The sequence below is a fragment of the Perca fluviatilis genome, chromosome 16 (assembly GCF_010015445.1).
Source record: "Perca fluviatilis chromosome 16, GENO_Pfluv_1.0, whole genome shotgun sequence".
Classification (NCBI taxonomy): domain Eukaryota; kingdom Metazoa; phylum Chordata; class Actinopteri; order Perciformes; family Percidae; genus Perca; species Perca fluviatilis.
The window spans coordinates 29,699,515-29,771,603 of NC_053127.1; the positions used below are offsets into that span (position 1 = coordinate 29,699,515).

A 72,089-nucleotide genomic window follows, 5' to 3' on the forward strand; every position below is an offset into this window, starting at 1 on the left:
TATAACCAGTCCACTCAGCCTAACCAGTCCACTCAGCCTCTCTGTCCCACTATAACCAGTCCACTCAGCCTAACCAGTCCACTCAGCCTCTCTGTCCCACTATAACCAGTCCACTCAGCCTCTCTGTCCCACTATAACCAGTCCACTCAGCCTCTCTATCCCACTATAACCAGTCCACTCAGCCTAACCAGTCCACTCAGCCTCTCTGTCCCAGTATAACCAGTCCACTCAGCCTCTCTGTCCCACTATAACCAGTCCACTCAGCCTCTCTGTCCCACTATAACCAGTCCACTCAGCCTCTCTGTCCCACTATAACCAGTCCACTCAGCCTAACCAGTCCACTCAGCCTAACCAGTCCACTCAGCCTCTCTGTCCCACTATAACCAGTCCACTCAGCCTCTCTGTCCCACTGAAAGGCCGCACCGCCGGAGGATCCACCATGAGCCTTGACGGATAAACATGGTGGGTGTGTTTGTTTTGGGTCACTTAGTGACGCGTGCTCGCCAGGTGGTGCTAATTAAGGTAGAGGCAACCTACCTTAACCCATTCCTACTGGGTTAGAGCCTCTCAAACCAACAACTAAAGCCACTAAACCCATTTCAGTTCATGTATCTATACCACCGACGTACATTTATCAACAGCATGAAGACGTCACAATGCAGGCTACCTGTCCAATAAAAAAAAAGCGAGGTCAACCGCTACAAGAACTTACTTCTCATAGATCCCAAGCCAGCAGGCCCCCTAATTACAGCTGAAAGCATAGCTAGCAGACAGCAATTACGATATTTCCAGCAGTCTGAGTCACAGCAGACATGTACCCAGCAGCAGCAATAATGCTAGCCCACGAGCAGTGACAAACAGCCAACACACTGACTTATAATGTTAAAGAGCAAGCAGCAAACACTTACCGAGGTGAAGGGAAGTGGAGTCCCCGGAATCTCTCGACGGAGAAAGTCGGACCTGGGCCTCCACAGCATGAATAAAACGTGCATGTTTGTGTCTGTTGTTTCATATACCGCCCGTAACATTTCCGTTGGATATAGGTAGGCCTATGTATGTATAACACTAGCCTGGTTTGTTAAGTTAAGAATTATTCCCGTAAGAAAGACCGCAACCGTAAAATTAGATAAAAGTATCTGCTGTTAGACAGTAGACCACACAGGCTGCCTGACTGCAACTCTGTTGCTCTGCTACTGATGACGTAGGCCCTGTTGGATTCACTTTCCTATCCGCATCCTAAACTACAAATTCAGTCTTGTTCAAATTCCATTTTTCATGTCTTTCCCCGTCTTGAACTGCAGCCAACAAATGCTGGTGCACGGACGCACAAAGAAAACCTGTTTAATTGCAGATATAGAGAGAAATCATATTATGTGGTTTTAATGCTGGGGCTCAGACAGGTTTTTAGTCCAGGACTTTTGTCCCATATGTTGTAAACTAGGACAAGATCATTAGGATGACCAACATAAATCTATTCTGAGGATCAGCTGGAGGGCTTCCAAAAACCCAGTGTGTCTCGGGCCTAGATCCATCATTAACGTAATATACAGGGCTTGAAAAATTAACAGGAACAATTTAGGTCTAGTAGACCGGCAACCAATAAACTGTAAAGCTTATAATATTTAATATTTTATTCAAACATCATCATGGTCATTTTTTATATAGTAAGTGTGTATATAATTTGCAGTGCAGTATTGGATAACATTATTGTAAGGTGTTTCTGTTATTTTGTCCACCCCCTGTATCTACATGCAAAACCTTCTCAGTATCCTTAATAAGCAACACCATTTGTGAAACCTCCTAGGAAAAGAATATAGAAAGGAATTAGGAAACAGGAAATGTCTGAGGCAACAAAATGTCACTCTAAAATATTCCATTAATTATTTTAGACGGAAATTCTTGCCCATACAAATCCAGATTGATGAGAATTGCACAGCAATTATTCTTCTTCTTCGGCAAGAGAATGCAATTTCTGAAGAAATGGTTGTGGGATTGCTGGCCGCTGAAAAGCTGCAGCTGCAGCATTGCTGGACGGTCAGAGCTAAACTGTGCTGTTGAAATAGTTAGTTAAACATGTTTAAATCTTTGTAAATAACACCTGTGTTGTGCTACCTTGAAGCTGGACGTTAACTCTTTCAGAAAGATTTTGAAGTTTGAATGACATTTCCATGTTGAACTGTGTTGAATGTAGAAAACTGAGACCAGAGATAAGATTGCTGTTGCCAAGCAATTCTGCCCCATCCAAAACCCCAGCATCAGTCTCATTTAACACCTGTGACAGGTGGAGTGCCCCACGGAGGGGTTGGTTTCAGTCTGTGAAGGTGGCCGGAGGTATGTGTCCAGCCGCAGATGTTAAATCACCACCCTGACCTTTGCCCTCGCCGTGGCCATTCAGGGTGACGCTACTGCACACGGATACTAGGCTACACACGACCAGCACTAACACGTATGAACACATACGTGGGCCGGCGCCGAGAGACGCGCGTGTTGATCTATCACTGACATCGCTGTGGTAATAATAGAGATGACCCCAATCATCAGAGGGAGGAAAAAGGGAAACTGAACCGTATTCCCTTGCCAAGGCTACATTTTATGGCCGGCCTCCAATTGTGCCCTCTTGATGACACGGCAATGGAGGATGATCACCTATAATAGAGTCCAGCCGAGGTGCAGATTAAAGGTACAAATCACATTGTAAACGACTGAGGTGAGCTGCACTGTGTAACCTCCATCTTGGTCTGTGGGGTTCAAACCACAGTGTTCCCCTGGTTCCAATCTCTCAGTTTGACTCAATGAAGATATGTGATAACAGAGCACAATGGGACGAAAGATCAAAAGAACTGTGTGTGTGTGTGTGTGTGTGTGTGTGTGTGTGTGTGTGTGTGTGTGTCTACACTGAGAGAGGATATTAAACCAGGTGTCTTGCCTCTGAACCTTCTTGTACCCCCCCCCCTTCTTTTCTCCAGCGGCATATGGAAGAAGGTCGAGAAGCAACTCTGATGACGTTAATTTCCCCCACACGCGGTGCCTCTCCTGTGGTAAGGAGCTAAGTGCTCGCTCTCTGTTTCGCTCATGCTACACGCAATCTTCCCGCCAGTGAATAAAATGTCCCATCTGCTGATGAGCCGTCACCTCACTGATCCATTAAGTTTTAACCAAAGTCCCACCAGAGAGAGAGGGGGGGGGGGGGAGATCTTGGTATGACATGATGTTCTTGGACTGGAAGTATAATCTCAGCGTGCATCCGCCGCTGCTCCCTTCTCCCCAGAGAGAGGGAGAAGGTCATCCATCAAAAGTCACGTATTAGTCATCGAAATGTGAGCAGCGGTGGGGGTCTGAATAGTGACCCAAAACGGTGCTGAGATGCGACGGGCGTAGAGGTCGGCCCCCTTGACAGATGACTCCATATCGACCAAAAGGGAAGACGGTAGAGGTGGGGAAAGGGCCGCCGGATGCTATACCAAGAGCTCTCCTCCTCCTCCCAGACTGGGAGATGAGGAAGACTGACAAATGAGTGCACGACAGCTTGGTAAAGCCTCCTGAGAAATCTGGTGCTGTCTGCAGGCCTCGCAGACAGAGTGGGATGATTGGCTCTCCGCATAACAACCTCCGCCGTCTCCAGCCGCAGCGCGCAGGTTGTTCAAGGCGACATACGGTTGAGTGCCGTGAGTGTTTGCACGGTGACACATTGATGCTGGGCCTCCTCCTCCGATTGCTTTTCATTTCACATGGCACCATGACTGTGCATTTAAAGTTCAGACTGTCAGCTTTAATTTAAGAGCAGCCTCAGACAGACTGGTTGCATTGTTGAAGTAACTACAGTCATCTGCTTGCTAACTTCCCCTAACCCTCCCACGTGTGATATTAATAATATCATCCTTAAAGTATGAAAGGATGCTGACCTGAGAATTTGACACCCAAATATAGGACTTAACCTGTATCCATCTAAATACTATACTACTGCGACCGCAAGCAAGATGGACCGTGTCCAAAAATGGCTGTGGCTCCTCGGTGAATTATCCAGCGAAGCTGTAAAAAGCTTACATTCACATCACAATCTGTGTCATTTTACACCCAAAGTGCTCAGAACGCCGAGCCCAAAAATGTTAATGTACCGCTGTGCCAACGGAGTTGATGGAGCTCGCTCTTCATGCATATGCATATTCCACTATCCTACCCAGAATTCCCCCTTGCAACCCTCTCCCAACCTGACTGAGGTTTCTAAAAACGGCAGAAAGCTTAGCGCCTGTGAGAGCAGACGTCATGCCGGAGGAGAGCGACTTTGATGAGACCCGTGCTTTTTGAGGCCTCTTTTGTTAGCAGGCTGCGAATCACTCTTTACAAGATAAATCATTCCGCTAGCAGCCGGCTTAGACTGTGTACAACCAGATAAGGTTGCCAAGGAAACCCTCCTGGAGAACCAATGAGTTTTATTTATTTATTTTTGCAATACCAACCTCCTTGATCCGTGCAAACAATTAATACCTCATCCAGGCAGGAGGGAGGGAGCCGGGAAGTGGGAGGCAGGCACAAATCCCCCAGGTGCTTAGCACAACCCCACTCTCTCCCTTATGCGAATGAGGACATGAGGTAAAAAAAAAAAAAAAAAAACATGTCCCAAATGGATATTGGACTGGAAGACACTGAGGGGATGATGTATGACTCGTTGAACATTAATTCAATGAGAACAGCCCTTTAGTCCATAAATGTAATCTGCACACATCTCTAATGTCCTTTTAATCAATGTTTTGAATGCTCGGCCATAAAAGTGCCATTACGTCCCGCCGCATCCATTTGTAGGACGTCGGCTCTGCAGGTATCGCTGCGGCTGAACGCCCCGCGGCGCATAAGATAACCCCTGATGTGCAGAGCTGCTGGGGGGGGGGAGCCATTAGTAGGGACTTTTGACTAGCCACAGATCAATGCTCTGGGGCCCTATCTATTACCGACATACAATTATAGCAATGGACGTCCGCTTAGCACTGCTACTAAGTGCTTTAGTCTTTTTTATTGACAACCTGTCAACAGCCTGCACACAGTGGAGCTGTTGGCTAATAATCAGCTATCGACCCGTCCACACGTTGAGATCACCAGCATGTCGGGGAGTGTATAAAGAGTGTGAGGAGTCAAAATAGAAACACGTTACGTCAACATGAGCGCGATCTGTCCCTCGCTCATTAACTAGGCGTTTTTGCACCATTCAGCATACTTCATTAGAAAGCTTATTTTGTACAACTTTGATTAGTGCTGGGCTTGCAATGAAAGTCAGTACCCACCACATTAACTAAAAAAAGGGGGGGGGAGAAATTGGCTGTAATTGAAAGTAAAGCTACCCAAATGGTGACTCAAATGGCCACGATGCTGCGGGCAATACAGCGCAGGTAGGCGAGCCAGGTCACAAACATGTGCGTGTTTGTACTAAAGCTGAATGGCGAGCATTGGAGACCGCAGAGGGCGACTGTGCCTGCCCGCTTAATTGATTAATTACAGTCATTAAGCCGTTAGAAAGTCACCTCACCTGGTGTGAGGGGTGGAATTCACTGGCTGATTAAAATTAAATCACAGTCAAAAAGCCGCAGGAAGCCGAGTCCCCGGAGAACACGCGCCGCTGGAGAGGAGAGAAATTGAGTTTTATTCATGTCAAACTGCTTCAGTAAATAAACAATCGCGGCTGCCTATTCTTTCTTCATTTCATGGACTTTTATTATTCAAAAATAACAGCACAAAAAAAAAAAAATACACAAAAAGAAAAACTGGTTTTCGCACAGTGTGCAAACCTCAAAAAGGAGATCTTCATACATTAGTACGCCGATTTCAAAGCTACAGTTAATATTGGTGTTAGTAGTTAATCTTCTGAGCACACAGAGGGACAGTAACAGGACCATCTCTCTTAGAACTCTGTACAGTTTGTCAGCAGGTGGAAATCTAACTAGACTTCTACAGGGGCCCATCCTAACAGCAAACTCCCTTAATGTCACACACACACACACACACACACACACACACACACACACACACACACACACACACACACACACACACACACACACACACACACACACACACACACACACACACACACACACACACACACACACACTCATTTCTTCGTCTCAGCAGTCACATCCCCTTACATCCCAGAATTCACACAGGAAGTTACTCACACATTGCCAGAAATTTCCAGTCATACTATGGAACATTTAAACTGATTAAAAGACCCATACCGCCCCTTCTCTTCTTTTAGATATAGATTTGCCAAGCACAGCACGGCAGAGCATCACATATACATACAAACATCATCATCTTTATATCATTCAACTGTTGTGATTAGATAGGGTTACTTTGACAGGATATTTATACATACAGCCAGAACCCCCCCCCAAAAAAGCACATCAATTTCTTTTATCTTAAATAAAGTTTAAAAAACATGGTCACCTTATGGAATAAAAAAAAACAAAAAAACAAGCTTCAAGACAATGATACAAGTTTTTTTAAGCTATGGGGGAATTTGTATGCAGTGAGTGGGTGTGGGAAATCCTAGACTCGACCCGATCGAGGCAACAGAAAACAATCAATAGGCTCACTGTGTACTGACCGATTATTATATTGTTCTAGAGGCTGTGGGCTACGATGGCCATTTGGGATGACGCTACTGCACATAGCACAGCGCACGTTGGCAGCTGTGCTATGACACAACTCAACTGGGGCAACAAGGCACAATAGCAGTAATTAGAATCCAGCTGTGAGGGCTGTGCAGAGGTGAACTGAGGGGAGGTGTGTAAGGCTACAATAAAGGAATAGAATAAGGCGCTGGAGCAAAAAGAAACACACTCCAAGTATTCATACTGGTTTACTTTGTAAAGTAGCAGACGAGATTAGATATTGGGCTTCCAAGAGTTTTGCAAAAAATGGAAGAAAGGGCATTATTTAAGAGTAGAATAACCCTCAAACTGCAACTGAAAGGACATTTATATTATCCAGCACTGAGACTGCACAATGAACTCAAACCAAAGGGGTTGTAAAGTGAATGCAGAGCAGTACAATTCAGCATTCTAAGGAGTTTCTCATTTGTTCCTCTTTGTGGGCCTTTTTTCTTCATGTAGGCCGGCTTAACATCCTTCATTAAAAAAGGTCCAATTAATGCTACAGAAGCCATGAAAGCTTTCTTATTGACCACAGCGAGAAGGTTAATCAAGATATTGGCCCCTTGGAATGAGACTAAAAATAAGGAGGATTACATATACTGGACATCTGAGGAGAGGGGGGCGGGGGGGTGTGTGATACTACAGATGATGAATTAAGACTGGGTGCTCTTGTCCTGCTAATATGGTGTGTGTGTTTGTGTGTGTGTGTGTGTGTGTGTGTGTGTGTGTTAGGGGAGGATGTTCTGGTGGTCACAGGGCTTAGGGGCCAGTCAAACACAATCAAAGCTAATTGCTCAGTGAACCTTGCTGTCCAGCTGCCTCCCTATACACTACCTCCTCTAAGATCTCTGGAGGAGCGATGGCAGTTATTGTTTTTTAAGCTTAGTCAAGAAGCAATAATCCACCCAATCACAAGATGTTGAGGTCTGACCCTCCCCCTCCCCACCAGCCAATCCTGTTCACTTCAGCCAATTCAAAACAGCAAACGGTTCAACAGAAAAGGGCTGACCTAAATAGACTTTTTTTTCCAACTCCGTTGAAAGACAGATTCAAATTGGTGAATTTTCTTTTAATAAGTCTGTCTTTCCATTTTTCCAAAAGGTCAATAGAATACATTTATGGAATTAGAGATGTCAGAAAAACGAGTAGTGACTGGATTTCCTGACCAATGATCATCATGTAGGCATTAAAAGACGAGAAATGAACTATACATTTCCAAAACTCCCATTCACAAACATACACTTATATTCACACACACGCTTACAGCTGCAATTTTATACATACATGCATACAGCTGTAAAGCTGGCCAATTAGGGGCCTGGATCTGTTTTGAACATAGAATATCTCTACCGCAAGGGCCTTCTATATTTAAAAAAAAAACAAAAACAAAAAAAAACACATGCATTCACGTTATGTACAATATAATTTGTATATTGACCATTCTGCTTCATATCCACCCCAATTCATTTTTCAGTGAGAAAATCCAGGAAGTAAAATTCATAAGTTTTTTTGTATTTATATTTGATAAAAAGTTAATGTGCTCTGTTGGGTTTCCAGTACAATTCAATTTCTCTTCTCAGCACCAACGCAGAGCCAGGCCTTCATAAGGAGGAGGGTACTCCCATTTGTAAATATTGAAGAGCTAAAGGTCAGGCGAGTCAGCCCTATCCCAGCTCTCGCTCCATCTTCAGTGGCTTGTGTCCTACTTCCTCCATCCCTCCCCTCGTTGCACGGCCACTTCTCGAGGACAGGCTAGACGATTGAGCCGTCCTTGTTCTGGGCAGGGATCATGACCGGGATGCCCCCCATGCGGCTGAGGTTGGGGCCGGCCATCCTGGCAGCAGTGGGCGGGGGCAGAGGGGCGTGGCTCGGAGGCCTCTCAAACTCCTCTGACGAGGGAATCTTGTCGTACTGGGGCTTCAGGGCGTACTCGTGCAGGTTGGAGGGGGACATGGAGCCCAACGAGGAGCGCTGGCTGCCCACGGTGAAGCTGCGCGCCATCGAAACGCGGCTCTTAGGAGGGGGCACGTCCTCTCTGAGATAAGACAGAGACAGCAGCACATTTAGACAACAAGACTGCAAACTCACTTTTATTCGCTTACCTCAGTGTCAAGTCAGAGATTTTGAATTTTGAAAAAGATTTTCTAAGGTGCTATAAAACCATAATGAAGTTTGATGACACACAGGTATAAAAGTCTGGCATGTCTGGCACTTGCGGCCCACAGTGAGGAAAACAATAAATACTGGAGAAGTGCATGAGTCATTTCAAGAGCGAAACATGATTTGACTCAACAAAGAGGTACAAATAATTGGAGTTGGCCCGTTTGATTGGTTAGGGCGGTGTCTGCTCACTGCTCAGCCACACTGACTGTGTAATAGCCTGTAGAGATTGAGCTGAGAAACCAAGTACAGCTATGCCCTCTACTCCCTCTGCCACCACATTAACAACTAATAAGCAGCAATAATCCAGTTAAATGCTCAATCAAACTGAGCCTGAGGGGCTCCAGCGTGTTTAGTCTATAGCTGCATGCTGTGGTCTTTCAGCGAACGTGTGTGTCTGTGTTTACGAGACAGGACCAGCGGTCTAATCCGCTTTGTCCTACAGCGCGAGTGTCACATTGTGGTCTTAGACAGATTCAGTCCGCAGCAGAGGGATAGTAAGCCCAGGGGTTGTACAGAGCCCATGGAAACGATGGAGAGTTGGATGATGAGTGGAGGGGTTAGAGTAGGTGGCTCTGGAGGGGGGGGGGAGCCAGCAGCAGACATGACACAGGATCCACAGAGCAAACAAAGCTTTCAAACTGATTACCACAGCTGTTTATTTGAGGAGGGTTAAAAAAAGAAAAACGCTGATAGAGAAAAAACATTTTCATGGTTGTTGTGGCTGTTGGAGACGTGTGTGTGTGTGTGTGTGTGTGTGTGTGTGTGTGTGTGTGTGTGTGTGTGTGTGTGTGTGTGATGACCACAGGGAGCTGAGAGTAATAATTACATGTAACCTATTGCATTTTCCTATGCTAAAATCTTTCCAGTATTATACAACCGGACACATATTTCCGATTATATTTAGAAAAACCTACACGGTTTAACAAAATATTCTTCTATCAAAATTGAGCTTTGGGTATCTGTGAGCCAAGTGTCATTGATGTTTTAGTGAATGTACCTTATCTCATTGCAGATTTCCTTCTCATACTTCTTCCGGTTACGGGCACGGCAACAGCAGAAGAGGATGATGGCGATGATGAGGAGGATCAGGAGTACAGTAATTATGGCTCCTGCGATGATGCCTGCAGTGTTGGGGGCTGCGCAACACAAGGAGGAAAAGGGTTGGAAGGTTTGGTAAAGGTCATTTGGGTAGCAGTGACTTAAACATAACTAAGGCTCCAACATAGACCTCAAAATATAGTGCTGGATTATTTTCTGAGGCAAAGAGGTGTTTTGACCATGGCTTTGAGAGCTCATGACCCATAAGTGAGGTTTTAGCATCTGGCACCATTTTTCAGCTTATCACATTGAAAACAGTTCAACATTTCAGTGCAATTACCAATGTCACTCAAGACATCCTCCTACCACTAAAGTGCGCAGTAAACATTCTGCGTCCGCATAGCAAAGGGGTCTGTGTGATGCACATTTCGTCATCTGCTAACTGCTGTGTATGCACACACTATATCTAATGTAAACAGAACTGTGGCCAGTTTTGGAGTATGTCATGACTGACCTGCCGGTCATGGTCGAGCACGTGAAGCACGGCTTCGGTAGCCGTCATGTTGAATGTAAACAAAAAGCTGCTCGCCGTCACTGTGCTATCGTCGTCACCTCGGTTGGGATTGGTGTAAAGCCCGCCTCAACGGTTGAGATTGGTGTAAAACCCGCCTCAGCGGTTGGCATTGGTGTAAAACCCACCTCAACGGTTGGGATTGGTGTAAAGCCCGCCTCAACGGTTGAGATTGGTGTAAAACCCGCCTCAGCGGTTGGCATTGGTGTAAAACCCACCTCAACGGTTGGGATTGGTGTAAAGCCCGCCTCAGCGGTTGGGATTGGTGTAAAGCCCGCCTCAACGGTTGGGATTGGTGTAAAGCCCGCCTCAGCGGTTGGGATTGGTGTAAAGCCCGCCTCAGCGGTTGGGATTGGTGTAAAGCCCGCCTCAACGGTTGGGATTGGAGCCTCGATTTTGGAGACATTGGAAACGGGTTTGAATGGGCTCTTCACCAGACTGACTTGCAGAGCAAATCTCAAATTTGCCTGAAGTTCGTCAGGGTTTACCCAGGCTAGAGTGTCGGGGCAAGAATGATTACATCTGGCACATTCTGCAGTACTGCAACTTATGAGCACATTAACAAAATAGTAGTCCTGAGATCAATAAACCGTACTCCGTAAGTAAGACCAAAGAAAGGTAAAAGTATCCTTGTGCCTGTATGATCAGTGTTTCCTCTATGTTGATAGCATAGTGGCGGTGCGCCACGGTAAAATTTCCAGCGCCATGGTATCAGAAATAGGGCAGACGCACAACAGGCTTTCCGCTATGTACACCACGCACCACCGTTCCTTCGGCTGTTTATGAAAAGTGATAAAGTCGTAGAGCCGTCAGCCTGTTGATCGGCCCACCGCTTAAATCCAGTCCTTAAATATCTCAACTAGGGCTACAACAATTAGTCAATGGATTAAGTGACTGAAAATTCATCAGCAGCTATTTGGATATTGCAGGTCAGTGCATCAACGTGAAGTTGGTTGGGTACTCACGAGGTGTCACGTTGAGATACAGAATACATTCCTCAGAGCCAACACGGTTATTGGCAGTGCAGCGGTAGGTGCCAGATGTGCTGGCAGATGCGTTCCTCACGTTAATGGTGCCTCCCACTGGATCTGTATGGAGGGAAAAGAACACATCAATGAAGAGATGGCAGCGTTAAACAGAAAGAAGACCTGTGTGTGGGACCTAAAAAAACTGATTTCCATTTGTCTGGGAGTGCTTGTGAGAGGGTCCATTACCCATCACAGCAGAGCTGGGCAGCAGCTTGGTGTCACTGGTCTTCTCCCAGCTGTATTGCAGGGGTTTGGTGCCCTCGTTAGATATGCACCTCAGCACAATGTCTTTGCCTTCCTGTGTGGGGCCTTCGGCGTAGCACCTGGGCTTGGATGGCTTCACTGTGGAGAGAAAGAATGAAAGAAAAGTGATTGAGAGAGGTGAAAAACAACAGACACAACCAGGTGGCCTCGGAAACACCACATCCCTCCTGCCTACAACCCTATTATTTTTAAGTATTGTGGCAAGTTGTGTGCATGTGTATTGTGTATTCCTCAAGTTCACCTCCTCCCTTGCTCAAAGCAGCAGTCATCGGTGTAATGAGAGGCGTAATCAGAGTAATTGATACAGCTGCTGTCATTACAGGAGCTGTCGCCTGCCATCGGACACACAAACACGCACACGTGTGCACGTAGCTTTCTGGGTTAGGATGGATGGAGGCTAAGCTTTCTGTCTGAAAGCCTAACGTCTGCAAACACTCCTCGGGTCAGTCAGAGCGCTGGCAGGAGATGAAATGGGGGATTCAAAAACAAACAAGCTTCAAATTAAAAGCAGACCGACTCCAATGAAACCGAGACACACAGTCAGCCAGGCATCGGGGGGTGGGGGGGTAAAAGGGAGGGAGGTAAAAAGAGAAACAATGAGAGGTAATGTTTTTGAGGCCACAATCCAAGTTTTGTGCGTTCAGTGAGAGAAAGCTGACATCATGGTGTGGTAATAATGGTTCTGTAACAACAAAACCCTGGAGCGGGGCTCTCCAGATCTGAACCAGGTGTCAGACGAGGGGTGGGGGGAGCTTAGCAGGCATAACCGTAAGGATTAACAGTAGACTAACGGTATTGAGTGCTCCTACTAATCTAATAAACTCACAGGGGGTCAGGACGGAGGGGGCAAAACAGAGAGCTGGGCAGAGCAAAAATGATGTGAGCGCTGATGGACAGATGGTAGAGTGATGGGGGCCAAGGCTGTGCAGCTCCTCACTCACCGGCCTGCTCTTTGCTGCTGTTGTGTTGCACCTACACACACATTCACACCACACACAGTAAATGTCAGACAGCTATGACATTTTGATATTTTTTTTATTTATTTATTTTTTAAAAAGGTGAACTCGACACGTCTGAGGGCTGTAACACACAGCTCCTCTTATTAGGACTGCTGTCCGATGAGCAGATTTATTTGTTTGAAAGATGAGGTCAAAGAAGAAGGTGACAGAGCCTGGAAGAGTGCAGAGAGATAAAGGGCAGAGCGATGCGGCTAACCTGGCTCCGTTAAACGAACAATGAATTGAGATTTATGAGTTGCACAAGGCTATCTTGCGGCCGAGATAAGTAGAAAGGGATCGCTAGATTGTGGTATTCATTGGAGTAAAGAGGCGCACAGGAGTGTCAACTGATAGTTGAACGATAAAGTGAAATATAAGCGACTAGTGGGCACTAAAGTTGGGCAGAAAGAATTAAAGAGATTGGCTGTTGGACTTTCAGTGAGATCCTGGATGCGATGAAGAATGCCTGGACTTGTGGCAGACAGAGTTAAATGATTGGCTGTTGAGAGTACAGGTGGGGGTGTGTCAGAAACAGTTTTGAGAGTTGCTGACATGCAGTGCCGGACTGCAGGTGGGCATTCTCGTCCTGTTAACTTCAATGTCCCGGTGCAACCTGTGGAGAATACACAACAAGGGATGCTACCTACTACTACCGTACAGTAGCTGGACACCATGGACACTGCAGGTTTCAGCACGTGTGCATGCCTGCATATGGCCGTGTGTGTGTGTGACAAGCCACAGCAACACCCAGTGTATAAAATTGAGGTGTGTTTGTTTGTGCACACATACGCATGCACGTCTCCCCTGTTCTCGGGACCATACACCTTGTGACAAGATCGACCTGAAGGTGGAATGCAGAGCAGGCAGGATGTCCTTCCCTCTCCTTGTCAATGTTTCTTTGCTAAGAACACCCCTGCCCCTGGGGTCAATAGCTAGCAGCCTGTCAGCTTCTGTAGCCTCGAGCTATCCCTCTCTCTAATGCACCCTATAGATAAAGACAACTGCCTTACAACCAGAATGAAAGACGGATTTGCATTGTGGTCACCTAGCTGATGCTCTTATCCACAACCGGATACGATGGACAAATGAAACCGGACAATCAACACAGATTGTCGAACCCGGGCCCGCTGTGTTGAGGAGTAAACCTCTATGCATGAGCGCCTGCTCTACCAACTGAGCTATCCGGGCGCCCATATAACTGGTATTTGCTTGTGCAGCAAACCTCAGCCTAGATGCCGTTTCCATTTTAGATGGGATTTGTTAACTACGTGGCTTTAATGAAATGATAAACTTAACAATGACATTAACCAACATTTAAAAATAGGCATGAAAACAATTGATGAATCCTTCCTCGCTGGTGAGGAATGTGCAAGTGTTCTACGGAAGAGAAGCCGTCACAGGAAATGTACGAGCATATGTATGACTCAGCAATGACTTAAGAAGTGATTCGTTTTGTTAAGTTGCTTCTGGTCAGATACATTTCTATGTAAAGTAGCCTTCCCGAGGGCTTAATCAGTGGTTCGTGCGTCAGCTGTTAATGGTCAGATTATCTGTGGCTGGCCATTCATTTCTTTTATCACTTTATAACTGCTTAGTGGTGCCACACCATAGCTACTGAGAAGCCTGTTTGTTTTCCAAGAGCTCATGTCTTTCTGGTTGAGCTAGTTGGTGCAGTGCAGTCACTTTTATACACATGATATCATGTCAACAAGCCATTTTTTGGAGTTTGCCCTATCTTTAGAAAGGAGAAACCATTCCCGATGACAGAGCTGCGATAACAGCTTCTCCCACAACACACTAGTGCAGTGCATGTGGGTAGTTTTTCCCATATGCAAATACCAGGCTGGGTTTCGGGAGGCGATTCCCTTTCGACATCATTTAGTCAGTTGACTGACCAGCAAGGCCACTCTGTGTGAGTGTGTGTTTGCCTCGGGAGTGAATCATCTGACTTATACAACTCTGATGTGTCACCCATCTCACCCTGTGCAATAAAAAGCCAGCCGAGTGCATCAACTCCATTGCTGAGGTTTGACCACATTTTTAAAGACAGGATTACATTGTGCACTTTGGAAATGATGTCATATTGTTTAACTGCCTTTGCCTGTACTATTTAGGGTATTATGGTTTCAAAATGAGTAACGTGTAATCATTTGATATTGTTGTAGTTTTCACAGTTAATAGTCTAAGAATATAGCTAATAGTGTAAATATTTGCATCATTTGCATACCAACATTAAAACAATTTAAAATGGGAGCTGTGATTGACGAAAAAAGACAAGACTAATACTAAATAGAAAAATATATATAAGTTGTAAATCATGGCCGCAATATTAAGTGAAAAAAAAAAAAAAAAACATTTTAGACATAATCAGAGCGTCGAGGATGAATACAGAATTGTATCACAAAGGGGGCAATGCTCCACAGCCTCCAGGAAGGTCATGCACTCGATTTTAGAAGGGATTACATCAAAAACAGCCAAGGAGGGCAAAGGCCGTGTGATTTGGTGCATGTGTAGAGAGAGAGAGAGAGAGAGAGAGAGAGAGAGAGAGAGAGAGAGAGAGAGAGAGAGAGAGAGAGAGAGAGAGAGAGAGAGAGAGAGAGAATTTACCCTGTGAGGAAGAGAAAAAAAAAAAAAAAATTATATATATATAATTTTTTTTTCTCTTATTTTTTTTTTTTTTTTTATATATATATATATATATATATATATAAATAACACACCAGAGTGTGTTCAGTTGGTTCCACTCACCCATGACGATCAGTAGCATCTTCCTGCTGCGGATACCGGGAGCCTTCTTCACCTTACACTGGTAGGTGCCCGAGTCGGACGACTTCAGCCCCGTCAGGTTGATGGAGGCGTCGCCGTTCTTGGGGTCGGCCGAGTTGAAGTGGACTCGACCCTTCATTGGTTCATAGTAGTCCTCGTAGGACCTGTCGCCAGAGTACAGGATCACCTTGGATGTGAAAAGGGAGTGAAGGAAAGAGAGGTTGGGTTAACATAAACCTACATAGAGCCATGTAATTATCCGTTTATGAAAATAAAAGTCCTTCTAGAAAACAAATAAAACAAAGGCCTTGAAATGACAGTTGTGGGCTTTCTGAAAGCTAAGGCCTTGCTCACTGAACCAAACTAAATATATGGAAGATAGAAGGCAGCCTCCGTTTTATCTCGGCAATGCCCTTCAGCCTGGCAGCCTGCGCTGTTCTGCCCTTTCTGTGCTCAATAAGAATGAAGGTGGAACAAACAAAGAGACTACTGTGGAGCCAAATCAACACCTGCTGTGTCAACAAAGAGCAGTAGCCCCCCAATTCTCACACACACACACACACACACACACACACACACACACACACACACACACACACACACACACACACACACACACACACACACACACACACACACACACACACACACACACACACACACACACACACACACACACACACACACACACACACACACACACACACACACACACACACAGGAAATGCCTAGAAATAAAGGCCAGGTGGAGCCAACAAGGAACCTCATAGCTAGTAGCTGCGGTGATGGAGGAGGGGAAGAACAAAAACACAAGGAAAACAACGAGGAGGGTAAAAAAATAAAGAAAGAAATGCAAACAACAATGAAGAGTTTTCATTCTCTTTCATAGACACTGGCATATTCTTCCACATTTCCATGGAGACAGTCAAAGGCAGACTTTTCTGTGCCACGATCAACACCAGGCATACGCACAGCAATACCCCTGGGTAGAGAGGAGGAGAGAGGAAAAAAACTAAAGATGTCAGGAGGAGAGGAAGAATAATGAACCCATCAGAGGAGGCAGAGCACTTAAAGGAAGCACGAGACGAGCAAAACAAAAGGTAAACAGAGCCGGGGATGTTCTGGTGTGTCTACAGCAAGTTGCCTTTCTGCTACATTTCCAAATGGAAGGCTAGTTCCTGGAGCGGCGATGCAGGCGTGCCATGTTCATCTTGTACATATTTGACATGTAAACAGGTAATTAAGTTAGAATTCCACCTGGCTCTCAGGGGAGGGGAAACCTATCCTAACTTCACTGCGGATCAGAACATCAGCAGTAATAACAGCAATATGCGAGATGAGAGCACGGAGGAAATTAAATTGCCCCAAGCTCAGCCAGACAACAACTCTCACTTGTGCTCAACCACTTCACAGGCACACAGATGGGAGTGCTTACACACATGCACACCTCTAACAAAAAAAAAAATCTGAACTGCGCAATAACCTTGAGAATCATAATCCAATGAAAAGAAGAAAAAAAAGCCCATAAAGAGCCTGGGGAATGGAAATGAAAAGGGCAAATGACTAGACAAGTTGGGGAGGGGTGGAGGGGTACCACTGTCTGTGTGCTGCGTTTCATAACAGGTAGGACATTCAGTGATACAATCGCCACCTGGCCCGGCCATTCTCAATGGACCGATCACGCTGCAGAGGTAGCAGTCCTCTATTGGCCGGGCTTAAGTTGCATCTGACACAGAAAGATGAGGTCATTGTCATGTGATGCTCAGGCAGGGAAGGGGAAGAGGTGCAGATCATTTGAGATGCAAAGCAGAGAGCTGCGAGTCTGCGACACCTGTGTACTCTAAACAACCTGCAGAGTTCAGGGAATGCAGCATCGTGTCTTTGCGCTCCCACAGAGGCATTTAACTCGAATGACTCGGGAGTGCTGCTGCCACGTGCTCTCACAGCAACAGCTCTGCTCCAAACTGCTTCACAAGGTTAAAGCAGAATGCCCACCTGAAAACGGATCAAGTGTCCTTCAATATGGAGGATATAGAGAAGGTCACAAAATGTGGCCATTAGCATTCACGGTCATCACTGATGTACAAACAAACGATGCAATTTTCCCCAAACAGTGTCGTGGCTTTACAATCAAATCCTCCAATACTTTGTCAACATGCACAAATTCCTGCCGCAATATGTACAGCAAACAAAAGGCTCTGATGCTGCGCCCAAGGACAAATAAGACAGTTTGTGTGATATGGGATAAGGATATGCAATTTTGAATGTTTTTCCTTCTGAACACATATCTCCTGTTCACACCATTCAGATTTACTTTTCATATTTGTGTTCCTCGTTGTTCTCACAGTGGTGCTGTGCACTCAGGGCACACCCTCCTTCCAGCTAATCTGTAGCCAGGCAATGAGAGACAAATGCTAATAACTGTTACTGTAGGCATGCCTGGCATCCCTCATTCAAGCCCAACAAAGCAACATGCATTAGCTATGCTTCACCACTCAGACCCTGATGATATGTGGGATATGTCAGATGAAGGAGGCCATCATTCCCCAGCAGATACTTGATTGAATAGATAATGATGTAAAATTACTTCTGATTGCATCAATGCAAAGAATAATATGGTTCAAGAATATGAACGAAGTTGCACATGCCAGGCAGGCACACCACACAACCCATCTCCCTGCTTGCTAAAACAGTGCTTTGAGTTCCCAGCTGTATGACCCGGTGGACCGATCCTGTTGACTAGTTCTCTCTAGCGCTTTAAAGTTGTATATGATAGTGGCTGTTCCTTTAAGCGCGGCCTGGATTTGCTCATGTGCATGTGAGCAGAGGTTCACCATGGTCTTTGAGTATCTGGGAGCCTCTGGCTATAAAGTTTAGCCTTCATTCTCATCTCCTTGCCTGACCTAGTAGCGTTGGTCCTCTCAGATCAGCCTAATCCCATTTAACACTGTCACATATATTAAAGCAGCCCCTCGGGATTAATACGCCGCTAATTACAAAGAGTTTACTCTTAAGCATGACTTCATATTGGTTAAAGGCTATGAATGGGAGCGTGTGTGTATATAGCAAGCAAAATCTGATAGGTCAAGGAGAACAAATACGTTCAGAGAGAGTCTGGTCTGTTTTTAAAATTCCTACAAAAGGTTTGGCAAAGTGAATGGGTTTGCAGATTGACCTCATCAAAATAGCACAAAAAGAAAATAAACTGTGGAACCAGATGCAATATGGGAACATTTGATATATTTCTACAGCTGCATTCACACATGAAGAGGAAGAGGCCCTACCGGGGAACCACCCACACTGAATTCTGTCCTCCCTTGTAGCATTATTGAGACACTGAAAAACGTAAGAATTTAAAAAGCTCTATAATCATTATTTCATCATAACAACCATTGATAGATTAAGAATAACGATAATGATAGATTGCTAACTCCAGCTCACTTTTCTTCACTGCTCCCGTTAATGATTCAGAGTAAAGTAGGTTAAATCAGAGAGAATGGGGGTAATTGGTGTCTCCGTAATGGCACAAGACCAGAAGCAGGAGTACAGAGGCCTACCTGGGTGAGATGAGGACCTGTTGGGCCAGTGGACTAAGAGGACAGTGGGTGGATGACAGAGACAGAGAAGCCTAATGATGAGCCACTGACCTATTCCTAACATTCGGGCCAGAAAAAGAAAAAAAAAAAAAAAAAAAAAAGGGAGTGAAGGACAGGTGGGGGAGTATAGAGCCATGGGAGAGAATCACACCACTGGAGCGATCTGTACCAAGAATCTATCTCTATGGCTGTGAGAGCCCTGAGGGCCTGTACAGATCCTGTAGAGTTGTGTAGTCCTCCCTTTCCATGGCTGAGGGCCATGCTGGAAAGCAAAGACACTGCCCAGGATAAAGAGAGCTCCCATCGCTCCCACAATGCGTCTGTGAGAACACTACGGACAACAAATGCTCAATACAAGTAGTGCATGTGGCTCCAATTACATTTGTCTTGTTGTATAATGTATACTTCCTACGTTTCACTGCAACAACTCAAGGAAATGGACACCTAGCATAGAGCCTGTATTGCATTTCAACACACAGACACACCACAAGTGAACGGTTAGGTGCAAAACCACACACACTGCAAACAAATGACGAGGGACTTTAAAAGTCTTTAAAGCTTTGGAGAAAATAAATTATAATAATAATAATAATAATAATAATAATAATAACACTGATTTCTGTTTTTTTAGGTATTGTTGAGGAGTTTGTGAAAGAATTTCTAAAGCTGCATACAGAAGGCCAGGTTGGAAAAGATTACCTAGCAAAAAGGCAAGAACAACGCTCAGCTTCACTGAACATAGATAAAATGACTGTGCTAAATAAAAGTCGATCAGAGAACAAATAACTGCCAAATGTACTTTCATATGCGGTCTTCAAAATAAAACTGTATCTTTAATGTTTGTGGGGAACATCTAAAACGTACCACTTTGTCCTCTTTCTGGTTGTCAGAGGACAACAAGCTCCATTCAATATCCAGCGGTCCAGAATCTTCCGGGGCCAGAGTGAACTGGCAGTCCAGCTTCACACTCTGCCCGCTGGCCGTCTCTATGGAGGTCGGCGCCGTAGACGTGATCTCTAGACCAGAGGCCAAACCTGGACAGAGACGCCGAAAGAGAGGGAATTAATGCACTGCAACATGCATAATAATAAAAACATGAAATGCAATTTAATACCGGTTTCACTATCATACCGGTATAAGAATGACGGAAACCCAGTAGGGATAATAAGTCAACAATTATTTATTAAGGACATTCATATCACATTTTTGTTAGCAGACAGAAGTTGTATAGGACTGTACAATTCCTAAAAAACATATAATCAATCAATTAACTTGACCTGAATCCAGATGAGCAGCAGAAAATTGATGGATGTCTCAACCAATTAAAAAGTTGTAATCTTTTAAGTTTATTTAGGATTCGGCTGAAATAACACTTGCCCGTTGTCAGATGATGAACGTCCTAGCTAATGTAGAGCAGTAGTGACAGAGCTTGCTACAGGTCTGATGATGCATGAAAATATTGAACAGGCTCCTATAGCACAGTACACTGTCACAACAATCCCACTTTCAGCTTATGTGTGTGTGAAACATCTGCCAACAGCCTGCATCAGATATTAAACATTTTACAACTGACATATTACATTTTAAATTAACTTTGTAATACCTTGAAACCTACGGCCTTTTGGGAGGAAAATGAATGAAATGCTTTTCAAGGCGGGCAGTTCAAGGCGGGCAGACCCTGAATACAGAGGTAGAGACTCATCGACCCGGGACAGTTGGGAAGCCGTGAGCATCAGTGAATAGGGCTTTAGTAGGTGGTGGGACACACGTTCGTACACTTGACCTCAGACAGTGCATACTCTTAGGATTTGTACCAGCCTTGGACTGTGAGGATTATTAAGTCTGCAGGCGCTGAAACGTTTCTCAATAAAATCATTTTTCATCTCATTGAGGAGTGATAAGTAGAGCTGGGCAATAGATCGATATTATATTGATATCGTGATATGAGACTAGATATCGTCTTAGATTTTAGATATTGTATTATGATAATATGACATAAGTGTTGTCTTTTCCTGGTTTTAAAGGCTGCATTACAGTAAAGTGATGTCATTTTCTGAACTTACCAGACTGTTGTAGCTGTTCTATTATTTGCCTTTACCCACTTAGTCATTATATCCACATTACTGATGATTATTTATCTAAAATCTCATTGTGTAAATATTTTGTGAAAGCACCATTAGTCAACCCGACAATATCGTTGCGGTATCGATAGAGGTATTTGGTCAAAAATATTGTGATATTTCTAACTGGGGGGGGGGGGGTCCCCATTCTCATCCCCGGATTGGAGGTCTAGGGGTATTTATGTTTTAGCTGATGTATATAACGAGAGCGGGCTACGTGACTTTAATGATCTGAGGCTGTCCTACCAATTGCCTGGAACATCTTTATTTCTGTACCTTCAACTAAGGTCATCTATGAAAGCATATGGAGTTCTCCTCTTACTACCCACCCTTTGCACTCCATTCTGTACAATAAAGGCCGAAAAAGAGGTTTGGTCTCTTGAATATATTCACTTATCTGAGATGCCTCTTATAAAACCCTCCCCATCTTACGTGTATGGTCTAGTGATCTGGAGCACTACATTGGAGATGATTCACTGGACTGGGAAAAGATTTGGTCCTCGATTGTCTTTGCTTCTAAAAACCCGGAACATCAACAGATTCATTTCAATTATTTTCACAGGACTTACCTCACTCCTAGGAGGAACTTTCTCATGAAACGTTTAACATCTCAAATCTGCACCCTGTGCTCTGATGAACTTATAGGCTCATTCATGCATATGTATTGGGAATGCAAGGACGTGAGGCTTTGTTGGGGTGAAGTCTGTGCTACCTTATCTAATGTTCTGGATGTCACTGTAACATGTTCTCCCGCTGTGCTACTCTTAAATGATACCTCCCCACTAAAGTTGACATGTGGGAAGAGACATATGCTCTTAACAGGCATTACTGCTGCCAAGAAGTTGCTGGCTTTACGCTGGAAACCTCCACATACAATTACTAAGTCCCACTGGATTAACGCATACATTGACATAGTTAATATGGAGCTATCAGTGGCAAGAATGCACAGTGCTGGAGTTAATACTATTCTAGCGTGGCAAACAATGGCAGATAAGATTAAGGAATTGCTATAATCAATACCTGTAGGTGCATCTTTCTTTTCTTTTTTGTTACGTGGTCTCGTGTCCTGTAAGAGTTTTACAGAGATCCAGGGTTAAGTGGGTGGGAGGGGGATGGGGATGGGAGGTCGCCTCCATACCCTTTTTTTTTTTTCTCTCCTCTTTTCTTTTTGTTTTTGTTTACTACTTGCCTGTACTGCTGTTTGAAGGATATATATGTTTACTTTCAAAATAATAAAAACTTATTATAAAAATATTGTGATATTAAATTTTCTCCATATCGCCCAGCCCTAGTGATAAGGGTTATAGATTGAGAATATGAATATTAAAATCACTTAGACTGAGTGAGACAATGATGTGTGCTATAACTTTTTCATTAGAAAGAAAAAAAAAAAAAATGTATCTACAGAACAATTTTTGGCCAGAAAGATCTTACCAGGCAAGACTTTTCACACAATCTGATCATGTTTTCCGCTCTAGCCTTGGCAGCAACACATAGCCTTTCCTTAACTGTTTTGAAGCGTATTCCTTATTCACAATAGTTTGCCCACCATAAGGCCAAGCCAAAGCTCTGTAGTAACGTTAGCTGCAGTGAGCTTCAGGAAAGAGAGAGTTACCTGTGATAATACTGAAACACCACCAGATCACACAATCACAGCCAGGTTCAGGTTTTTACTTCTTATTTTTGATGAATGACAATTCATTTTTTAACATTGTGCAAAATGACTGACAGAAGACCACAGATGAGTTGATGAAAATGGTAGTGACTTGCTGTACACAGAAACCCTTTCAGTCAGCAGTGAAATGTTTGGATTCGGGGAATGTGTCACTTGTGAAATAAATATGGCTCCGTCTCTTAAACTCTTAAAATATGCATAGTGTAAATCACACAGTGGGAAAAAAGACACTAATAGAGCAGAACACAGCTTAGCTAAATGAAGGGTGATAATAAAAAAAAGAAACTGTAGCCCATCATCAAACTGGAGCAGACTCTTAAGCATTTATTCTTAGAACGAATAAACATAATTTCCTGGTGACATCAACTGGGTTAAGATTCTCCATTCAATAAGAGATTTAAGCCGCAGCATGGAACACAGTCCATAGAGAATGGAGTTGTCACATGCTGCCTTGACATATTAAATTCCTTCTGACAGCCTGCCACCTTCCAGTCACAGCTTTAAAAAAAAAAAAAATTAAAAAAATGTTGCTACTAAAAAGCGCGTGTGAAAGAAATATGTATCACGTCGCACAAATTACACCAAACGTGTGTAACTGAAATGTTCTGCTGATAAAAAGAGCATTTTTCTCCATCTAAAAACATAAGAACCATAGCGTTTTCCTTAGCTACATCTGCATCTCATTTCACTGCTTTTACACCAACTGGCAGATGGAGCTGACTCAAAGATAATTGGTTAAACAGGAGCCAAACACGGTGAACACTTTGTTGCCCCCTTTTCTCTTCCTGGAAAGGTTTCTCTTTTGTTTACTAGCTTTCCATAAAAGACAAACAAGCAAGAGTACATGCATCTACACAACCACAAAAGGGATATAAAAGTGCATGTTGTACTGTGGTGCAGATCATTTGTACTAAGGTCATAATCACCCTTGTAAACTCCGTATAAGCTACAGAGTTTTCAAACCCACCTGACCGCTCTCAAACAAATCTACAAACAGTAGAGGCGAGGTTGAGGTGACAGGATATACTTGGATGTGTAAGGAACCACCATTTGGACTCCTGTTTCCCTGTCCCCTCCACATGCCCTGGTACATCAAACATCCCATTAAACACAAAGCAGAGACTTTGCTGGGGCGTGCGGCCTGACAGATAGGGTTACATATGCAACTTAAACCATGAAAAGGGAAATATTACTTTTGATTGGGATATTGAGACAAAGAGGATGCTGCCGCCGATTGTGTGAGCGAAGTTTCTAGACCCTGGCCCTCAGTGTTGGAAGGGTGTGGGCTACAGGTGTAGGTCCCTGCCGCATCCCATGTCCATCAGCTCTGTTTCAGCCTCCAACCTCACTTCCCTTTGTGGCGTGGCAGACAACTGAATGAAAATACACCGCAGAGGCTTATACACATATATAGAGAGTGACAGTCTGCGTCACACACACTATTGTTGAAGCCCAGAGCCTGTAAGCACTTGATATGGTTGCAAAGCACAAGCACAGTTGTATTCCCTATCCGTCGGTGCTGCGGCTGGTCGTTTCAGCCCACAGATTTTGACAGACGGCCTTGATGGGAGCGATCTATCGCCTTCAGCAGAAGCAAGAGAAACAGGGAGCAATATAGAGAGAACGGAGATATGTGTCTATCACTGTCAAAACAGATACACAGCTTGACATCTGCGTGACGGAAAGCTGTGTCAATTCATCAAGCGCTTAAAGAAGCCGGGGCATTTCACAAAGTTGCTTAGAAAGGAGAGAAAATTGCATTCTGTGAGAAAAAGAACGTATTCAGCTGGAAGAGTTGATCAGAGAGACTGGTGGTTTCTCTGATGGGTAATGAGGAACACTGGCTGATGTACCTGTTAAATCAATGACAGACCTCTGAGGACTCAGACAGCATTTGTTTAAATTACAGTTCTGCCAGAGGCCTTGTCCATTCAGCACAACACAAATGGGGAAAAAGTGCCATTTCAGGATATCATCCCTTCCAATGGCAAACAGATTTGTTTGCTCATAAACCTGCCTGTGTGGTGGCTCCGGTGACACCAGTGCCAAGGCAAATGAAGACAAACACCACAAGTGTAATCTAAGGTCCATTCCACATTTAATCAACAGACAAGAATCTATAAACCTGTTTAATCCATCTACTGCACGTATAAAGTCATGGTGAATGTAAATTAAATAATTAGATTAGTTTATTTAAAGTCACAGCAACTCTAAGATTCTGTGTTTTTTTCAACATTTGAATCAAAATGCGATGACAACTATGTGGCTGTTTTCTTCTGTTTCCAGCACTTTTAAACCTGATCAAATCGCACCCATACAGTCCTGAAACCGTGAAACTCGTACCAAATAAAAACTAGGCAGGTTTCTTTTTTTTAAATAAACTTTAACTTTGATTGTTGCTTATTTAGGCATGAATATTCAAGGTTGTAGAGAAATATGTAAGATTAGTTACAAGTTAGTCGAGCCAAAACATATAACCATCAACAAAGCCTTCTAGTAACATCATCAAACATGTCCCAGCCCTTAAATTATCTATGATCCTCATCCTTCAATAAAGGCATTTGTGAGAGAAAAAACAAAACAAAAAAAAAGGTGCCACATTTTTACACTTCATGTACAAGCAACAGATGGCATCCTTTCCATGAAATACAAATCACTATAATGGAGATACAAGCTCAGTAAAAATAACAATCATCTTAATGTAAAAAAAAGTCTATGAAATATGGTCTCTAAACAGGGCAGAGTCAAGGGAAAGGAGTCCTGATTTAGATTATGTGACCAGGTAAGCCCACTCACATCAGTGGCTGCCATCTAAACAACAACAACGTCACATTAGGAATAAACAGGAAATAACCAAGCGAGAGTAAACTGACAAAAGATTGATTCACACAAAAACCCTAAAGCTATTTTCATTTTGAAGGCCCTGAACACGTGGTTTCCAATCTTCAGTATTTCTTTACAGCATTGAATATTTATTCCTTAGTGTGCAACAGTCAAAGTTAAACATCCTTAGGTAATAATTATTAAGTTTAAAAACACTGAAACTAAGGCCCCGTCCACACGTACCAAAACAATCTTTTTTTTACCCGTCTTCCCTGGATTCGTTTTAAGAAAAGTTGCGTCCAAACGAATCCACTTGTAAATGACTCAACACGCTACTTCATATTCCAGGCCTATAGGCAGCGCTGTTTCTGCTACAGAAATTCACCAAAAACGGAGAAGAAGAGCATAGTTAACTTCCACTTCCCATCATAACATGACTAGATTATAACGTTCTCTTAATACATCCGTGGACTATAATACCTTTCACCACTGCTCATTTTATAAAGGCTGCCACAAGAAAACGTGTCTTTGTTTACATTGTATAATGTGCTGTTGGATTGCTTTTTATTTTGCATGATTGCAGCGCGCTAGTAGCGAGCTAACGTTAGCACGCTAACGTTAGCTAGCTCCAACATCGGCAGTCAAACAAACATCAATAATCCATGAATGATGTCTTTTTAATAATCTATACGTTTTTCTTGCAGTAGCCTTTCTACAATAAGCTGTGGTAAAAGTTACTATAATCCGTTCAAGGAGTTTATAAGCAGACAGATTAGCTAGCTAGTTGATAAATTGTCTACTTCCACTTTATAAACAGATAGCCATAGCAGCTAACGTTAACGTTACTTCGCTGCTGGAGCGGTCAGCTACTTTAGCGATGTTTAACGTTAGCTACATAACGTTAGCAATATATCTTGTGTAGAATCCAGAGGGAAGGGTCAGGGAGCAGAGACACAGTATTTAAATGAAGTGAGCTGGTTTGACCATGGAGATGGGATGTGCTCGCTTAGCTTCAACGCAGTTGTGTGCGTCAGCGGCCGTGGGAGAGGGTGTAAAAGAGGGGTGTGGCGATGACATCATCGATACGGATCCGTATTCACCATCCATACGAAGCCAAACGAGAGCCGTTTTCGGATTTTTTCACCCTGAGACCAGGTTTCAAAAAAGTGCGTTTTCAGGCAGTGCGTTTGCAGGATTCGTCTGGACGGTCGGCCCAAACGATGCAAAACATGTGCGTTTGCACAAAAGAACGTTTCCGTGTGGATGGCCCCTAAGCTAATCTGCATCATCAGTGGTATGGTAACATGAGCAAACAAACCACAACGGTCACCAGAATGGATTAAAACGTTGCTGAAACCTGATTGGTGAATGGAAGTACATGACATCACTCCCCCTCCCCAACTCCTGCCCACTTTTAATAAGTGAAAACACCACAGAGAAAAGACAAAATACAGGAAATCTCCCACAGAAAATAACCCAAACTGTTCACACTTTAGCAAAGAAATGTGGGTTTATGTAGGACCCCATCACTCATAGTAAAATTATAATCGACAAATTGGTTTTCAGGGCCTTTAAAATCCAAAATTATCGTGACGAATTCAAAAATAATAGCCCTAATTAAAAACGAACCTAGATATGGCAATTTCAATGAGTGTTTAAGGATTTCAACATAACTGGCTGAAAAAAATCCTCCCCTGCCACTATGTTCTCACAGTGGAGTAACCCAAATAACCCTGTCACCTGTAAAAAGCAGCTCACGGTGTTAATCAGTAACTATCAGCTATCAACACATACTGTACATACTGTGTATGAACTCTGGAGCATGTGACTCAGAGCAGAAATGATCTTACGGAGCTCAAAGTGTATATATATATATATATATATATATATATATATATATATATATATATATATATATATATATATATAATTACTGGCTTATAAAGAGTGACTGTCAAATCTTTATAGAGTAATGGCTCCAGGGCTAAAGTAAACTGGCCTTCTTCCTCCAAGGTAATATAATTGGCTGATAAGACAGACCATCAGTACAGTCCAAGGAAAACAATGACAAATAGACTGTTGGTAAATGCAGTCAAGCATATACGCCAGACACACACAACTTCCTTGAGCTCAATGACTACGTTTACATACACACAACATTCCAGTTTTTGCCCTTATTCAGACTAAGCTGTTTACATGGCTGATGAAAGTTAACATTCCTGTTTACATGCAGCCGTGCAAAATAGGAGTTTTTCAAAGATCTCCAGCGGTGGCGGACTTGTTGAACCAATGCGAACACAGCGTCCCTCTTTCATTCCTTCAACCAGCTTTTTAAAAAGGTCGGCTCTTCGATGTTTGTACATATCCAAAAACCTGTCATAATGTTTAAAAGCAGCCGTGTGGTCGGCTTCTTTTCTTTTGTCCATTCAACTCCACCGCAGCCCTGCGAACTGTCGACTGGTTGGTTTGTGTACAACAACCATAGCAACACACAGAGCTGACCGTGAGCCGTAAAACAGGCAAGAGGCAGTAAACTGCGGTAAAAACCCTGAGACGCATATTCCGAATGCGCTGTACACATGTCCCACGAATACTTCTAAAACCTAAATAATACCAACCTATCCCATGTCTTAATTGAAAAATGCTAAATTTGAGAAAAAAAAAAAAAAAAGGCCTTATTTGGAATATTCAAACAGAATATGCTGTTACCATGAAAGCTACTGTCCTACTGTGTGTGTGTGTGTGTGTGTCTGTGTCGTAGGGGAGCCGAGCAGTGGGGGAGTGCACGCTGGCTAATTAAAAAGTCTGTCTTAATAACTATTCATGGCTGCCTGTGTCTCTGTGAGCGTCTCTTTCCCTCCAGTCTCCACCACACTGTCTGACACAGCACATCCCAGCGTGGTTACTGGGAGACCGGGAATGAACAAGAGGAATTTAGGGTGTCAGCATGCTCCACCCAATACCCCCACTGCCATTCACTCATTCACCCCCAACCCCCCACCTCTCCATCCCTCCCTGCATGCCTGTCCTCCTCTCCACACCCATGATTGTAGAGTGCTGGTCCCCTAGGCCTCCAATTCTCTCCAGTTCTGCTGATTGTAAACCCCACCACCCACCCCATCCACCTTTGTCGGCATACAATGGGGAGCGAATCCTGTCTCCTGGCAACCAATCCCTCCGAGAAGGTTGCCGTGGCGCTTAAGAGACGTCATGAGAGAGAGAGAAAGGCTAGATAGACCGAGAGGGAGAAAGAGGTTAAGTAGGTGGAGACAAAAGGGAGAGTTATGAAAAGGAAAGTTGATGTTACTTCGTCATTAACAAGCATTTGTGGAAGTTAAAAAAAACTCCAGCTCAAACAGAACATGGTGAGGCATCTTTCTAAAACATTCACATGGTTTCATACTAGGGGTGTGCAAAAAAAAAAAAAGGAAAAAAATAAACACGATTCACATTCGTATCGCGATTTAAGCTCTACCGATTCAAAATCGATTCATAGAAATCCAAAAATCAATTCATATTTTTTTGTTATTGTTTTGTAATGGCCTGTATACCATTGTCCTGAAATGAGTTTAGCTTGCCATTCCCATAGATGGCGCTGCGTTGAATTCACACTGACGCCTGGGCACTTCAAAAGAAGAACGAGTGCAGCAGAAGTAGTTTAGTCGGCACAAACAACGACAAACCTCACAGAATTGTTCAACCTGCTCCATCCTCATTGAAGGCCAGAGTTTTGGGCACATTTCGGCTTTCATAACCTCGAGGGGAAGACGGAACTTGATAGGAATCATGCTATATTTAGGCTTTGCAAAGTGAAAGTTCAGTATTTTGGAAACACCACAAACTTGAGAACTCCCATGGTACAACATCACCCAGAGATTAACATTAAAGACGTGGACCAACAACAACCTAAAGTACCCAACATGTCAACCCAACTCTGAACCAAAAGCTCTTTTTATTTAACAGTTTTATTTTATACTTGAATTAAATGTATTTGAAAGCTGGCCAATGCTTGGCACTTTGCAGTTTTTAGTTGCAAAAGTTTTTATTTTTCTATGAAGACATATAAAGTAATATCAAACTACATTGAATGTGTTGTGTTTCTTTTCTTTTAAAAGTGTATGGCTACTGCAATCACATGGGAAAAGTAACTACATTTACATACTGTGAATCGTTTTTGAATCGAATCTTGAGCCTAAAAATCTATATCGAATCGTGACATTTTCTGAATCGCGCACCCCTATTTCATACACCAAGGCACATTGTAAAACAGGCATATTTTTACTAGAAATAATTTTGGTTTTTAAAATTATGAGCTTAATAACCATTTAGCCAATCAAAATAAAAAATAAAAAAAACTGTTAACTGTGGGGAATTGCACATTCAACAGTTGAAACATTAACTTGTCAGTGCTCTACGTAATGATGTCACCATTATTAAATGATATCAAACCTAGGTTGGCACTTCCTGTGCTGCAATTTCTTGTTACTTACTAGGGATGGGCAATTTAAGTAATTTCAATATTTGAGTACTCAAATTAAATTATTAGTACTAGCAAAATAGATCTAAACGTAGGAATAGTGTCCAAATTGAGTTTTTGATAAAGTTACGTTTAGTCACATTATTCACGTGAAGTAATTTCATTCAGATGAAAAATGAAAAAAATGATTAGGTTGAAGGACTGCTGACGTCCAAATCGAGGACTTGAGTCCTCATGGCCATCCCTAATGTACACCGATACCAATATACCGTAGCTGCAGTAAGCTAATATTGGCTTGGCCTATTCTTCTGTCTACTGTAGCTCTAGTTTGTAGCCAGGAAAGATTAGTTTCTCAGGGACATTACATGAATATCATTAAACGCAAGTTTGGTCAGAGGTCTTCTAGGCAGACATGATGTTAAGCTGTAAGTGTAAGGACAATAAACCCTGAAACCAGGAGACAATTTAACAAGCTAACCTCTCCTGACCCTTGTGCTAGCCAGCTAAAGACCCACAGAGCCTTGGCAGGGGTCACAGTGGATCGTAAGCCTCTTTCTCCACCCTTTGACCTCACTGAGCATCCTTGGAAGTAAAGTCTGAAAAGCCAAGTCTTACCATGGGGAGATAAAGGCAGCAGCTATTTCAGGCTCACAACGCAGCAACAACAGCAACAAGAAAAAGCCTGAGGTAAATGACGTGGCGCTGGGATTTACTTCTGTTTACATTCTTTAAAAAAAAGGTATGCTCAATGCAGTTACACTTGCATTCAGTCTCAGTGGCAGTGAACACATTGGTTTAGTATTTCAGCCAAATAGCTACGAATAAAGAAATGTACGTGTGTGTGTGCACACTTTATGGCTCTAAAGTAGCAAGATATGAAAGTATGAATTTACATCTTTTTCTCATTAACAACACAGCAAGTGGAAATATGTTCAGTTTCATTTCTTTTAGAGAGAATATAAAAACACACAGTAAACAATCTTGAAAGTAGTATTATTTTTCAACCAAGTGAGAAGAAAGCCTAACTCTCACTTATAAAGAACAAACAACCACAAAAAAAAATAGTGACAGAGCTTTTGAAAAGCGTGTGGCACATTATCCTAGATGGGCAATGATGGTGGGATGAACATTAGTGATTAATTATAATAAAATTGCAGTCTGGGGGTCTGGAATGAGCAAATTAAACAGCACAGACCCCATCATAAAACAGTCAAGCTAATCCCCTGTGACCAAGCCGAAGAACATCTATTATTTTGGCACAGCAAAGGATAACTTCATACTTTGGTTGCTGCTCAGGAAGAAGGCTCTGGGTGCTCGCCCCAGTGCCCCCGCTGGAACTATTCAATTTGAAGCAATGGGGGTACCCTGAGAGCGAGCTTGGCCGTGGTTTATTTAGTGTTGCAGAGGGCTGGGACTGTTGAACCATACTGATTGTGCTGTAATGCAGCCTGAAAGCTCCACTTGCCACACAGAGCTGCCATCAATTCCCAGCGCAGATGACCTAAAGGCTGTTTTGACATAATTTAACATTAAATGATGAAGGGGTGACGAATGACAAGCACTTAACTCGACTGCCTGAGCATTTGACAGCTCTTATACAAGCCTATGGGGGGGGAATGTGGTTAACGCCGTTGCTGTGAATGTCCACAGCAAACAATCATTTTTTTCATATTTCATGTACATTCAAATTAGTTTTGTAACCCCACCACATTGTCTCAATTAAAACAATTGAGGGAATAAAGGAACTACAGGAAGGAAGGAGGAAGAGAGGACATTTATAATGGTGGCTTGTTCCTTAACGGTGTGTTAATCAAAAAGGTAGACACAGAGACGCTCGAGTCATGGCCCTGGGATTTGTACTTCTTATTTATAGAATTAGTATTTTACAAGGTGCAGGAGAGTGCATTTAAGCAGATGCTGCTTGTCTAACCTCTCTGCCACCATTAATTGTTCTAAAGCTAAACACAAGGCACTAAAAGCAGCCCTGGCCAAAAATGGCATGCATCCCTTCCCCCATCCCTGTGAGTGGAGGCAAATTTATCTAAAAGAACCCTGAAGAGTCAGATAAGCCCCCCTGGTGTCTCGGGGACCTGCTGAAACAAACACACGCACGCACGCACAAAAACACAGGCCTGTATCCCTCAAGATTGGTTTAAAACCCAGGGACAAAGTGAGATGGTGACAATGTGGGGGCTGGCTGTGCCGTGAGGCCGATAGGCAAGACGCCAGTCCAAGGAGCAGCACACAGATAGCCGGCTGATAACACCCTCACGGAAACAACAGCAAATGTGCCAATACGGTCACATGAGGAGGAAATTAAAACGGAAAAGAGGCAAAAGGACAAGAAGGTGATAAACATGATGTGTTTCAGAGATACATCGGTGTGCCTTGTTATAACCAAAAAAAAAAAAAAAAAAAAAAGGTATGTAGTTGCGACACAGAGGAGATAAACACGAAACAGCTGGAGTGTTTTCTCCAGTCAGAGATGCCAAGAGGAGTAATTACAAAATCATGCCCTCATCACTTTGCAGCAGGGGGAAAAAAAACAAAGCAATTCCCTGCAAGCAATTAGTGTACACGTGAAAGCAGTTTGTGTGCCTTGAAAAGGCTGCAAAATAGAAATATGCCTCACAAATACACACATTTCTGCATTTGTTGCCACTTACTCCCCATCACAGGAAGAAAGGGTCGGTGGATCAGGTAGAGGTTTAAAAATCAATCATCAGCCGGTGATTAACGGAGAAAGCCTATGCCAAAGTAAAAGAGGGTGAGACAGCAGTCAGGTATTTGTTGGCCCAACAGCGACGTTATCATCCATGCTCCATCTGCTATCAACATTAGTTTGCCTCCAAATATTTAGTTTAACTATTAGACATGTTTAATCTAATACGCATCAGACCTGCCTTCAATCTAGCCGATGTGCCACAAAATCCTGGTCGACACTGCTCACAGTAAGTTTTTAAATTCACGTAATCTGGACATCACATGTTGCCGATGTGATGAAATGCATTCTGACCACTTCCTAGGTGGTCTGGCAAATCAAAGTCATTTAGTACAGGGTCTTTTTCTAAATTTTGATTTCTTCTAGTTATAACAGGAGGCATGTAATGTAGAGCTTTTTTTTTTAATATATATATATATATATATATATATATATATATATATATATATATATGAAATACAAAACAAATGAGGACTGGGTAAGGCTGTTGAAAGACATCATGTTTATCACAGACATGTATTTGTGTTCTAAGCTTCCAGCAGTTTACTATAAAACTAAAATATGAAATCCAAATGTCTGAGTGGGGTGTAGTCATAGGGTCTCTCTCTCTCTCTCGCTCTCTCGGAGTTTCTCCTAACTGAGGGGGAGGGAGCCATGCTGCTGCATGTCCTATCCCCCCCCCCATCCTCCAAAACAAATAAAGTGTCTGATACAGACCAGGCCCCTGCCGGCGCCCCAGCCCCAGCCTTTGTCCGGGCCCTAAGGCACAATGCCAACAGTGATCAGGAGGCAGCGCCGCTGATCACACACTGAGACACAACTGGCGCGGAGTGCAGTTACTTTATTCAGACTGATGATGGACTCTCACAGAGTGGTTTCAACTGAGGGACAGGACGTGTTGGAGAGTCGATCCAGATAATATGGGTTTCAGAGAACATACTAACTCAAATGCACATGTGCAATGCAGAAGACAAGCAAAACGTGCTAGTGTACAGAAGCAAACAAAGGTTTCTCACGACTGTGCTTAATCATGTCAGAGAGGTGAACACATAAGAAGTCAGCTTAAAGCAATAGAGCGTGAATATCATACTAGAACATTCCCTTTGAAAATTAGGGATTAGAAGCTCTTTCTGGAGCTCCCAACGAGCCCGGTGTTCATTAGTGAAAACTCAGAAACTCCTCAGGAGGGGAAACAATTTCACATTTCTGGAATTTCCAGAGCTCAGCAATTTTATCGGCTCAGTCTGAGGTGGGCTGAATGTTTCCCCGCACCATGTTCACTGAAATGGAGGCTGTGAGAATGAAAAGGGCAGGTTTAGTCAGATTTGCCTGTCTCAGGGATAACAAATGACTTCTTCATCATAGCATCTGAAACAAATCACTGACACAAACAACTGTCTCGTCCAGTCAACTCTCTTTAAAAAAAGAGAGAAAGAAAGAAAACAAATGTCACCTAGGTAGCAAATCTAGTCATATATGCACAAAATGGTTGTAAAGTAAACACCTATGGAGAGGTAAAGACTCGTATGGCTCACTGCCAAACCACTAAAAGGATTAAGGTGTGAGGCCAGACTGCAGACAGAGGAAAGTATAAAAAGTATCAAGAATTCAAACAAAAACGCCTCGCAGTGAATTCCTGGGTTCCTCCCTTGTTCCTTTAGATAGAGTGCAGCAGATTTTAAAAAGCCTGCCCACTATTTAAAATAACTTCGAACTGATTCACCAAAATCTACATCATCCTTAGAACAGGGGTCGTCAACGTTTTTGAAGCCAAAGACCCCTCAACAGAGAGAGACAGAGCAGGGACCCCCCTACTACATATGTTGTAGAAAATTAAGTTTAAGCCTAAGCCTACAATAACATATAGGGTAGCCTGAAGCTTTTATTCATGCCTTTTTAGTGCATACAATACTAAGCTATTAAAATAACATTTGTTGGCATGATTTTTGTGTTTTATTATTTAACATACATGTGGCACAGTGAATCCTTAGGATGAACTGGATCTGTGGGTGGCTATCTTAGTGATTACCTTACCTATAGGCCAGTAAGCCTATCCTTTTTTTTCACAAATAGGCTGATTTATATTTGCTAATAATTTGTCAGATTCATGATAAGACATTTTTGTTTTTGGAAAAAACTATAATTTGGTGGCCCCCCTGCAGTAACTCTGAGGACCCCCCGTTGAAGATCTCGGCCTTTAAAAAAGATAAAAAATAAATTATGAAAAAGTAACTTATTTCAGCTGACATACTTCCCTCGAATCTGAGTTAGTGTTCTGGTTAAACATTGCTACGAAATGAATGAGTTACCTCTGTTGCAGCTGATTTTCTCATGTTAAGTGTAGGATGCAGAAGGCCAACTCCTGCAGATTAAAATATTACCTCTGCCTATGATAGATTTACACAGTACCCTATTTTCCACGTAGTGCAGAGGCATGTGTGGCTGTCAGCTAGACTGGCTGGGAGGCAGTCAACGAGTCTGCCTCGCTCGCGCTGTTTCCTCTAGGCTCTGGTCTAAAATTAGGTTCCCTGCCTGAAGGACATTGCATGATGCTGGTGATCTCCTGGACATTGGGAGAAAATACACAGGAGACAGGACTATATGTGCTCTATGCCCAGAGTGTGCCGCCAAGAAGGAGCAAACACGGGTTATTTGAGTAAAAAGATATCCGATTGCCACTGAAAGCTCCCCGAGGACCAAAATGCCGTATCGACTGAGTACTTTGTAATAACTGCTAAAACATCAATTCCTTTTCAAATGCATTTCTAACATCCCTTCTCTCTAAACCCTCTCATCCTGTCCAAAGCACTCCCGTCCAGGCAGAATGAGGTCTTTGTGAAAGTGTAACAACACAGACAGTCCCTTCCTGTCCTCTGTGTGGGGGAGACACCACAGCAGGACATCAAGATAAGACTGCTGTTAAAAGATAACAAGATGGATAATCCTTTTTCTTTCCTCTTTTTCTCTCTGCACACACAGGCAGTGAAACATGCCTGATTTTTCAAAGCTCTTGTCTCTTCTCCACTCCGAGGTTCTTGAAGGCAGGTGCTGTAATGCACCTGAGTGTTGAGCCCTGTAGGAAGCTGCAGGCGGAGACTGTCAGCGGTTGTTACAGCTTAACCAGCATTGCTGGGTTTATTCATGCCTCCAGCTCGCACTCTCAGCCTAGACATGAGGGGAAAGCTCCAAACAACCATAACGTGGTCTACATACCACGGTAAATGACAAGATGCGATTGGGAATGTTAAAAATAACTCCGCCGCACTAGGTTAGCTTTCCTGCACAAAGAGGAAACTCTACAATTTCGGTCATGACATAGTATGACAGTATTTATTCTCCATGTTGTGTTCTTTCACGGTGCATGAGATGAGACTGTCAGACACAAAAAACAGAGCAGAGTCTGGACAGTAGAAATACATGCAGTGACCATTAAAGACGCAGAGATTCATAAGATTCGAGGAGTGGTGTTATTTTGACCATAGTCTTCGTGGGCTAATTAGATCTCAACAACCTAAGCATCGGTTAAAAATAAATAAAAATAAACCTCAGAGAGCTGATCACTGCAAACTGGATACAAATTCCTTTAGAAAACATTAAGCACAGTGTGTACACATCAACATGTGTTACATCCACATTAAATTGGACTCCAGAGCATGAAATTGCTTCGGAATCGAAGAGCAGAAGCTGTGCCGTTATGTGATACACAGCAGAGTAAAGCTGCTACCAGGGATGCCATGAGGAGCCACCCAAGTTAAAAGCAATTGCACCTACAACATCTTCCCTCATCCATTTCTAATGAAGGCAACAACAAACAAATTAACATGAGCTTTTTGTCAACAGGTTGTATTGCGATGTTTGTAATATTGTCACTTAGTTTAATAAGAGAGCAATTAAGTCATTAAAGTTGTATCCTCAGGGTGCCCCCAACCATTATGGCCTTACCGCAGCGGTCCAGGTAACAGCAACAGTAAGGTTGATATCAATGAAATAAGATTGCGATGCTGCGATTGCTGCATGGTTTCCATGTGAATCCCTCTCAATCTGAATCCAGCGTAACAATGGCAATATTGACAATGACTATATTGGCCTTACGCAGCCCGCTCATTTTGTTCCACTTTGAGTTTTATATCTTTTTAGAGAAAATCCCGCACACTGACCATTACGCAAGGAATAGTTTATTTAGAAAAATACAACGTTCTGGTCTCAGACCTTCATCAGGTAAATTCACACATTCACCTCAACCAGTTTTATATCTTAACATCTGGTTGCCATTACTGGCTATAAAAAAAATTTAAAATAATACAATTAAAATATCCTGTTCACACAGGATCAGGACCATATTTTAAATTGTTTGTTTTACAGGTCCTGATCCTGCCATACATTTCTCAATGTTGAGATCATACGAAATCTGATGTACCAAGATGAGTTAAAACATCTTTTTTTTTTTTTTTTGTCCGGCGTGTAGGGCTGAGCGGTCTCCACCACATTCCCCTGCGAGGTAGTCAGCTGTGTGCAGGAGGGTGATTTAACCCGCCAGTCCTCATCGATATAGCGGCATTGTATCAAGTAGCTCTCAGTTGTGAGCTCCATCCAGCAGAGAGCCTCAAGCAGAAAAAAAAGAGCAGCTTAAAACGCAACATGCGTTTGGCAACTATAGTGCAAAGTTAGCACTAGCATGTTAACTAGGAGTTAATAAATACTGTATAGCCTCTTTCTTTTATCTTTGCTTAACTGTTTAACTTAGTGTTAATCGGCCAAACATTTTATTGTTGGTTAATCATTAACATCCCAATTTGTAGTAATAAGATTGCAACACAATAAGTCCATGTCATGGAAAACTGGAGCATTTGTAACAAGTGTACCTAACCAAATGAACCTTCTGTTGATGATGTATGAATCGATTGATGTAATAACAAAAAACACAAATTCCAACACATTCTGACCAGTCACCGTGACCATTATACCAGCTGATCCCAGAGCTGTGCTCCAATTAGCACCACAACAGAAATAGCGGCCGGTGTTTGTCAGACTGCTGTAAAAGACGCTCTCTAAATGTTCCTGCACGCTGTTCGTTAGAATATAAAACTGGTCAGACCTTCCCATTGGTATACACAGGACAATCTAAAAATTTTATCAAAAATGGGGTTGGATTTCATGTAAATCTTAAGGATTATAACGTATTTCATAAAACTGTGTGGATATTCAACAGTCACCATAATCCTTGGAGAGGGAATGGAAATGCTATCTGAAGCAAACAAGAAAAGCAAGTTTAACCTTTGTTGTCAGTAAAAACATTACATCAGTCAAGGTGAAATATTCCATTAATTAATGACAGAGGATGAACGCCTTATCCAAACAATATCATGTTTAGTTTAACATGTATGGAAAAAAACTTAAAAAAAAAAAGGCATTCACAAATAGCCTGGCACCTTAAAAAGATCAGCAAGGTTGTCTGACGGTTGCGTGTTTAGTGGAAGTAGTAAAGTGCTTTTGCCTAATACCTGCCATACAAGCCAACTCCCTGATGGCTTTAATGACATCTAAAAAGGTCTGACCCTGGAGTAGTCTGGGCATGCGGGCAAATATTGCTTATATGGTATCCTGGACCAGGCTGACGAGTCTGAGGCACAGCACAATGGAGACTGTTCACCTTACGTGACGTGGCTTTCACATGAAAATAAAAAAAGAAGGATTCCCTGTTGATACGGGTGGAAAATGTTGAATCCTGATGAGGGGAAAGCACTGCACGACCCGACCTGACAAAGTATTAAGCGTGCTGTGGTGAGGTTTCGGGTTTGTATTGACAGCAGCTCAGGATTTCTTGTCCAACTTGATAAAACACAGCCCACAGGGTCTTACATTAATATCTGTTCACTTAAATCCAGGTCAAGGGTAGCCAGCTCATTTTTCCCACACTGTATCTTACAGCAGATGGATTAGCAGGGACTTTTCATGTCCAAACTAAATTCACATATCTTTTTGACAAGGTCTTTTAAGCTCTTGGGATGCTACAGTACTACACAACACGCTAATGGCTGATTTAATAACAGTTAAAGATTGGAGACGTTTTAGTTTAGGTAAAATGCTAAGTGACAATGAGTATGTTTACATGCACACCAATATTCCACTATTATTCTGAATATGACAATATTCCCAATTTCATAAAGGTCGTAAAACAGCATATTCCGGTTGGATATTCCAAATAAGGCCTTTTTCCGAATATAGCATTTTCCGATTAAGACATGTGGGATATTCCGGTATTATTTGGGTTTTAGAGGCATTCTTTGGACATGTATACAGCACATTCAGAATACGCGTCTCAATCAGGGTTTTTAACCACAGGCTTATGGTCAGCTCTGTGCGTTGCTATGGTTGCTGTACAAAAACCAACCAGCTCCTTTTAAACATTATCAAAAACTTGGATGTCAACCAGTTTTCGGATATGCGCCAACATCGCTACTGCGACCGTTTCAAGAAGATGGTTGAAGGAATGAAAGAGGGAGGATGTGTTCGCATGGTTCAACAAGTCCGCCACCGGTGGAAAACTTTGAAAGAATCGTATTTTGCACAGCTACATGTAAACAGGAATATTAGAGGAATATTCACCTTCATCAGCCATGTAAACAGCTTAGTCGGAATGTCGTCTTTTTCGGAATAAGGGCAAAATCCGGAGTATTATGTGCATGTAAACGTGGTCATTGTAGGCAGTATGCTTTTTCTATATGTCCACAGGTCATTCATCTACAACTCTAGTTGGAGAGCTGGGTTACAGCTTGAGCTGTCGCTGATAAATCATCCCTTTACTACTATCAGTTAGATGTCCCGTCACAGAGGAATTAAATATAGAGCAGATGTTTACCTAGGTGTGAAAAGAACTGGGTGCTGCGGGTGGCAGTGAGACTGGAGATGGAGTGAGGGTTTACTCTTCTCCTTCCAATTATTAACCACTCAGAGAAAGCCAGCCAGACACACAGCTCTGTGTGTGCCCATGAATTATACATGGGCTCCATTAAGACACTAACAGCTGGTTCCTCAGGAACTTACCGCCAACAACTGCAGCCTGGTTGCTTATTAAAACAGCAGCACTTGTGATTAAGGTTGTGCAGTAACGTGCGTCCACTCGGACCGTCATAAACCAGCCAGTCACAGAGCTATTTTCAGTTCAATCTCATCTCTCTGGAGGGCGACTGGGCCAGCTGCCGATTTCCTCACATGGCGGCGAGATGCACTACGGTAATTAAATGTCTGTTGTGGCTTGCTGACCTTGCTGTGGTTCAGGCACTGAGCCTTTTCTATACCCAACTGTAATTGCCGGGCCATCATTCCTATAGATCTAACCACGACCCAGGAGTAATAACTTTAGGAAAGAGACCATTTTAATGAATGTTAATGGAATAGATGGGAGGTGGCAGACAACCACAATCGTTTTGGACACCCGGTTGTAAAACCATAGTAAGTAAATGGAAGTCATCTGAATGTAGTAAAGACCTGTTCAAAGGTATACCGCAATATACATTTGCACTCCACTCAAATTCATTTCTCCTAACTTGCCTCAACATAAAAGAACACTGACTTTTTTGGCTGACTTGACTAGTTTGAAAATGAGAACGCTGCATTAACCCTTATCATGAAACAAAGACCATTTAATTATGAAACTTAAAATGCATTTTCTCATTGTTTATTCTTATTTTTTCAAGTTACCCCAATATGGGAGAGGTATATTTTCTCATCTCTTTACTGCAATGGTCAACGGGGAAAGCTTTCATCTCATCTAATCTTATGTAGGCTAATGCTCTTTCCTTGCATTCATATTTCAAAAGGAGATTAGTGATATTTTGCAAAAATGCTACAGCTTGTACATACAATAGCTTTCCTCTCTTTACATCTTCCTACACCTGCAAACATATCCATAGGAGCTTATACTATCCAACACTGAAATGTATTCACATCAGAGAAACTGTGAGGTTCCCTTGATGCTATATAAAGAATGGACAGATGTAACCGATACAGTTGCATAACCGGTCTGGGTTATACCCACATTTAATATTTGACCCCCTTGCAGATTCCAAATTCTAAGGATTTGCATTTCAGTTTAGCATCAGGTTGATTATGAAGCAACAAACGTCACAAGAAATGGGATTTTCTGGGTCTAATTCTGTGTCGCCTTGTATCAATACTGCTTTAACGCTCCTAACAAGATTCGGCTGGCATCATAACATTTCACTACACAACTGCTTTAATATAATTCTAAAATCTATAATGCACGCACTCAATCATTCCCCTGTAAAATCGTTCAGACTAGGATTGAGTGCATGGCAACAGGCATTTTTCATAACAAATCCCTTATTTTCTATGGACAGGAGTTATTAGCATAACTATATAATTTGAAATGATGATTAAAACATCAGACTAAGACAGACAAAGCCTGACTTGAATATCAACGCCACAGGGAGCAAAATCAAGTGGGACTGAATCAAGAGACAACACTTATTTGCCTTTTTTCACCATACCTGCAGTCTAAAATGTGTAATGTTTTTCAATGAGATAGAGGTGCTAAAAATGGCTCATTCAACAGCTGCTTTGCCCCTCCTCCTCCTCCTCCTCACAAAATTCACCCCACCTTCTGCTTATGTCCCTTATTTCCTGAGCCATAATATTTTTCAAGATTAGACACACAATTAACTCTAATGTTCTTAGCTGCGAGAGTGGGGGCTTACTGCTGGAGGACAAAATATAATCATCTCCCCACAACTCGGCTCTGTGTTAGACAATGCTTGAACATTAGCTGATAATAATGTGACACACACGACACAATATGCAATGCTTATCGCCAAAATGATGCATGCAATAAAGTCAGAAGTGGCAACAATAGATTTGTTTTCAGAATAAATTGTCCGGTCTGTTTTACATGATAAAGTGAGTTATTCCCCTGCGTAGCCTTCAACTAAGCCCTTTCCTAACATTGCACAAAGGATAATCTAACAGAGGTTCTAGCATGTGTAGAGCTGAGCTGACACCTGCCTAGCAGGTAAGCAGGAGCAGACTGCACACCAGCACCTGCAGATGCTGCACCCTGGGGACCTGCCTGCCACACTGTGTATCCTCACACTGAGATGGCTCGCTCGGATGCCGTCAGAATATTATGCAAAAAACAACCACAATACATAGTCATAAGAGGAAGAACCAGAAGTAGAGTAATGCTTTACAGACCTGGATACTGGCTATGGAATGTTTTGTAATTACAAACATCCGTTGAAATAGGCAAGTCTCTCCATTCAAGAAGACATTTTGGATATTGTAATATGACACAATTCATCTTTTCCTGGTTGCATTACAGTAAAGTGATGCCATTTTCTGAACTTATCAGACTGTCTTGTTCTATAACTGTGTTTGCCTTTATCCACCAAGTCATTGATGATTATTTATCAAAAATGTAAATTGTTTGAATATTTAGTCAAAGCACCGATAGTCAACCCTAAAATATCGTTGCAATATTATTGTTTTTGGTCAAAACTATTTTGATATTTGATTTTCTCCATATCGCCCAGCTCTAGTCTGAGCCATTAAATCCAGTAAGAGACATCTACCAATGAAAACATAAATGCCAAACATTTCTTTTTTGTAGTGCTCAACCTCGTTTACAGAACAGCTGTGTCTTAACCATAGCACCCACTTTATTTTGAAGGTTTAGTGAATTCCAGTATACATTTTTCCAAATATTATACAGCACTTTGCAACAAAAAACCTTCAAATCTCCTTCACTGCCTGGTGTGCAGCATCTTCTCTGCCGTTTATCTACAGAAAAATGTATTCTGGCGATGTTCATTTGAGATATGAGTTACATTAAAACTCTTTTTTTTTTTATAATTAAAAGAAAATTTTTTTTGTGGCGGGGGTTTTTTTTTTCTTAAAAAAAGAGGGGGGGGTGTTGGTGTTTTTTTTCTTTTCTTTTTTTGTGTTGTGATGAATGAGCTTTGGCCGTGTGTATCGCCCTATCAGTGGGACACCGTGATGATGACCGATGGACTCAAGAGAGCGGGGAGAATCAGCACTGCAGCGACCTTGTTTGAACACATAGGTTACATGAATGGCAGAAGAAATGTCTCTTGCTTAGTACAATCTCTGTCCAACGCTTACTTTAAGAATTTGAGAATGATTTCGGACATAGCTGATGTCTAAGCCATTCCTTAGAGGTCTGCTCTTTCTAATCTCCAAACTCTTTAGATACCACGTACCTCTCTAACTAGAGCCACATGCTCACCACTCTGGTATGTTAATAAATCCAAACCTTGACAGGACTGCCATGCCTAGTTGCGCATGCTAAGCCATGACTGTACAATCGCTATTTGAGGGAATACCGTAATACAGTATAGCGGCTGGTCAATTGATCACTAAAATGTTGCTCTCTCACCACATATTGATGCTTGCTTTGTATGACAAACAGTTTTGCCAATACATGTTGTAGTTACAACTAGGGCTGACTTTTTTAAAACTGCTGCTGCAAATTGTTATTTAAAACACCAAATCATTATCATTTAAGTTAGTTATCAAATAAGAAATCCAAACTGCTGTTTTCAGCTTCCCAAATGAGAGAATTTGCTGCATTTCTCTGCTTTCACATTATTGGAAATGGAATACATTTGGGTTATAGACAGTTTGTTGGACAAAACAAGCAAACTGAGCAAGCTGACCAATATATTGTGGTCCCCTAGGTCCCACAGACACACTAGGCATGACCTTTATGAACTAATCAGCTACTAATTTGTGTCATTAAGGCAAAACTGCCCCAGAGCTACACTTATTGCAAAATCAAGCACATCATTTGCATGTCTCTGGGGACCTGGTGCTGTCAGTAAGCCAATACTGTGGCCGAAGTGTTATCGAAGTTAGAAGACAAACTGATACAAACTTGAAATATCTGTCAATGTAACATTGACGTTATGACCAAGGGGTTCACATTTAATCTTGCCAATATATCTTCCCACAAGAATGCGTTGGCAACAGCCCAGAAGGCAGTTTGAGTCCCTACCTGTGAAAAAAAGAACGAGCTCTGAATACAGAGTGGCTGCACAGCCATTAACAGGACTCAGAAACAAGCACCACTATTAATCACCACTCATTTTCAAGCAGGCAGCAATTTCTTCATTCAGTAATTCAGACATGAAATGGAGGGGGGGAAAGTGGGAAGAGGTAGGGTAATGTGGCGAGGTAAAGGCGGGATCAGCGTTTCACGCTCCCATATACGTAGGTGAACAACAGTTGGCACAGGGCCTGTGCAGCGCTGGTATGCTAAAATATTAACGCTTGTGGCTGTGAATATTCATGCGCGGTCATCCCCATCATCGAGATTGTGGAGGACAAAGCCGTGTCCCTGGAGTGTAATCCGAGTCTACATGTTCCTGCTTCATTTCCAAGGACAGTGGGCTCTGGGCGGAGTGGGCGGCTGCTTGCTTGAAGGTGAAGCTGTGGCCGCAACATGTTTCAGCCAACGGGAGGCAAGTAGTGGCGTTGAACTGCTGGGTCATGACAAGTGAATGTGACCTCAAGTCATTACCGTCTGCCTGGGGCCAATGAAAATGGCTCAGGATGTGGTGTACATGCCTCCACCCATATTTTTTATGGTTGTAACTATTTCTTCACAGGCCTCAACACATTATCAATACACACGTAGCTGTAAGAGTGACAATAGTTGATGCCTAACAAGATTTACTGATCAAACCGTTTCATATGTATTCATTTTGTATCAATATATTGAATACATCTAGGGCTGGGCGATATGGCGAAAATCAAATATCACGATATTTTTGACCAAGTACCTCGATATCGATACCGCAACGATATTGTAGTGTTGACTACTGGTGCTTTCACAAAATATTTACACAATGAGATTTTTGATAAATAATCATCATCTGTAATGTGGATATAATGACTAAGTGGGTAAAGGCAAATAATAGAACAGTTACCAGTCTGGAAAGTTCAGAAAATGACATCACTTTACTGTAATGCAGCCTTTAAAACCAGGAAAAGACAACACTTATGCCATATTAGGATATCCAAAATCTAAGACGATATCTAGTCTCATATCACCATATCGATATAATATAGAAATAGAAATTCTTCTAGTTGGTACAAAAAATACAATAAGTAAGTCAAATATTTCTTCTATGGTAATAGATAACTGTTCTGTTCCTCTATCGAATCAGGTAACAAGTTTGGGTGTCATTTTTGACACAACATTGTCTTTTGAAGCTCACATTAATAGAATTACCCGTTCTGCATTCTTTCACATTCGCAATATAAATCGTCTGCGTCCTGTCCTTTCACTCAAGAGTACTGCTACGCTGGTGCATGCTCTTGTAACATCACGAATCGACTACTGTAATGCTTTGTTTTATGGGCTTCCTTCGAAATCTCTCCATAAATTACAGTTGGTACAAAACGCTGCAGCTCGAGTCATTACCAAAACTTTCTCCTGTTTTACAGAAGTTGCATTGGCTCCCGGTTAAATTCCGTTTAGATTTAAAGTTTTGCTTTTAACTTACAAAGCACTTAACAATTTGGCTCCTTCATATCTTCAAGATCTTCTTCATATTCACACTCCTTCCCGCACTCTAAGATCTGCTTCTGCACTTACACTTGTTCTGCCACGCACTAGGACAGCTTCTATGGGGTCACGAGCTTTTGGCTATGCTGCTCCCCATTTATGGAACTCTCTTCCTGTGGAAGTTCGAAACAGTTCTAGTCTCTCAGTTTTTAAATCTCGTCTTAAAACGTATCTGTTTAGGCAGGCTTTCATGTGATTAATGTTTGATGCTGTACTGGTTTGATTTTTCTTTTTCTTCTTTAAATGTTTTTATAAATTTTGTAAGGCGTCCTTGAGTGCCATGAAAGGCGCCTTTAAATAAAATGTATTATTATTATTAATTATTATTATTATAAATATATTTCCCAGCTCTAAATACATCTTCAACAGCTATTGTGCATAACATAAGAGGCAATTTTTTTTTCTGATGAAAAAAAGGCCAAAACAGCCCCGGACCTAACACATCCATGCAAGCGAGGGGGAGGGTAGTTTTCTAGAGCCGCCAGAACGAACACACGAACACACACACACACACGATCTGAGTGTCTGTTTTCAAAAGGTAACCAAGCAACCAGTTCCTGGCCAGGGCCTTTGATTGTAGGCTTATCAGGTAACTGTGTTCTGTGCCTGCTCACAGGTTCACTAGGTTTCTGTTTAGGTCAGTGAACCAAACAGCCAGGAGTGGATGGGGCACCAGGACAGGTCCTGCAGCACTTTAGCAGGGAAAATGACCTGCTCAATGATGGTTGATGTCCAGGTCCTATGTGAGGACTCGTATAGAGTACGGACAAGTTAAGAGGTGTCTATTAATAAAAGGGACGAAGTGGACAGACATGCCATGCAAGGCTAACCGGTGTCTAATGGTCAACAAACACGTTTCTTGGACAAGCTCTTTGATGATAGATGTGACAAACCGATTAGTTGGCACCAGGTTCGCTAGAGCAGTGAGCATGTTGCCTTCTTTTAAAAACTAGGGTGGTGGACTCGTTTCATTCAAATAAACTTTTAAATACGTTGAAAATGTGGTAAGCTGAACTACTGCTGTGTGTCAGCCCGTCAGACTGCATGGTGCAGTGTTTTGGTGTGTGTTAGTAAGAGCATCTGGTGTAATTGTTCAGAGTAACAGCCAACCCCACAGCAGTTGGTCTCTGATAACACTGTCATTTAAACAAACACATTGCCACAAAAAATTTAAAAAAGGGGGCCCCCATCAAAGAAGCATTTTCACAACCCCAGAAAGTTGTTGAGTAAACGTGACTTATAATGTGAAGGCTGCATGAAGTCTGTCTGCACTTTTACAGATTCTAAATGCTCAACACTGACTTCACTTTGAATCACTTTCAAGGATTCTTCTTGCAATTGTATTTCTTTTGTCAACATTGTATATTCCACGTGGTGCCTCATGGGCAAATGGAGCAAAGAAAATGGAGCAGAAAGACCCTATTTGTTATTTTGCCATTTGAGAGAGGATAGCATATTATTGTGTATTACTAAGCCACGTTAAAAGAATGCCACGAGTCTGGCAGATACTGTTCTTGTCCGCTGAAGTGGAACAGCGGCCAAATGACGAGGCCATGATGCCATTAAGATGGTAATGAGCCCAAACCAGTGTACAAAACAATGTAAATCATGAGACAAAAGAATGCTAAACAACACACTATATACAAACCCTATATTAGACTCAATGCCCCAGCTTTTTTACATAGAGAGATGTGCTGGATGATCCCAAACAAAACGCTTCTTTATTGCAAACGGTTTCTCACTAATCAGCAGACTGGAATGTCATTGCTCTGACCATGGCTCTGTGGCTTCCCATCAAAATCTCAAAACATTTCAATAACTGCCATGGTATGTTGCCGATTGAAGCCAACAGAGGATCCTTTCGAAAAAAAAGTTTCGCATTATTGTTTGGAGTGGGAGGAGTGATCTGCTGGTTTCAGTACAAATTCCAAAGAAGACACACCCATACGCATACAATCAGGTCATGCAATTTGCAAAACAACTGTGGTAAATAAATACTCATAAATTTAAGATACATAACTATTAAATTATTATCTTATAGTTTAGATCAATAAATAACTTGGCAATGTTTCAACATGTATTTCCCTGATGACACACTAACAGAGCAAACCACCAAGTTTTTATTTTGAATTCCTATTCCTCTCATTAAGACCTGTCAACTACATTATTACTGACTGATGCTTTGAATGAAAAATATGCAAAAAAGTAAATTAGTGATACCCACACTAGAGTTAAAATGTATCACTTGGCTTAATGTCCTTTACGGGGGTTCCCAGCCAAATTAAGGACATCTCAGTTTCACCCTTAATTCACTGACTATAAGTTAGCACAAGCATGGAAGATTTTAAAAAAATAACAACCACTGTGATCAAAGGTTCCACAGCCCCCACTGTTATCTACCCAGCTACAGTAGCAAACAACAAAGACTTTTAGGCAAAGGACCAAACTTTCCTCAAACGAAGGTCTTTTACATGGAAAGGTTTAAATAAGTAGGCTAAATTTCACCAACATACACAAAGCTGTCAACAGGAGCAAACATGTGGTTAAAGTTACATGTGATAACCTAGGATTTCGGACTGGGGAAGGGGGGGGGTTCAGCACTGCTGGCAGATGGCAGACAAGAAAGGCCGCACTTTGAATTCCCGTAGCTACAGGTTTAAGAGCGGATCAAGCTATTGTGTTAACCACCACGACAAAGCAAAAAAAAAAAAAAAGATATCACACGGAAATACCAGAGGGAAATTAGGCTATACCCACAGTTTTGGCATCGAGAAACATCCATACACATTATCTTCCACCTAATTTCTGTGGAAACCTTAAACAAAATGCTTTAAATTTAAATAAATATTCATTCAAAATAAAATAAAAATAACCTCAACACAGCCAACTAACTAGCTAGTAGTCTACGGTTTATCTGATAAAAATGTAAACCAAACCACTAGCTACCACTTTATTGGATATTGAGATAAAATGTGTAGGCCAGATAACAAAGATTAAAAAATAACGTTAGAAAACTTGAATTGTCTGTTGACGTTTACAAATGACTTGAAGTAGATGTAGTTACACGGACGCTTGTTGTGGTGTGCAAGCTAACTAAACTGACCTTGGGTCAGAGTTACTGGGAGCACATTCTTTTAACTGTTAAGTGGATTCAGATGTCGTTAGGTTAACCGCCGAGCCAGTTAAATGGTAACCACACTAACTTGAGGTATTACAACGTAACCTAAAGTTTTCAGCATGTTTAACCCATCGAAGCAGGCAAGTTTCCGTGTTAACGTTACTGTAACTGCCGCACGGCGGCTGACCACAGACTGTATTTCGCTGCCGTTTTAGAATCAAAGTAGCTCGCCGACTGTTGGTGTCAGAAAACTTACCTGCAAAGAGGCTCAACAGTACACAGCAAAACCGGCCTGACGAAAGCTCCATTCCTGTCCCAGCTATTCCACGACTTCTTCACTAAAACTTGGTTGGAGAACTTGTGCTGAGTTCGAGTGAAAAGCGGCAGTCCAGCTCGACCGAGGTATCCAAACTCCACTCCTCCTTCTCCTCTTCTCTCTCTGCAGGTGCACAGCGGAGCGCGCCGCAGGGTGTCACGTGACTGGCGGGTTTTCCCAATCCAGTGTTGCCCTCTGCCGGTATGAACTTCCCAGGATTCCTGGTGCCTATGTCCGTCTCTCGTCCAATAGTGTATGTCCCTGCAGTACCGGAGACTGCAATTTCAGGACCGCATTTCTAGGACTGCATTTTCCATGACTCTAGTTTTACGTTTTAAAAGATTGATTCCGTGGCCGGGTTAGCTCAGTTGGTAGAGCAGCCGCACATGGGTGTATAAGGCCCAGGGTTCGAGTCCGACCTGTGACGATTACCTGCATGTCACCCCTCTCTCTCTCCCCCCTTTCATATCTGTTCTTTCCATTAAAGGCTGAAATGTCCCCCCAAAAAAGGTTAATTCCTCCCAAATTCTGCTTTCTGTCGGTTTATTTCACCCCAATAATACTTTTGTCCAAGTATTTATAGTTTTAAATGTTCATTCCACCCAAATACTACTTTTTTCCAAATTCCTATAGTTTTAAAGGTTTATTTCACCCCAATAATACTTTTGTCCAAGTATAGTTTTAAAGTTTATTTTTCACCCAAATTCTACTTTCTGTCCAAGTACTTTAATGGAATATTTTATAATTATGAATCATGCTTACTTGAAACAAGAACACAAGAACACTGTTGTATTGGAAAAAAAAGGTTACTTAGAGCAAACGGAAACTATTTTTGTCATATTTAATCGCGTCAGCATCTGCATAACAGACACAGCTTGTTCTGTGGTTTGACCTAAGGTCATGAAGACAGCATGTTCAGGCTGTACACTGTAAAAACTGAGAATGGTGTTAATTAATATTTAGTAATCAAACATTAGTAACATATACATAATAAAAAGACTATTTGTAGTTTGGAATCACATTGAGCTTAATTCAACAAATTTTAGTTATTTATTAATTACATTTTACTCAGTTTTTTTTTTTTATAAAATCAGCTGTGAATCATTAAGTAGAATTTAATTATATTTTATCAGGAAAGTTAAAGACGCAGAAAATTTATAAATTTTACTCATTGGGAGGTCTTTGGATTTAATCACCTAACACTTCCGCTCCAGCTATTTTCAGCCACATGGACATCAAACATTTCAGATACTGCCATTTTGCCAAAAGTAAGACTTGTTTAATTATTGTAAGTTGTAAACATTTTACAACGAGTTGCTGTAACAGTTAGCAGTTACCCAACAGTCCAACTTTACTGGCTGAAAGTGAAAATAAAGATATGTTAGCCTAACTTAACGTTACACTGATTCTGCCTAATGTTCAGACTAAAAGCGTGGCAATGAATGACGGTAAAATATCACAATTTCATGTGACTTTTCCAAGTATAACGTTATAGATAATGGCCTTTAAGATACCAGCTGCGCCTCCACCACAGTTTTTATGATTTGCCATATTTTATGGAAGTAAATGTCCTGTAAGTGTGTCTGACTAGTTTGACTGTGTGTCAGAGGCTACTGGGTTATTTTAATGCAGTTCCATATTTACTGTAAGTATAGTTAATTATATGTTATCGTGGTGGTGTTATTCCTGAGAAAGATCACCTGTGGTTGAAACAATTGTGGTACTCTGAATGCACATAAAGTAAAGACAGAGGACCTTTTCTAGTATGCCAGGTTCAGCTCCTTGTGGTTACACATTTTCACTTTGTTGCTTGTGTGTTTAGTATGTTCCTGACAGAAATGTGCATGATCATTTTCCAAAACTGTTTAAAATATTTCTGTTACCTCAGGGACTATGTTTGAATAAGGCTAAGATTTTCTTCATATGTGGACAAACAATTGTAAACTTTTGGTGTTTGTTTAGTTACTCCTTATATGTTACCTCTTATGTATGTGTAAAATACGAACTTTTCCAGGTGCATCAAGAGTCTTTGACTGAAATTTATGAACAGGTATGTATTTGACTTGTATGCAAAACAGTAAATGCTGTGATACCACACGTACATGTACATGTTGTGTAAAGGTTTATACGGGACCGAGGTGTAAAAAGATAGTCCGGAGCCCTGTTTAAGAAGTTTTATGTCATTAAATGATTTTTACACCATGACCTTGTATATGTTTATGTTTGTCATTTCAGCCCCCAAGCAACCATAGCATCAGCATGACCAGAGATGTTGTCATTCAGTGTTTGATGGTGTACCTTGGGGAATCCACAGATCAATTCTTAAAGGAGTATGATGTAAGTTGAAGAAAATATAAAGAAGGTAATCTGTCTCATCTCTAGGGCTGGGTATCGACAGCGAAATTGCTTCGATACTGAGTAAGTAAGTAAGTATTGAAAAGTGCCTGGTCATTGGGTACCAAATTTGATACATAATGAGTAAATCAAATCAGTGTCAGTGAGCCAATATGCATGCAGCATGCTTGTACCTAGATCTAATAATGCTGCTGATTGGCTGGCTAAGGTTAATTTAACATCATAGATGTGCACCAGGAAAAAGACTACAGTATAATACTCCCAGAAACAAGGCACACTAGGTGACCAGCCTGTGTTAGTGAATGTAAAATAACAGGTGTGCAACAGATCACAAAGTGCATAGACAAGTGCCGGGAATTGTGCGATGGATTGATTTAATTTCCAAAATTCTACAAATATTTACAACTGTGACTAAATTCAGACCATCATCTCTGGTGTCATTGAATTGTTTTCATGTGGTGGTGAGCTGATTGGATCCTTAACTTACCTGGCATGAAAATATGCTTATGGAAGTACATTAACTCAGATTTTTCTACATAACTGAAGTGCATCATGTGCAACAGCCAATTTGGGAGTTGTTCAATTAGAACCTTCTCCTTTGGTGGTACAGTCTGAAATACCCAATGTTCTTGCTATTTCAGGACGCTGATGAAGACAGTGTGTCGCAGGACCTGCTGTACAAAGGATTAAAATCTACAACATCAAGACTACTACGCCAGAGGGTCCTGATGATATCGGTATCGTAGTAGAGGGCGTGAAAGTTCTGACTGCTCTGGGTAACCTTCCAAGGGCTTGCTCCATGTTCATTGGCTTGGCATATGCAGTGAATCTTGTCTATCCCAAGGAGCTCAGGTACACACTTGAAGTATTCCAGAAACTCCTCCTTGAGCTGGATTGTCCAAAGCTGTACCCAAAAGTGAACAGCCTCAAGAATAAGCTACTAGCTTAAGAAAAGGGACCCTCGCAGAATGAAAGGGAACAATTAAGTAATTGTCAAAACTGTCACGTGGTTACCCACTCACTGTGGAGGAACTGCAAACTGTTACTGAAGGATTGATTTGATTGATTGATTTTCAGAGCAACATGTGGTTGTTTAGAAATATCAAACCAACCATACTCATTTTACGGGAGTAGCATTGTTTTTTTGAATTGATATTGCCACAGGCAGCTGTTATTGTACCTTGTGATTCCTCTGTGTACACCAGGGATGCAAATTTGACATGTTTTAATTGAGGAATTTGAACAAATTAATGTGATTGTTTAAGTGAGTCCTGTTTTAGCAAAAAGTAAAGAAGTGAGGCTAATGTAATTACTTGACCTTATCCCAGACTCCATGTGATATTAATCAATTACTTTTAACCGTTTGAAAAACATAACGGCCCTGTCCGATTTGGACTTCTGCCATCTCATCTCTCAGCACAAGCAGTAGAGATCATTTCCCTGACAGAAGGCTACTCAGCCATTTCTTTCCTCATTTTGCAAAAGTCGACGCATGGGTTAGACTGTGTGTCGAAAGGGGGATTGATTAGTATGATGGAAAAACTATCGAGGGAAAAACAATTGTTTCACAATGATGAAACAACATTGGTTCACAAAAGATTGTTTTATTTTTGATCAAGACTACTGTCAGGCACGTGTCATGTCAAAACAGACAGCCAGTGTAGTAGCCAAAGCGCTACTCACTGAAATAATTCCAAAATGGAGAATTCCAACCAAAATCTCAAGTATAGTGGTTTGCATTCAAAATGCAACATGCCTACTCTTGACAAAAGCTCTGCCTATTGTACTGATGTATATGAGAATGTGCACGCGTGAGCGACTTAACCTGTCACCTTTTGAGATTTTATTTGCAGCACCTCCACACATTGGACTCGGGCCAAGAGGACACCCACAATTAGTATTACTTTGTGTTGCAAACTAAAGATAAAAATAAACAACATATTTTTTTGTCTTAGTTTATTAGTTGATATAAGATTTCACCCTAAAAGCAGTTCATTTACTGTTCATCACACCAACCCCGTCAAAATCATAATTCACCGTTCAACGTCCAAGGGGTCCATAAAAGCTTGAAAGCCACTGAACTTGCTGAAGAAAGAACTGGTAATCACCGCTCTTCGGGGTGGCAAAGAAACGGGAAGAGGGGGACCCCCGAAAGGGCCTTGATAGAGTGGGAGACACAAGGAACAAAACAAAAACCAAAAGAATGAACTAGTGAAGATTGTAACACTAGTCTTTTTCAGTAAAGGTGCATTCATAGACTTTGTTTGCATCGCTTGCTATATCACAAATAGTTTAAACTGAATTATTAATTGATATTGATGTTGCAAACATTTTATTTTGAGATCTTTTCTTTTGAAGAAATGGAATTTATTGATTTTAACAACATCACGTCCACCGCTCGGTTCATCGAACGCCAGTCTTCGCCTGCCCGCCAGCGCACTCTCGGATTTCGTCCCGCCAAATTCACCAGTTCGACCCCGTCCCAAAACACAACCGAAACCCGAGGTCCACCGTCCGGCACCATGAATATACCCAGCGAAACCGTCCAGGACCTGCGCGGCAAACAAAACGTACCGTTATATTCACCACCAAACTCCACGATTCAAAGTGTTTGGCAAAAACTTTCGCCACCCGCACCATGGATGCATCGTCAATGACGCTAAAATTCCGGCGCCACAACAGCAGCAAATACCAAACAAACTCTACGACGGTCCCGTTATTCAAATGGTTTCAAAAATTGTAATTCCTGTTCGCAAACGCCATCCATTCCATATAAGGAGTAGTACCAAATCAAGTCCCTTTATTCGCACCAGGTAACCACGGTTTCAGCATGTCCAAAACACGGAGTCCGCTCCCATTTCGCCCCACACCCTAATACCACATCATCCCAAATGCCCATGTTCACGGGTGGAATCCAGTAATTTCCCTTTGTACTTTGGATCCTTGTGTCTCACAGCTATAACAATCTGTATGACCCTTATTGAGTTGACTAACCCTAATGTAACAAGTAACAATACAATTTCTGACTCTAACTTTGACTTGGATGACAGTGACATGACTATTGGCAAACATGCTGACATGCTGATTATGATTATGATGATACTGTGCTTGTGCTTGAGAGGGTGTGTCAACTTATGACCATGTGGGTGCTTCCTCTTTTGGTGTTCCTCTTTCTGTGTATAAAGGATGCTAATATCATACCGGCAAACTCAGAAAAGGGCTGAAAAAGATGACACATCGTCATCCTTCTCATATGGGGGCCACTGTATAACTTTCTGGCTGGTTTTCCCTACCACCCTAAAAACTGCAGGACAACAGCAAAAAAGGTAAGTACGTTTCTCACCTATTTCCCAGCCATTTATTTCCCAAATTGTCATGACCTGAGCAACTTGAGAGTAGTTCTGCTAAGATTGAAGCATCTATCTAAGGCTTATTTTGTGTTCTTTTTTCAAGAGCACGAGGGGAGAGATGGTGCTATACTGTATCTCAAAACAGTTCAGATTCACATTATGTTACTGTCCATTAAAATGCAAAAAAATTATCTTCGACACTGGCATATAAGACAATTAAGCAACTTGGGAGGACCAGGTTCAATTGTAAATCATTTTTAGAGTTTGTTTTACTCAGATTTTTTTTTATTTTGTATGTAGGCCTATGCACTTTTAATTTATTAAATAAGATATTGGTCTTGAAAATCAATGAAAAACCTATATATCAAGCTACATTTTTAAAACTGTAGACCATATAAATCCAGCTCACATATAATCCATTGTAGCGATGCTTGTTGTGGATTTAAACTAATCCTGGGCAGTACTGTTCATTTGCTGCCAGGACCGAGAACAGTGAAAACACCTTAGAGGGCTGTTGTCAAATGTTGTCATTCAAACATAGCCCATCTTGACCTACAAATGTTAGTTCCCCTCCAATAAAGATTATTTCACAACACTATGGATGACAAAACACCTTTACACATTGTAGTTGACCAATCCTTTGAAGGAACGGTCTTAGCCATTAGGCATCCATTGTACCTTAAATGTAACACTGAATCTCTCAAGAGGGCCTATTTATAGATTAAACTAGAGTATAGCTTTAATACCACAGACAGAAAGTATGGGTGGTACTGGTGACATCAAACTAGATGGTCCAATACCGATACTGGTATCGATACTGCCTAAAACGCTGGTATCGGGAAGTACTGGAGTTCATGCACCGATCCGATACCACGTAATAAAGCCCTAAAGAAAATCTACGTTAAAGTAGTTTATTTATGTTCTTTTTCCGTTATAACTGACTATCAAACTGGATAATAAAAGAATGTTCTGTGGCATTCACGGTTTGTGTTTGTTCATGTTTCACAAAGAGTTTAACCTGAGCCAGACCGACAACAAAGATAGAAATCATATCACATCCATACAGGGGTAGTAATATACAGCTGTTAAAACATAAAATATATGACACTGGTATCGGATCGGTAGGTCCTATTTGGTATCGGCCGATACGCAAGTTCACGTATCGGAATCGGGACGCAAAAAATGGTATCGGGCCATCTCTATATCAAACCATGAAGATAGTTTCTATTATTTGACAAGATCTCTGCCACAACACAAACAGGTGTGAATAGATTTCTGATCTGCTCATCAAAGCGGTTTTAGATTTTGCTTATAAAATGGTTTGGGTGAATTGACCCTCTGAGCTACAGTAAACATTACCACTAAATACATAAAAAGTGTCCCGTTGAGCAGAACACACCATATAACCACAACGTCCCCGTTTGATTCCCTCCGCCTCATGTTATACTTCTGTCTCTTCCGTCAGCTAGAAAATGCAAGGCAAATGCCAACAGAAAACAGAAACAAACAAACAAAAATTCCACCGATGTCACACTTCAACCACAACATCCTTTAGTAAACAACAAAATAATACACAAAGCAACATGGTGCTTGGAAATTGTGTTTAATAAAACTCCATAATTTTTAGTCTATACATCTGAAAATTCTGCACTATGAATAAATAAACATTTTATCACAAAAGGACAAAGTAGGTGGCATACATGAACATCTCCCATTGTAAAAATACAGTACTTCAAAATGTGTATAGCAATTTCAATATCTAATTTAATACAAGTGATTTATAAGTATAACAAATAGCCTAAAGTGCAAAAAAGAGTTTTTTGTCAAAAACAATAAGTAATCTATAAAAAAATTCATGTTTAAAAACAACATTGTTCAGTCATTTTAAAGTTTTCTTCGGGTTTAATGAACAATAAGCACCATGATTCCTAAATGTAACAATGTGCCACATCTTGTGTTGTGTCCCAGTACCCACGCCCTCTCCCATAGCCAGGAGCGACCCACAGATTAGGCCTTGAAGTGTGGGCGGCTCTGCTGCGAGGCCTGAAGCTGTAGTGAGGCCGTGGATGGATGTAAGCTTTCCCAGGTACCATCTTCTTAGGATGCCACGTAGCCTTAAAAAAGGACACAAATAAATAAAAGCTGCCATCAACTGCAATACTGCATTTGACTCCCAATTATTGGAAGAAAAAAAAGAAAAACAATCACCAAACATTGAAAATGATAAGACTTTCATCTGAACACAATATAAACCACTGGGCGGCAAACAGAACAAAGCAAAGCTACTTTGCGGTTCACCAAAACCTGGATATTATTGAGTAACTTTCCATTCTTCTCCAAACCTGCATAGGTTATTTAGTCAAGCAAATTCTAAAATGTATTGTGCAATACCTTGTAAGCACAGTGGCTGTTGGGGATGGTGAAGGGGGAAGTGCGCGTGCTCTCCTCATCAGAGGAAGAACCCGAGTGGTAGTCTGATGTCACCCTCTCCAAAGCACTGGTCACTTTTACAACATCCTTGTCCTCCTCTTCTGCGTTAGAGAAACTGGCTACTGAGAAGCAAGGATTTTGCTCTCCAACCCTAATAATGGGAATAGAGGGAAATCACATCAACAATTTTATGAGAGTAAACACACTTAGCAGGGAATCTGTTTACAACTTCAATAGTTGGGCTGGAAGAAGATTAAGTTAATACATTTTTTGTACTATATATTTGATTTTTGTTATGCAACAAAAATGATCCTGAAAAGTACAGGATTGGAGCAACACAAAAGTATATAGTATATAGTAAAGTATAATGTGGCAATTAGCGGGGGATTATTCTGTTCTTATACCGTGGTCTGGGTGAATACTCAATTCTGATTGGCTGCAAGGTGTCCATAAAAAAGTGTTATAGGACACCTACTAAAGGAGTTCCGGTGAAACTGACAGTTTACCCTTCTAAATGAATGCGCTACATAAAAGAAAAAGTGAATCTGTTATTTCCAACACTGTAGTCCTTCAGTGCCTCGTCCTCTTAACGCCACAGGATGGCGCCAACACACACGCTGCAAGAAATAAGTTACACTGCCCCTCTGAACTGACTTTGTTTCACAGTGAATAACGTTAACTCAAATCCCGTCAGCTGTTCAGGTCTCTACTTCAGGCTGCGGCTGACAGTAACGTTACACAGCGTGGATCATTTGTTCGTAGAAATCTTTATATTGATTTGGGGACACTGACATGGCTGGATAGCTAGCTTGTCTTGTTGGTAAACATACTGTCACATTACATTTACGGATTGCCAACTGTACACAATGTTATTGACTTTGGATCTTGCTAGCATAGCGTTGCTATAGCTGAAGGGTTCTATGAGCTGAGCGGACTATAAATGTCTCCCGGTGCTAAAGGGGGCAAGTCGTATCTAAGGCCCATCCTATTTACTGAAGCAGTGAACAACGTTTGCATTGCATAAAGGCCTTATGGGATTGGAATGATTGTTCCAGGTATTAACAGACCTGCCAACCTTGAAAAACTTTTTTGAGTAGCAACTTACTGATTTATTGTCAAAGTTCTGGTTCATGAACACGGCGGCACGCACGCAGAATAAATGTGCCATGAAATGTCAAATCTGTATACAACCCTAGAAAATATTTATGTTCAAGTAGGCTACTTGAATTAAATAAAACATTTTATTAAATTATCGGTCATATTTAATACAATTAATTGGATCATAATATAATCCAATAAAATAAAATATATTACACTGCATAATGAGCACTTTTACTTTTGGTACTTTAAGTATATTTTGATAATACTTTTGTACTATTACATAGGGAAGATGTTGAATGCAGGACTTGACAAGTAATTTGTAACTCTACAACACAGTTTTTTCTACTTTTACTGCAATACATGATGTGAGTAAGTCTTCCACCTCTGGAAATGACCAACAACAGCCGTGCATGAATACCTGAAGCAGTGTTTAACACTGAAAACACACAGCTCAGTTCAGCGTTTCCTTGCAGCTCTGCTACAGTAGCAGATAACCTTTAACGTTACCTGCCGGTCACATCGTCTCTAAACAGTCCGCTCACAGTGAAGTCCTGCACGGATCCACAGATGTTAGAGTCCGCGGGCTGCTCGCTCTGTTTGTTACGCACACCGAGCAGATTGATGCGCTCATACAGAGCCAATCTCTGCAGATGTTACCGCTCGGTGTCTGGCTAGCTAATAAGCCGTTAGCCTGTTAGCTTGAGCTTTGAAGGCGCCGAGCAGACAGCCAAAGTCCGACAGACACCGACACATTCCGCACATCCTCCGCTCAGTTTAACCGCTAACCCCCCCCCGGTACCGGTCAGAGAGGCGTGTTTACTTTGTGTCTCGGTCCGGTGCGTCCAGCGATGGGCTCCGGTCAGTTTTTAATTAGCCTACATTAGTAACAGTTCATTTTGTTACGGAATGACTTAATCCTAGGAAAGGCAAAACATATATAAAGACCTTTGTAACGAAATCCAAGACTTTATAAATGCAAGGCTTTATTAATAATAATATAAATAATATTTCTCCAAAGTTGACAGGTAGGCTACGTAAATTCATTCATTTCACAATTTCACCTTTCTACATCAAATCAGTTTACCTTTGCAAGCACCGTCCTCCCTTGGGGAAACCAACCAAACTAAACGGGAATAAGAGAGGAATGAATAACACTTGCATTTGATGCTTTCGTTTTACTATCAGTTGCCGATATCCCATGGATGGATTAGCGATATCCCCGCTTGACATTAGAGGAAGGGACCCGACGGTGTGATTGGTCGAGCATTTCCAGCATGCTCGTGGCTGCTACCTGTTTTAGCCATAAGTTTTAGCTGCCTACTATCATCAAGAGTTAGACTGAGACGGCCACCGCACGTCAACGAGTGAACTCAAAGCAGTCACCTGATTTTCGCGTAGTTTAAAGTGACAAATCGTATCACTGTATTTTGATGTCAAAATGCGTATCTACTACGCAAAATGCGTACAGGTTGGCAGGTCTGTATTAGTCAAACCCTCAGGCGTAACCAGGGAAACGGTGTTATTGTTTAGATTAACACATTAAAATATAAATATATTATAAATATAAATGTTATTTAGCAAGTGAACATTCGCTGTGCGTCGGACGGTTCACATCTCGCTGCGTTCATTAATACCTGACAATGGACATCTCCTAAATGGGCATCAATGGCTGCAGATACTACTCAAATTTGAACAATTATTCTAACAACAATATACCGGTTGCTTTCCTTAGCTTTCTACCACCACACTTCAAGTGAGTCCTTCAAACTTTTTAACTATTAAAGTGCTCCAGTTTTGAATACCATAACCACTGTTGTCATTTTTGTTCAACTAAGAACTTCTCAAATGTTTTCACTATTCACAGCAAATTCACTCAAAGTCTCACCGGCAACAGACCGACCCAGGGTCCACCCACAATGTGAGTTCAGGGGGCAGTTCCAGGTCACTGTACTGAATCCCGCTCTCTTGGCAGGCCCGAAGGAGGTCAGGATCCTGCCTTTGGGACCTGTTCACTCGGATGCACCTGCAGAGCAAACAAAACGGATTGAAAAAAAGTAAAAAGTTGTGTTGAATAGAAATAGTGGTTAATAAAAATGGCAAAGGACAGAGAGCAGCACCTGTATGCTTCTCCTTTGATGGGGTTTTCAGGGTACCAGTGGCCCTTGAACTTCTCCTGCAGTGCACCAGCCAACCTCTCAACAAACAGATCGATCTTGTGCGATTCCAACTTCTCCCCCGTTTTCAAAAGCCTCTTCAGGAGGAATACCACAGCTGCAATTTCTCTCCTCATATTTCACATGTGTTTTATAATGTTCCTACAGCCTCTGTAAGTAAATTAACTTTAGTCAGATGGGCAGCAGTAACCAAGTGACACAGAGTAGGACAAGCACTAGTAACATGTTAGTTGATTTAAAAAGGAACACGCCGACTTATTGGGACTTTGTCTTATTCACCGTATCCCCCAGAGTTAGACAAGTTCGTACGTACCCTTCTCATCTCCGTGCGTGTTGCAACTCTGTCTGATGCCCCCCGCACTAGCCTAGTTTAGCACAGATCCTGGAGGTAACCGGCTCCATCTAGCCTACTGCTCCCAATAATTGACAAAATAACGCCAACATTTTCCTGTTTACATTGTTGTTGTACACTGTTGTGATTTGTATAGTCACAGCGTGTACAAATAACAAGGTCACTGCTACTTCTGCTACTTGGGCGGAGTGACTTGGTCGCAGCAACTGAGCGAACTCCAGGCGAACTCTCTGCTCCTCACCACGGGGCTTCTCTGGAGCTGCGAGCAAATCACTCCGCCCAAGTAGCAGTGCTTCGCCTTCTGAGAATATAGTTCCCAGTATGTATACGGGGAACTACACACGCTGTGGCTATACAAATCACAACATGTAAATAGGGAAATGTTGGCGTTATTTTGTCCCTTATTGGGAGCATTAGGCTAGATGGAGCCGGTTACCTCCAGGATCTAGGCTAAGCGAGGCACTGAGATGAGAAGGGTATGTATGGACTTATCCAACTCTGGGGAATATGGTGAATAAGACAAAGTCCCAATAGGTCGGTGTGTTCCTTTAAGTGTCAAACATTAACAAATTGCTTTGTGAGGTCAGAGTCAGTAGTTGTCTTGTTTAATTCCAGATGGAATAATTTTCTTTTCCCATTTGGTGTCTGGTGATAAGTAGCACTGACATTATTACACAATGTAATACCTCTGGAACACCCTGACTCAAGGTTTATCTGCATTGAAGACTCTTTTAGCGGTTTGCCCATAGAAATAATTTTATTTCATACAAATAATTTTATTTCTATGAGTTTGCCTATCCACTACAAACTGTTACCTTGGAAACAACTGCTGTTTGAGATTATTTTTGTTTAAAAGGATGAATGGATAACGAAATGATACTAATACACTTCAGTGATCTGAACCTGTTGACTTTAGTTCTTCAGTGAACGGTCTAGCCATTATAGCTGTCAAAGAAAGGCGGGCTGTGACGCACAATTTCCGGTTATCCACACATCACCACTCCATAACATGAGCTCGAAATTATCAGCCACGCATGGGCTAACGTGCTATCTAACGTTAGTTAGGCTAACTGTACTAACATCATGTTGTCTAGCTATATCGCGCCGAAATGCATTTGAAACCAACCTCATGGCGAATACACAAAAGTCACATAAGGCTATTAGCATTAGCTTTATAAAGCACTAGCTAAGTTAACGCTTACAGCCTCATGTGGCTAACTAACACTGCAACCCTTTATCGTGGTAAAAGTTAACCTTAGAACTTGTCATAAAAAAGGTGATATAGCTATTTACATAATCATATTGAGAGACACTTTATGGTGAGACACGAGGCTGTGCGCACCTTGACTTACCGTTCCTTGTGCCCTCCTCCAGCGTGTGGGAAGAAAAAAAAAATGTGAAAGGGAAGTTGGTCAACACAAGAATCCTTGAGGTCCGTTATTAACATTATTAACCCCGCCTTTTACATAAATACAACTCCCGCCCACCGATCATTCTTATTGGTTTCAAAACAGACAAATATAGCGCATTTATTGGTCGAGCATAAGCTCGTCATGGCGTGAGTCATACCGTGCGTTCATGGACATAGGAAAAACGTTTTTCCGAGTGAAAACTTCACCATTCACGTAACGTCCTGTGGGAATCAGAGGTGGGAAACTCGGGCCGGATTTTGATAACCGAGTTCCCCAGTTGGTGACGCGTTGTTGACAACTGACGTTTGATGGAGGCGACTTTGGTTCACTGAACATATTTCAATGATAATAAACTGTTTATTGTGGACAAATTCCTCTGCCAATAAACATACACAGACATATATTTAAAATTATTCATAAATAGGCCTATGTATAAAAAAAACATCACATTATCCGTGTCTTTTCCCGTTCGTTGTCCTGCAGATAACACAAAAAACACCTGGCAATGTGCTGTTTAGATGCTTGCATAAGAAAACAGCAGAGAATCTTCTGTTATTGTGGCCTCCATGTTTTCACACACCTGATGCTCTAGGCTACGGCCAACCGTTGGTGACAGTCATGCAAAAAGTTGTTATGCCAAACGCTAATATAACAGAAGAAGAACACGCATCCCGACCATGTGAACGCTGCCAGTCGGAAAAACAACGTAACCAGGGGGGCGGTGCCTGTTATTCCGAGGTGGCATGAACGCAGCAATACTCATTACTGTTCTGACTAACAGCGTCAAGCTTGTTTTTTGTTTGTTGAAGATGTACAATTGTAGTGTATATGCACATAATATATATATATATATATAACGAACTTTTGCACATCACTTATGTTTTCACTCTAGCAGTACTTTGTTTTATCGTTTATTCCCTTTTTAAGCCTTTATTTTTAAAATCCTATATCACAATGCCCCGATATTACCTAGTAACATCATGGGATGTGTATACTATCACCCTGATGTGATAGTAAGTCTGGCTAAACTGGAGGTTTGGTTTTTAGAGCAACCTGAATAAGAATTACAATATGGCTTTAATTAGCAGCCTGAAAAATAGTTGAAATGTAGTGTAGGAGCCATTTATGTTTATTGTTGGGCTTTTATTTTATTTTGTTTGGATATTGGGTTACAGTGATTAAATGCACACTTGGTTGTATTTAGGGGGCATAGGTTACAGGAAGCGAGGGGCACAGGTGGGAGGAGCACAAACAGTTCTCACCAGACCACAAACTACAGAGCACCTCGGAGCTTAAATCAACCGGTATGCTCATCGGTCTTGTACAATTTATTACAATAAATCACAAACTTCAACTGCAATAATCTCTGGAAGATCTTTGTGTGTCTGTGTGAAAACTTCACTCCTACCTGTCCTGGATGGCAAGCTAGAAGTACAGCAAAGCAATATTGGGGCCAACAACAAGTGAGAACTGTGCTCTATGAGTGAAGATTGAGCCAACATTAAGCTTTATTGGAAAAGCTATGAAACAGTTACCAGAAACTGCTGTACTAATGAATTTCATTGACTGAAGCCACAGCTGTTTTGAGTGTCATTGGCGTGTGGTTTACTGATCACGCTAAAAGTGAAGCAAATATGTCTGATGTTCAGCCACAACATGGCGATGTTGCACTGGATTCTGAAAAGGAAAAAAGGGTTATTAAACACACTGCTAAAGGTTTGGAAATGTTCATTGAAAGCAGTCAGAAAACAAGAAACTTGAAATGTAAAGAAGCTAAAAAGTCAAAAGAATTGTTGAAAGAGCTCATGAAATCAAAGGAAAAGGCAAATGAAGTGCAATCTAACTTGGTTACATTAATCAACATCTGTGATGAAGCCAAAAGTAACCATGAGTCATTGGTGACGTTACCACTGCCTGAAAATGAACATGAAAAGCAAAATAACTGGTTTCAACAAAAAATTGAAACTTTTGATGGTTTTATACAGGATGTAAATGTGTGGTTATCAGAGGTTGGATTGCATAAAACACACACCATTGCTGAAAGTGTAAACACAGATGATATCGGACCTGATGACAGTGTTTCTAATGTGTCAAAACCTAAATCAAATTACAACTCAAGTTCTTCATCACGTGCATCTTCAACATCCTCTGCTCGCATTAAAGCTCAGGCGGAAAAAGCTGCTCTCATGGAACGGGTTGCCGCTCTGCAGAAAAGGCATGACCTTGAGGCGCAGGAAGAACTGAAAAGGAAGAAAGAACAACTGGAATTAGAGACTGAACAGGCAGCAACCAATGCAAAACTCAATGGGCCTCATTCACCAATATCTTCCTAAATTTTATCTTAAATATGTTCTTAAGAAGGTTCCTAAGAAGAGTCTACGCCGGATTCATGACGTGTTCTTAAACAGCAGAATTGTTCGCATCTGTGTTCTTAGGATTGATGAATCCCACGTCTTCCCAACTGAAAGCGCATGCCAGTTGTTCCTAATTAGCATAAGAAAACGCCCCAAAAATTCCCATATAGGCTAAGGACATGACACTTCCTGTGCACCTCCTGGGAGACTGGTTTTTGGAGATTGTCGGAGCCGCGGTGGAGGAAATACTGAATCTCAGTACTTAAATAAAAGTACAAATAACCAGAGACATATTTACTTTAGTAAAAGTAGAAGATGTCCACTACCATAAACAAGGCCTGGCTTTTAAAAGAAGTTCCTATCCTAACCAGCATAACACGGTAATGTGTTAGAATCGGAATGCGGTTGGTTTTATTCATGGATGTATTTTATTTTCTTTAACCATGCAAGTAAGCAAATAAAGTGTGTGAAGCAGTGCAAATGGGGAGGAGATGTGAAGAGGTCCAGCCAAAAAAATAAGATATGAACGCGTCTTACACAGCCTGGCAGAGGAGTAAACGACGCTGTGGAGAGAAATAGATAGCAACTTTGATTTAAAAACGGGAATAATAAAAACAAAACGTTTTAATTTTCACTTTTACCGGATGCTGTATTACCGAGGGTCAGCGGCGCTGCGCCCGTGCTCTGGAGCACCGGAGCCGGCTTGGATCAGCGGTGCCCATATATACAGTATCTATGGCAACCAAACGTCACTGGTGAGAAACGTGTGACGTCAGGAAGACGTTTTGGCAGGGGGGAAACTGAAAACGGAACATTGTAGAAATGTAGTGGAGTAGAAAGTATAGATAATTGCTGCAAAATGTAACAAAGTAAAAGTCAAAAGTAGAAAGATGAAGGTTCACCTCTTTGGAGCGGTGTCATCACCGAGTTGTGCAAACTTTGCACTAAGAAAGACAGCTGAAGATAACAAAGCTCACTTTCCAGCAGAGGTTACAGACACTGTAAAGAACAACTTTTACGTGGATGATTGTTTGAAATCCATGTCCATAGAACAGGACGCCGTTCTTATAAGAGACCTGACTGCTCTCTGCCAGAAGGGAGGTTTCATGCTGTCAAAGTGGATCTGCAACAGCTGTAAGGTATTGGCATCCATTCCACAAGAAAACAGAACAAAAGAAACAAGAGTTGGACTTGGACAGGGACAACCTGCCGATGGAAAGAGCCCTAGGATTACACTGGTGCGTTGAAACAGATGGGTTCATGGTCAGAATCACCGCACAGCCACGAGCATACACCAGACGTGGCATCTTGTCAGTGGTTGGCTCTGTATACGACCCTTTAGGATTTCTAGCACCATTTGTTCTGCCAGCCAAACTGATTATGCAGGAACTTTGCAGAAAAAACCTTGGATGGGATGAAAACATACCCCAAACTGTTTCTCAGTGGTGGACAGTATGGTTGGCAGATCTGAAGAAGATGACAGAGTTTAGAGTGGACCGTTGCATGAAGCCCGCAAGCTTTGGTCAAATCATAAATGCACAGTTGCACCATTTCTCAGACGCCAGCGAGAGTGGATACGGTACGGTTTCATATCTCAGACTGGAAAACAATGACAAGGAGGTGCATGTTGCTTTCATGATGGGGAAAGCAAGAGTATCACCATTAAAGCAAGTAATGATTCCCAGATTGGAGCTCACAGCTGCAGTTCTAGCCGTCAAAGTTGACAGAATGCTTCGGAATGAATTACAGCTTCAGCTGAACCAATCGATCTTTTGGACTGATAGCACAACAGTGCTGAAATATATCAACAACGAAACCAAACGTTTCCGAACATTTGTAGCAAATAGGATCTCCTTTGTAAGAGATACTACTGATGTGTCGCAATGGAGATATGTTAACACAAAGGAAAATCCAGCGGATGAAGCCTCTAGGGGGCTAACAGCAAACCGCTTCTTAAGCTGCACAAGATGGATCAAGGGACCAGAGTTTCTCAGTCATTACTTTAGGTCCAGGCTTCGTCACTTTTGCTCTTCTAACAGCAACTAAATTATGATCACTACAGCCAGTAGGTATAGATAATGCTTTTGAGCATATCTCAACTGCATTAGTGAAAATATGATCAATACACGTGGAAGATTTTAGATGCAGTTTGTGTCATAATGTGATAAATGTTAACAGAAAAGGGAGTTGTTTGTTGACGTTAGCGTACTCCATTTCTTTATAGTTTATATTAAAGGAGGATGTGACTCGCCAGTGAATGAATCTGTTGCTGGTGACAGACCGCAGCTTCCCGCTCTCGCCATAACGAAACGCTTCAGCACTGTCGCGAAACTGCACTCCCCCATGATGTCCTTAAATAGTTACCTATATAGCCCACTGAATCTCAGGTAAGACCATTTAAAATGCATACCTTGTAATTACCGTAAGTGAAAAGGAGGTGTAGAGGGCTGTGTAGGTGGCTGGCTTGAGACCAGTGGAGGTGTCGGTAAGAACAGTTCTGTCCAATCACTTTCAATCCCACAATTCTTTTATTCCAAGCATTATCAAGAAGACAGGTTACAGGTTTGTATGGTTACGTGTTTGGGTGTGTGGTTTCTGAGGGGGAAGGACATGGGATATAGTTAGTATCACAAAGGCACAAACAAGGCCACAATAATATACATTCATAATCTGCTCTGTTCTTAACCTAACAATGAATATAACTACTCCAATGCACATATCTCAGGTAACTCAAACGAGCAATGTAAACTTATTTTACTTGCAACTGTTCAATATACAGCACCTTTAAACAGCACAAACAGGAATACAGGAGAGGCACTCGCCTTATAATTACAGAGTATGCCAAGTAAGACTATGGAACTTACATAGAGCAAAAACGCACACAAGGCAGGACAAACAGCATGTCCAGCATCAAAGATCCTCCATGTGGTTTGGAACAAAAGGAAGGGCTGTGTGCACAGGTGCTGCCTATTTGAGTCTGTGGCTGATTGAGGCAGATTGATTGCAGGTGTGGTGAACTACAGATGGAACTGAGTGGCAAAGTATAGGGGGCGTGGCAACTGCAGGACAGAGCTGGAATCTTCCAAACAGCCGCCCCCAAATTTGCGTTGCAAATGTGTTAGAGTAGAAGGTCATGGGGGTTCAGGTAGGGCAGGGAGTGGGATGAGGCGGGCAACTGGTCTTGTATACAGTTTATCCCCCACTTTGACATCTGCAACCCTACAACGGCCATCCTTGCCGGGATGGAGGGACATCACTCTACCTACTGGCCAGAGGGATCGGGGAAGCTGAGGGTCGAGAATGAGGACAACAGTGTTTCGTTGGAGGTCAGGATTATCAGTGCGCCATTTCTGTCTAGACTGGAGAGAGGGAAGATAATGTCTGAGGAAGTGGGCCCAGAAATGGTCTGAAAGAATCTGACTATGACGCCATTGCCGGCGGCTGCGCAGCTCAGAGTCAGGATAAGTTACCAGGGGGAGGGAAGAATCATGCCGCCCCATGAGCAACAGGTTGGGGGTCACTGGATCAGGATCCGCAATGTCAGAGGAGACATAACCTAGGGGCTTTGAATTGAGGAGGTTGAATAGTTGAAGTCCAACTACAAATTCATTTACTTGAACAGTGCAGTGTTAAACACATTTAATAAATAGAGATTTGAACCTTATTGAAATTTGTTTTGTGTAAATTGCTAATAATTGAGCAATGGGAAAATAATCGCCAACTGAAAAATTAATCGTTCCTACCGGTATCGGAAAAAACCTAAACAATACCCAACCCTACGTCTGCGTGTGACGTGCAGGTTACCTTCCCACCAACACAAACGCATACATACAGATAGGTCTCGCTTTATTAGCTAGATTTCCAGATTGTCAACTGGTGGACAAGGCAGAGACGAGCGCCCGCGTGCACATAACGGTATGCGAATGAGTGAGGTAGAGAGTGACTGAAGAGAGAAGAGCGCCTGGCGGCATTAAAACAAATCAGTAGCCGAAATCAGAAATAAAACGTTTTTGCCGATTTCTCACTCGAAATGCAACTGTAGCAAGCTTCTCACTATCGCTAACGTTATCTACATTCATATTTAGAAACAACAAAAATATCCAGTTTTTTTTATTGAATTATGGGGACAAATACGTGTATTAATGTGATATAGATAGGAGATGTCAATGTGTCTGCCTGGTAGGAGTCAGACTTTCTCTGTCTTACTGCTTCCAGCGGCTGCCTTCCTCAGTGCTACACAAAGACTCTCCCCCCTCGTGCAGTCATCAGTTGCTGTGTAGCTGCTGACAATCCACAGATGGTCTGCCGTTATACAGTCGCTAACAGCCACCATGATATACCACTGAAGCAACCGCGCTAGCTGCGGATAGTCCATTTGCTATACAGCCCACGCCAAAAAACGCCTTAAGCGTAAACATTCAAAATGTTTTCAGCTAAATGACTTCATCTGGTGGAAAATCCCCAGGAAGAGGTGGTCTTAGGCCTAAAAAGTAGCCAATTAAAGCTTTACACGCATGTTCTGAGAGTGATCACTGGAGCATTTTTCAGGGGGAGGATCTCTCTTTTTGGACGATATAAAGTGGAGTTAGACAAAGGAATCTTTAGCAAGCTTTGTCCGGACCTGGCTTTCTTGTGTGTTGATTTTCTTTCGTGCACATTAAAGCTCTTTTTCTAATCTGATTCCCTTGACTTCTGCGTAACTCTTTTATAACTCTTAAAACTTGCACTTTAAGCGAGAAACGAGGAGCATAGAGCGGTCGCAGCAAGCGGTGGAGTCCGTGCCGCTTATCTGGCCTTGAGCAGGACACCTCAAATTTTCCTCCTCCTCTTCCCGCCGGCCACCCGCAAAAAGAGAGCGCCCGCCCTTCCCTTAGCGGACCTTCATTCCTTTGGCGCGCCCGCCAAAAAAAAAAAACAAAAACCCCCCCCCTCCGGGAGGAACTTGCATTCTGAAGCACCAGGGGCCCAAACATATATCAAAGGTAGGCAGAGCCATTTTTTCTGCTAATTCTGAGTGTTGACGGAGTGCAAGTCTCGCCCGGGTGGAAAGAGTCAGAAGTCGTTTTTCTCTTTAGTAAATTGGCACAAAGTGAATTGCTAGAATAACTAACAAAAACACTGCCAACAGGAATCAGATGTGAAAAATATGTTGTTTGTCTTGAAATACCATGGTGCGGACGAAGCGTATGAATGAGTGCATGAGTTTGGAAAGTGTGTTTGAAGGCTGAGACTAATAACTCGAAAGTGTAAGGAGTAAGGCTAGAGGACAGATGAAGGTGTACAACAGTAAATCAGACAGATAGGAGAAAGAGGTATACTTTCGGTTTCTGTGCCTTTGTTGTAGCACCGCGATCGCGAGGCTGCAGCAGGAAGCACGAGCAGGAAGATCATCACCAAGAAAGTCTGAATAAAGGGAACAGCACAAAATAGGACCTAGCTCATGGGTGGCTGAGAGAGTTTTAAAGGGGTAAAAAAAAAAAAAAACAGAAAATAACAAAAAAAGAGGTTATTCCGCCAAGGAGGCGATGTGCGCGGGTCATTTTGGGTAAATGACTTAAAACGGCCCAGGGGTGCCTAAGAAGGTTTTTTAGGGTAAAAACCTTATTCCGCCGAGGAAAGGCGATGAGTGCAGCGCGGGTCATTTAGGGTAAATGACTTGAACAGCCCGAGGGTGGCTAAGAAGGTTTTTTAGGGTAAAAACTTTATTCTGCCGAGGAAAGGCGATGAGCGCAGTCATTTGGGGTAAATGACTAAACCTCAAGGAAAACAAGGTATAACAAATATTAAAGGGGTGATAGAATGATTATATAGGGTATTTTAAACTGTTCCTTAAGGTCTCCTAATAGGGTATGTAACATTGGTTGGGCTGAAAATTGCCCGAATGCTATTTTATTAGGCCCTTAACTACCCTGTGAATATGGCTCCATTTGGAACAAGAGCTTTTCTTCCAAATATGGTATGCTCATGAATATTCCGAATGAGCTACAAGCTGATTGGTTTGAGCAAACTACATAGAAACACATGGGAGACTCTCATATTTCAGACACTGCAAAGTTATACATCGATATACGTTTATCGGGCTATTCCATTACAAAATTCACTTCTGAAACTTTTTTATGCGAGAAATCAACTATGTAAAGCTCAAATATGGGCCGCTTTACGAAAATGGATGGCTAATTGCAAATTTTGTCCGACTGTGTGTCGGAGTTCAGCGCCGGTGCTGCCTGTGTAGCTGCCTCGCCGCCCAGCCTGCCTTCCTTCACAGACCCCGGCCTGCTATGAGGTACTTGTTGCTCCGTCACGACTGGCAGCGGCCCATATTTGAGCTTTACATAGTTGATTTCTCGCATAAAAAAGTTTCAGAAGTGAATTTTGTAATGGAATAGCAGAGATCTGCGTGACCATAGCTAGATTCAGAAGACTACCTGATCTCAGGTCAGTTGTGTAGCCTATGTAAATGTTGGGGCGTGACCGTTCTCTTAATACACCCATGGGCTGACAAAGGTTCCGGTTTTTGGGAGGTTGACGTCAACTTCCAGCTTTGTTGAGATTCGCCCGTTTTCAGCGGCAGTTTCAAAATATGAGATTTTCATAGTAAAGGGGTGTCAATGGGATTTTGAGCTTCTATGTATGTCCTATTTACCCACCGAACTGTCGTTATTCAACTATGACAGGGTAAAATCGGTTTTGCATTCTATCACCCCTTTTAAAAAAACCAAAAAAAAAACCGAGAGCAAGCAAACAGTGGAACTAAGGAGAGAGGTGGAGTAGAGTGTAATTCAGAGTTCACGGCTGTGAGGAGGGGCTTACGGCCAGTAGTTCAGTTGTGGCTATAAGATAATAGTGGGCAGTATTACTCTATTTTTGCAAATTTGGATCCGACAGCTTGTAAATAGACAACCTAGATTACAAGCACAGCTAGAATACTGCTAACTCTCTCTCTTCTTTCTCTCTCTCCCTCTCTCACTCTCTCTCTCTGTCTCACACACATTTTCCCTTTACACACACACCCACACACATGTATTTAACAGCGCGCACACACACATTTACATCCCCACACACACACACACCCAAAGACATATATCATATATACACCCATTCACACACACCCCTCTCTCTCTCTCTCACACATTTTCCCTTTACACACACACACACACACACACACACACACACACACACACACACACACACACACACACACACACACACACACACACACACACACACACACACACACACACATTTACATCCCCACACATACACACCCAAAGACATATATCACGCACACATACACACATACACATCTTTCTTTCACACACACACCTATTTTTCCTTTACACACACATACACACTTACGTTCTTAATAACACGCACATACATTTACAGCCCCACACATACACAACCAAAGACATATATCATACATACACCCACACTCACACACACATACACACATACACACATCTTTACACACACACCCACACACTCAAACACAAAAACGCATACACATTTTTCATCCCTACACACACACATTCAAACACATATATCATACACACACCCACCCACACACACACACACACACATATTGTAACTATCTTGCACACACACACACACACACACACACACACACACACACACACA

General features: G+C 42.0%; 2 protein-coding genes and 1 long non-coding RNA gene across 8 annotated transcripts; all 3 read right to left on the reverse strand.

Annotated features, from left to right (window-relative positions):
- Nucleotides 1–7,692: 7,692 nt before the first annotated feature.
- Nucleotides 7,693–49,069, reverse strand: cxadr (CXADR Ig-like cell adhesion molecule). Its single transcript, XM_039777713.1, has 7 exons — nt 48,864–49,069; nt 19,933–20,102; nt 15,455–15,659; nt 11,631–11,786; nt 11,382–11,504; nt 9,805–9,943; nt 7,693–8,679 (listed from the first exon to the last, which is right to left on the reverse strand). Exons 1-7 carry the CDS (start codon nt 48,913–48,915, stop codon nt 8,397–8,399), a joined length of 1,128 nt encoding a protein of 375 aa, XP_039633647.1. The 5' UTR covers nt 48,916–49,069; the 3' UTR covers nt 7,693–8,396.
- Nucleotides 49,070–56,212: 7,143 nt separating this feature from the next.
- btg3 (B-cell translocation gene 3) lies at nt 56,213–62,161 on the reverse strand. Of its 3 annotated transcripts, none has more exons than XM_039777527.1 (5): nt 62,038–62,161; nt 60,277–60,483; nt 60,045–60,182; nt 57,020–57,209; nt 56,213–56,742 (listed from the first exon to the last, which is right to left on the reverse strand). In XM_039777527.1, the coding sequence occupies exons 2-5, from the start codon at nt 60,447–60,449 to the stop codon at nt 56,557–56,559; spliced, it is 687 nt and encodes a 228-aa protein (XP_039633461.1). In that variant the 5' UTR covers nt 60,450–60,483; nt 62,038–62,161; the 3' UTR covers nt 56,213–56,556. The 3 variants fall into 3 exon arrangements, with proteins under 3 accessions (XP_039633461.1, XP_039633462.1, XP_039633463.1); XM_039777528.1 differs by having other exon boundaries at nt 62,028–62,119; XM_039777529.1 differs by lacking the exon at nt 62,038–62,161 and adding an exon at nt 60,647–60,781.
- A 1,420-nt stretch (nt 62,162–63,581) lies between these two features.
- On the reverse strand, nt 63,582–68,062 carry LOC120544028. 4 transcript variants are annotated; one of them, XR_005636429.1, is made up of 4 exons: nt 67,316–68,062; nt 66,862–67,046; nt 63,950–64,337; nt 63,582–63,774 (listed from the first exon to the last, which is right to left on the reverse strand). It is a non-coding gene; the product is annotated as an uncharacterized LOC120544028 (long non-coding RNA). The 4 variants fall into 4 exon arrangements; XR_005636430.1 differs by having other exon boundaries at nt 64,209–64,337; nt 67,316–68,030; XR_005636431.1 differs by lacking the exon at nt 63,582–63,774 and having other exon boundaries at nt 63,781–64,337; nt 66,873–67,046; nt 67,316–68,026.
- Nucleotides 68,063–72,089: the final 4,027 nt, after the last annotated feature.

What these genes read in the sequence shown, in the direction of transcription:
- btg3 (XM_039777527.1), bottom strand. Translation starts at nt 60,449, where the DNA reads ATGAGGAGAGAAATTGCAGCTGTGGTATTCCTCCTGAAGAGGCTTTTG. An exon ending in ATCAAAGGAGAAGCATACAG is followed by an intron (nt 60,183 to 60,276) that starts GTGCTGCTCTCT and finishes TTTGCTCTGCAG; the next exon opens with GTGCATCCGAGTGAACAGGT. An exon ending in CCTGGGTCGGTCTGTTGCCG is followed by an intron (nt 57,210 to 60,044) that starts GTGAGACTTTGA and finishes TCCCATTATTAG; the next exon opens with GGTTGGAGAGCAAAATCCTT.
- cxadr (XM_039777713.1), bottom strand. Translation starts at nt 48,915, where the DNA reads ATGGAGCTTTCGTCAGGCCGGTTTTGCTGTGTACTGTTGAGCCTCTTT. An exon ending in GCCCAGCTCTGCTGTGATGG is followed by an intron (nt 11,505 to 11,630) that starts GTAATGGACCCT and finishes CCCTCCATACAG; the next exon opens with ATCCAGTGGGAGGCACCATT. An exon ending in GAAATCTGCAATGAGATAAG is followed by an intron (nt 8,680 to 9,804) that starts GTACATTCACTA and finishes GTCTTATCTCAG; the next exon opens with AGAGGACGTGCCCCCTCCTA.